The sequence below is a fragment of the Engraulis encrasicolus genome, chromosome 9 (assembly GCF_034702125.1).
Source record: "Engraulis encrasicolus isolate BLACKSEA-1 chromosome 9, IST_EnEncr_1.0, whole genome shotgun sequence".
NCBI classification, from domain to species: Eukaryota; Metazoa; Chordata; class Actinopteri; order Clupeiformes; family Engraulidae; genus Engraulis; species Engraulis encrasicolus.
Window position 1 is genome coordinate 29,606,564 of NC_085865.1, and position 70,900 is coordinate 29,677,463.

Genomic DNA, 70,900 nt, shown 5'->3' on the forward strand with positions numbered 1-70,900 from the left:
ATTCTCTGTGGACACAGTTTCTGTATGGATTGTATCTCAGATTGCTGGGATCAAGAGGATCCAAAGGGAGTCTACAGCTGCCCACAGTGCAGGCAGACTTTTACTCCAAGGCCAGTTCCGGGCAGAAACACAATGCTGGCTGAAGTGGTGGAGAAGCTGAAGCTTCTGGGACTCCAGTCTGCTCCTGCTGACCACTGCTATGCTGGACCTGGAGATGTGGAGTGTGACGTCTGCTCTGGAAGAAAGCGGAAGGCTGTCAAGTCCTGTTTGGTATGTCTCTCCTCTTACTGTGAAACTCACTTCAGAGCTCACAACGATGTCAACCCAGGGAAGAAACACAAAGTGATTGAAGCTGCTGGTAAACTGGAGGATCTGATCTGCTCTCAGCATGATAAACTGCTGGAGGTCTTCTGCCGCACTGATCAGACGTGCATATGCATGCTGTGCATCATGGATGAACACAAAGGACATGACACTATTTCAGTTGCAGCAGAGCGGACAGAGAAACAGGTGAGGCATCATATATTCCCTCAATAGCAGAAATGGTACATTATCAATCAAGTTAAGATTTAGTTATGGTTTAAAACACTCCATAACCAAAAAAATATGAAAATATTCCAGGCATAAATATTCAGTATTTATATATACATGTAGCCATAATTTTTCAATGTTTTTCAATCTGGCAGAAACTAACTTGATATCATATAGTAAAGTAAATAATACTGTATGTGTGGACCAATTGTATGAGCAGATGCCGTGAGAAATGTATATACCGGAGAAAGGCCCAGATATTATGCTTTTGTGTAGGGACCAGTATAAAGGATATATGCTTTGGTCCTATTCTCATAATGAATCAGTATCCATAGCAATAATTATTCAAGAAGTAATGTGTTATTAATTTAGATATTTCACATTTACACGTTCAGTTTTCTTTTTTTTCATGTCCAGAAAGAGCTGGGAGAAACACAGCGAAAATTCCATAACGTCATCAAAGAAAAAGAGACTCACCTACAAGACCTCAGAAAGGCTGTAAAAACTCTTCAGGTAAGTTAACCTTCGCACAAGACAACAGACTGCCCTGCCAGATTTATTAGTTCCTTGTTATGATCACAAGACAGAGAAAATGTTTTGATGCCCATCAGAGATGTTTAGAACAGATGTTCTCGATGTGGTGTTGTCTTGTGTTCCAACAGTGTTCTGCTGACGCAGCAGTGGAGAGCAGTGAGAGGGTCTTCACTGAGATGATCCGCTCCATTGAGAAAAGGCGCTCTGAGGTGAAAAAGCTGATCAGAGATCAGGAGAGGGCTGATGTGAGTCGAGCTGAAGAACTTGTGGAGACACTGGAACAGGAGATCGCTGAGCTGAAGAGGAGAGTTGATGAGCTGGAGCAGTTCTCACAAAGTGAAAATAACATCCGTTTTCTCAAGGTACCATGGCAGCATAAACACTACAGTACATATAATTATAACATATAGTTTATATAAAAGTGATTCCATTTAATGTTAATGCAATATTTCAAAGAATAGGAGAGGGGAAATTAATTTTCAATTTGTAATGTTCTATACATCAGAATCATCTGAAAGAATACTGTGAATACGGTATATTCTCTGGTGCAAGTATGTAAGGTGCAACCTTGTGCCTTTTGCAGGACATGTAGAATGTGCTCTTGCTAATGGAGCACAGTGTTAGTTCTGGTGGGCCACAGAGAGTAGCAATGCTGTCGCTTTCTCTGGGAGCTCAGCTGATCTAGTTGGTATCCAGGGCCAGATTAACGCACAGGCTAGATATGGCTGCAGCCTAGGGGCCCCCACCTGCCAGGGGCCACCTGCTTGGCCAAAAGTCAAAAATTGCAGAATTTTCCTTACTCCGCTGGGTGTACATTACTAAGCATCGTAAAGTAATCGTTGTAATCAATGATTTATTTCTATTCTTAATTCTTTTCTGCATCTCATAGAGTTTCCAGTCTCTGTGTGCCTCCACTACATCTGACAAGGCATCTACATGCTCAGTGCATTCAGATGTGCTTTTTGAGAGAGTGAGTGACAGCCTCACTATGCTCAAAGAGAAACTGCAGGATGTGCTCCACCAGGGACTACAGGACATGACTAAAGCTGGTATGTCTCACAGTTACAGATATAATGTTGCACTGCCCCTCATGGCCAGGTCAAGAATGCTCAGCACTATTGTGCTTCTTTCCAACAGGTGAACAAATCAGCATTTTCAGACCTTCAGAGCCTGTAACCAGAGAGGATTTCCTGAAATGTAAGTAAAGCAGTCAAGCAATTTAATTAGACAAACACAGAGAGCACACGTACGCACGCGCGCACACACACACACAGAGTATTTACTATACTGTAACACTGTTTACTTCACACACAACACACATGCACGCACGCGCACGCACGCACGAACGCACGTGCACACACACGCACACACACACAGTATTTGTGAGTGTGCATGTGCTTGTGTGAGTGGGTTCATCAATATAGTGTGTGTGTCTGTGTGTGTGTGGTGTGTGTGTAATTTGGGTTGTAGTGTATATGTTTGGGTTGTGTGAGAGGGGTTAATAATGTAAGGTGACATGAAATGTAATTTAATGATCGCAGTGCATTGTTTCACAATACCACTGGACTACATGTTTGACAAATTGTTAACAAATTCATAATTATGATTTTAAACCCAACTACAGATTTCCATCAGCTGACATTGGACCCCAACACGGCTCATATTCTGCTGAGACTGTCTGATGGAAACAGAGTTGCAGAAATGGTTAATGAGAGTCAATCATATCCTGATCATCCAGACAGATTTGATAGTGTATCACAGGTGATGTGTTCAGAGGCTACATCTACCAGGTGCTACTGGGAGGTTGAGTGGTCTGGACTTGTGTATATAGCTGTTTCATACAAGGGGCTGAAGAGGAAAGCAAATGATAATGATGTTAAGCTTGGGTTTAATCCAAACTCCTGGGCATTGCAGTGCCATTCATCAGGGTTTTGGTTCTACCATAATAATAAAGAAACTGAACTCCCTCATGCTCAGATCTCCTCTAGAATAGTAGGAGTGTATGTGGATCACAGGGCAGGAACTCTGAGCTTCTACAGTGTCTCTGCTAACACAATGACTCTGCTGCACAAAGTAGAGACCACATTCACTGAGCCACTATATCCTGCCTTTTGGCTCTACTATGTTGGCAACAAAATCAAATTGTGTCAGTGACAGCAAACCAGCACAAAAATACGTTCATGTCCATATGCCGAAAACAAATATACTGTATTATCATTTAAGAAATTCCACTCTTTGTGATATTCAGTTTAGATAAGACAATTGTTCAATGATGACATGACCTTGCCTTGCTGAAATGTTGTGAAGGCTAATAGTACAGAAGATTGTTTTTTTGTATGTTTGTTTGTTTGTTTCAACATAAACCGCTCTCTTCAGTATAATGTGGTCTGTTCAGTCGTGAAGTTAAAGGTTACATGTAGAATGGGTGTTCAATATAGTTGACTATTTCCATGATATAAAAATTCTCAATCAGGCCCCCCAGTTTCAGTAGGGTAGCAAAGCTGTCACCCAGTGCTGTCATGCTCTGTACTAGAATCAGTCGCTACCATCATCACTTCATCCTGTAGAGGTAATTTAGCAGCCTACTGATTACTGTGTGGGATATACTTTACTGTTCATCTTCATCTAAAGATGGTGGCTCATGGATGTTTTTAAATGATAGATTCCTGTTTTGGTGCTTGTAGGTGTTTAAAGTGTTTATTTAACACTGTCTGTAAACATGTAATGTAATATGTGTAATTAATATCTGTAATGTCTGTAAAACCTTTTACAAGTGGTACATTCTTCATCTTCCAAGTCTTTATGTTGGTTTGCTTTTTGTTTAGTTTTTTCTTGAATCACGAAGAGTATATAAATAGGCTACTTTGAACTCATACGAGTAATGCATGTAATAAAATATAATAGTAAAGTTAATAATGTGATAGTCTTTGTTGCCACACCTCTATAATTTACTTAAAGTGATACTGTCCCATTTTTGGAAATAAGCTTATTTTACAGCTTCCCTTGCGTTAAATAATAGGGTTGCACCTTTCTCCTGTATTCTCAACCGTTTTCTGATTATGGCAGTGCAAATTTTAACTCCAAGCTAGCAGTTAACATGGAGTCCTATGAGACCAGTTAGCCGCCAGATGGTCTCATAGGACTCAATGTTAACTGCTAGCTAGGAGGTAAAATGTGCACTGCCATACTCAGAGAACGGTTGAATCTATCTATCTATCTATCTATCTATCTATCTATCTATCTATCTATCTATCTATCTATCTATCCATCCATCCATCCATCCATCCATCCATCCATCCATCCATCCATCCATCCATCCATCCATCCATCCATCCATCCATCCATCTATCTATCTATCTATCTATCTATCTATCTATCTATCTATCTATCTATCTATCTATCTATCTATCTATCTATCTATCTATCTATCTATCTATCTACTGAGTGAACTGAGTTAGACAATAGAAAATCGAAATTATGGCAGTTCTTTGATTATCCACTGTATGGAGCCAAAGTGTAATGGTTGGATGAAAGTGTTCTACTGCCGCTTTACACAATTTTAGTTTTTAAGATGAGTTCCCGTGAACGTTGTCTGTTATGGATATCCAGTACAGTATACCAGGGATGCCGGGGTGAAATTGGTCAGGTGGCCAGACTTTTATTTATAACTCTGTTCATCGTTCTAGCCATGCAACTCTACATTCATTTTGAAATGAAACACTACACTACATTGCATTTTGCATATGCTTTAATCCAAAGCGACCAATCGAGGACATGATCATAGCGTACAGCACATGCAGATACAAAGTGCATATAGGCAAGCAGAATAATATGTACAAATGCCAAGTAGGTAGCACAGGGTTAACTAAAGTGGACACAAACGCACCCAAGCGGAAAATGAGTCTACCCTTGGTTTGGGTCAGCTGAGGCATCAGTGCAGTAAATAGTCACCAAAGAGAAGCAACATTTGTGACAAAATCAGCAAACTGTATGACAGACTCAGACCAGCCTCTCCTCACTGAAGTGTGTCACATCTCTGCCAAAAGGATGGCGAGGAAAGATTTCCTAAACTGTGAGTGCAGATGTTGACACATACATGCATGCATGCACGAGCGCACACACACACACACACACACACACACACACACACACACACACACACACACACACACACACACACACACACACACACACACACACACACACACACACACACACACACACACACACACACACACACACACACACACACACACACACACACACAAACACTATCTAACTCTAATTATTTGTGAAAATATAATCTCTTTTATAGATGTCTGTTATTTTACCCTAACACAGCCAACAGATGGATATGTCTGTCAGAGAGTAACAGGGAGGTGGCAAATCATGACGTGGCCCAGCCGTGTCCCGATCACCCAGAGAGGTTCCAGAGGCACCACCAAGTGCTCTGCAGAGAACAGACACCTGCAGTCTGCTACTGGGAAGTCCAGTGGACATCATTCATAGCAGTGGCCTACAAAGACATCAGCAGGACAAGATGGGGAATGGACGCCTGGCTTGGACACAATCACCAGTCTTGGAGTTTGAGCAGCTCTCCTGCAAAGTTCACCTTCCTAATGTGTACTCTGCCAGGATATATAGTACTTCAGTCCCACTTAGTACATTATTAATTCAGTTATTTAAAGTTTACAGATTCAATTTATTGTTATCATTTTTATGAGTATGATTATTATTGTCATTTCCAGAAAGAGCTGGGAGAAACACAGAGGAAATTTCATGACGTCATCAAAGAAAAAGAGACTCACCTACAAGCCCTCAAAAAGGCTGTAAAAACTCTTCAGGCGGTCAGATTTAGTTCCTTATTACAATCACAAGATGCAATATGGAGAAAATGTCTTGCTGCCCATCACAGATGTTTGTAACAGATTTTCTCAATGCGGTGTTGTGTTGTGTTCCAACAGAGTTCTGCTGATGCAGCTGTGGAGAACAGTGAGAAGGTCTTCACTGAGATGATCTGCTCCATTGAGAAAAGACGCTCTGAGGTGACGAAGCTGATCAGAAATCAGGAGAGGGCTGATGTGAGTCGAGCTGAAGAACTCATGGGGACACTGGAGGAGATCGCTGAGCTGAAGAGTAGAGCTGCTGAGCTGGAACAGTTATCACAAAGTGAAAATAACATCAGTTCTCTCAAGGTAGCATGGCAGCATAAACATTACATGTAACCATAACACATAGTTAAACATACATTATTTTAATATTAATGAACTATGTCAAGGAATAGGATGTTCAAATTTGTAAATCTCTATACATAAAAAGCATCTGAGAGCATACTGTGCAGACTATATGTAAGGTGCAACCTTTTGCCTTTTGCAGGACAGAATGTGTTCTTGCTAATTGAGCCCAGTGTTAGTTCTGGTGGGCCACAGAGTGTAGCAAAGCTGTCAGCTTCCTCTGGGAGCTCAGCTGATCTAGTTGGTCTCCTTACTCAGCTGGGTGTATATTACTAAGCAGCACCGTATAGTAATCAGTGTGTGATTATTTATTTACATTTGAAATTCATTGTCTGCATCTCATAGAGTTTCCAGTCTCTGTGTGCCTCCACTACATCTGACAAGTCATCTACATGCTCAGTGCATTCAGATGTGCTTTTTGAGAGAGTGAGTGACAGCCTCACTATGCTCAAAGAGAAACTGCAGGATGTGCTCCACCAGGGACTACAGGACATGACTAAAACTGGTATGTCTCACAGTTACAGATATAATGTTGCACTGCCCCTCATGGCCAGGTCAAGAATGCTCAGCACTATTGTGCTTCTTTCCAACAGGTGAACAAATCAGCATTTTCAGACCTTCAGAGCCTGTAACCAGAGAGGATTTCCTGAAATGTAAGTCAAGCAATTTAATTAGACTATTACAGAGAACACACACACACACACACACACACACACACACACACACACACACACACACACACACACACACACACACACACACACACACACACACACACACACACACGCATACACACACATAAAGTTATTAAAGAACAGAAACAGTTCTCATGAAGCATTTTGTTACGGAAGTACACTTTGCGTCTCCTTGTGCTAGTTGATAACTTCATTTTGCAAGATATGTAACATTAAAAGTGTACAATAAATAAAGAGTACATTAAAATCATGAACACACTCAAAGAAGCACTTGCACACTCACACACTACTCACATATGTAGTGTAAATGCACGTTATGCTGGGTCATTGTGTGTGTGTGTGTGTGTGTGTGTGTGTGTGTGTGTGTGTGTGTGTGTGTGTGTGTGTGTGTGTGTGTGTTGACACATATTATGTAATGTAATTCGAGTTTGTTTGGGCCTTGTGAGAGGGCATATATGTAAGGTGGCATGCAAACTAGGCGACCAAAATAAAACTGACCCCAACTATGAATTTAACTATTATTTAATGATAACAGTTAATCATGTCACAGTACTAGGCCGTACAGGACTATGTGTTTTAAAAAAAACTGTTAACAACTTAATAATTATTATTTTAAATCCAACTACAGATTCCCATCAGCTGACTTTGGACCCCAACACGACTCATAATCATCTGAAGCTGTCTGAGGGAAACAGAGTTGCAGAGAGGGTTAAAATGAGCCAGTCATATCCTGATCATCCAGACAGATTTAATAGTGTAATACAGGTGATGTGTTCAGAGGCTACATCTACCAGGTGTTACTGGGAGGTTGAGTGGTCTGGAAATGAAGTGCTAATAGCTGTTTCATACAAGGGGCTGAAGAGGAAAGGGAATGATAATGATGTAAAGCTTGGGTTCAATATGAACTGCTGGTCACTGCTTTATCAATCATCTTATTTCTATTTCTACCATAATGGTAAATTAAGTAAACTCCCTCGTGCTCAGACGCCCTCTAGAATAGGAGTGTATGTGGATCACAGGGCAGGAACTCTGAGCTTCTACAGTGTCTCTGACAACAGGACTCTGCTGCACAAAGTAGAGACCACATTCGCTGAGCCGCTATATCCTGCCTTTTGGCTCAGTAGTTATGACTGTAAAATCAAATTGTCTCAGTGACAACAGGCAAGCACAAAAACACATTCATGTCAATATGGCAATATATATATATTAGACAATTAGACAATTGTTCAACTATAACATGACTAGCCTTGTTGAAATATTGTGAGGGCTAATAGTAAAGTTTTTTGTTTAGTTTGTAGTTAGTTAGTTAGTTTGTTTGTTTTCACATAAAGACTCTTAAGTGTATGATGGTCGGTTCAGTCATGAGGTTAAGGGTGGCATGTAGAATGGCTTTTCAGTATTTTATTAGGCCTACTTCCGGAATGGTGGGTCAGGCCCTCCAGATTCTATAGCAAGGTTGTCACCCATTGCTGCTATGCTGTCTGTACTGGAGTGAGCTGCTGTCAGTGCGTCACCTTTGTGATGTTCACTTCATCCTGGCTGTAGATGTAATGTAGTGCTGGTTACTATGTGGGCATATATGTAAGATAGTACTGGTTACCATATGGGCCATGTGTAAGATAGTGCTGGTTACTATGTGGGCCACATGTAATGCAGTACTGGTTACTATGTGGGCCATATGTAATGTAGTACTGGTTACTATGTGGGCCATATGTAATGTAGTGCTGGTTACTATGTGGGCCATATGGGTCATTTCACGTGAAATCAGACACTTTGGGACCCGACCGACACGGATTTCAATCATTCTTGCTGTGCCTGTTTAGTAGCAAGGTAGCACCCCAGAACTGCATTTGTGTGAATCTGACACCAATATTAAGGGAGAAACAGACTGGCAAAGGTTTACATATGAGGGTAGGACACTATGCATTCAGCCTTAATTATATCAGTCAGTGTAAGTCACAAAAAGATGTCTGAGGTGTTGTTTGAAAGCTCTTTTCTAGCTCTACAAATTACACACACAGCATGGAATACAACAACCTTCAGAATATGAATTATGATACATTGAAAAATTAAAAATGGAATATCAAAAAACCCTTATATTTTAAAATTCTTGTCTAAACATAGCCTGTAAGGTCATGAACAACATCTGAAAATTGGGTGTTTGGTTCTTTATTCATTTCAGAGATAATGTGACATAAAGGTTTAAATGAGTTGTAATGAAGTAGTAATAGAGCTGTGTCAGGGACAGGGCTGGACTGGCCATCTGGCATAACAGGCATTTTCCCGATGGGCCCTGCACCCTCGTCGGTCCCTATTCCAGGTACTCAAAAACTACACGGCTTCTGCCCATTGTCAATGGACACAGTGGAAGCTAGACCATTTTAAGCATTCAGAGAAGGCAGGGTTGAAAGAATAAGCTCAGGAAAGGAATTTTCTAAATGTTCAAGCATCATAGGTTATGTTGTAGCTGTTTATGATGGCAAATAGTGGCTAGCATATGTTGAGGAATGTATGCCGAGCACTGGAGGGGTGAAACTGAACTTCCTGCATCCTCATGGACCATCTCCATCCTTCACATATTCCGATAGACATGCTGTGATGTGATATTACTGTGGTATTACTGTATTATTACTAGGTGATTTGTATGATGCCATATTTTTGAGTCCCATTATCTCTGAAATGAATAAAGAACCAAACACCAGCATTTCAGGTGATGTTCATGACATTGCAGGCTATGTTTAGACAAGGAACTGGCCATTTTAAAATATACGTTTTTTGATATTCAATTTTTAATTTTTCAATTTATGATAATTCATATTCTGAGGGTTGTTGTATTCCATGCTGTTTGTGTAATTTGTAGAGCTAGACTATGTGGGCTTAACTTTGTTGCTGTTCATCTTCAGGTGGTGGCCCATGGATGTGACTTTTAGAAATGTCTTTTCCTTCCCTTCAGGAACTATTTTGGTAGGTTTTCACAATGCTTAATCCATTACACTTTCTGTTAACATTAGTTTGTGGTACATTCTTCATCTTTCAAGTGAGGATCACAATGTGCTATATCAATGCTTTGATTGATCGATCGATCAATTTCATTGCTATAAAATAATGCATTTAATAAAACGAATAATAACACATGTAATAAAATGGTCTTGGTTGTCGCACCTCTATCGTTTATTGAAAGAAAACAAGTCAACTGCATTGCAAGATCCTGGTGAGTCACATTAGATATTGACTTTGGCATTTAAAGATGTACAGATCACATAACAGAGATTACAGATTGATATTTGGCAGTATAATAGTATAAGGAATAAACTGTTGTCATGAACATGAAAATAAGGGTAACCCTGATCCCACTAACTTCCTGATACCAGGACAGTGCAAAACTAAAGCCACGCACGGCTACACAAAGGGGGTTCCACGCGCTTCTGTTTTTTCATCTGGTGCATCAGCGAGAGGGAGGCAGGTAATCTTTAACGAAGAGAAGACAGCGGAGCAGCTCAGATGGGATGCTTTTCTTTTTTAATTCAAGTGCACAACATGTTGGGGACTAACGTTTCGATGGCAAGCCATCTTCGTCAGAGTCCATGAGTACTGAAGAGAGAGGAACCCAGTTATCTGGTATCCCCTAATTTGACAGGTGCAGGCCTAAGCGGAGAGGCAATAGGCGATTGGTCCTTCTCATAGTATACTCATTAAGTCCACACCCAGGGAAAACTATTCACAAAGAAAAAAACATTACGTAGCTCTTTGAGTGCCATGGACTTGAAAACGAGTCTTTTCAGAATGTATGGCACAGTGCCAAAAACTTGATATCAAGTCAATTGCGTTTTTTTATGGGGGGTGGGGCCTAACACGTTTATCTGGTATGTTTGTTGTTCACATGGACAAAGAACTCAATTTGTTATGGCTCTTGAAAAATCACCCAAACGTTGAAAAAAGCCTGGCAACCCCCCGGTCTGAATTTGAAAATGGCTGGCACTGAATGTGAAAAGACCATATAAATACAGAATAAGAAAATACAAGAAAATATATGTACATGGAATGACATTTTAGAAGGCTAGAGGATACTTATTAGTTATAGAGGCCTATGTAGAAAAGGTTTAAATGATCCCAACTTCATATTATGATGAACTTGCTCAAACTTTACAAAAAGCAGGATAGACACGTACGGCTAGACAGACCCCTCAGCTAGAAAATAGCCTACACCTTCACTCAGTAAGAGAAGAGGAGCCATTTATTTGCATTTGCATTCTGTTCTGAATAAAGAACAAATAGACATACAGTAAATACATTATGAAATGTAATGATAGACAAACATATTGATTTGTAACTTTGTATAATATTCTAATAGTCATTCTAAGATTAATAGAAGTGGCATCTAACATTTCAGCACTGTCTATACAATTTGTCCTTTGTATACTGTACATCTATGAGGCCACTGATGAACTGTTACGCCATAGAGAGAATAGAAATCATGGAAATTCAATGATTAGCCACAAGATGGTGCCAAAGTGTAAAGCCGGATTCACGAGAACATTGTAGTCAACACTATGAGGGTGGTGGAGAGGAGGACACAAAGGCCTTTGACACTGCAGCACTGTGAATGCCCTTGCAATGCCCAAAAATGATGACCATATTGATAAAGTTTAAAGGCACTTAGACCAAATTCTAACCGAGTGCATGTATTCTGTATGCTGTAGTAGGCTATATTTTTGGTATAGTGGCTTGCTTTCTAGAAGCTGCTGGTCAGGGTGCCGAGTGGTAGCTACTGAAGGAGGTAGTGCCTACCACAGGTTTCGGATGCAGACATTGGCTCTTTCTCAATGCCCAGTGTTCAAGCCTGGCTAGGACGTGAAACGCCAGTGATTGGATGCGCATGAACGTCGTGATGTGGGCCATGTGCATTACGCCCTTTTTTAGGGGAAAACATTGGGGGGAAAGCCGATGCAAGTCAATTGGTGGTGTTGAGAAAGAATAAACAAAGGACAAGGACCTGTAGACTAGCGTTGTTCATGCAAAACATAACGAACATGTTGTGTTGCCGGCTGTTTAAATAATATAGGCCTAGCCAAACAGCAGTGGATAAAGCATGGACTGCGTTCATTTATGGTAGCCGATGTAGCATGTTAATGAGACATTCGGTTTGTTTTCCTCGACAAAGGGGCGAAACGCATATTCACGAGCAAAGTACCCGGATGACCGCTCATGCATATACTCTGCGGAGTTCGCCAAACGTCCTAGCAAGACTAGAACACTGGGCATTGAGATAGGGCCGACGCCTCCTAAAGGTCTCCAAATCTATGGTGTCCTAAAGGTGTGTTGTGTTCACCTGATGTCACATGGATCCCGGAAAAGTATGGGCTTGACTCGTCTCTACCTTTTCCACTGGCTCCATCCGAAAGTCCCTATACTGCCTTTCGATGTAGAAGGTAAAAAATAATTTTGGAAGCGTGGAAGTGAATATTACAGCAGTTCCGTTTTGGCCACAACATAATTATTTCCAGCTGATTGTAAACTGTAAATACTCTTTGTCTGTATTTCTGTTGTGTAAGTTGAAAAGTACAACAAAACTACAGAAATGAATGTTGATCATATAACAAAGTTGTGTTACTTTTAGCTATTTACATCTTGGATAAAACCCCATAGCCTACAGGTTGTGTTTAAACATGCATGGCTTTCCCACACCTGAATAAAAAACTTAGCGTGAGCATGGAAATGTAAAGGATTCTGGGTATTTTGTCATAGCAAGGATGCAACTTTGACAATGGGCTCATTCGTGACGAAGCAGTGCTGCTTTTGCTAGGCAGTGGGCATGCGCACTTTGCCAGTTTGATGAATTCTGGTTAGAATGTTCTTACCACAATGCATCAAACTGGCAAAGTGCGCATGCTCGCTGCTTAGCAAAAGCAGCTCTGCTTCGTCATGAACGGGCCTAATTCTACGAATCAAGTGTGTGGGACTTCTGAAAGAAGAATTCTGAAGCTCAGAAAGAATTCTGAAGCTCACTTCTCTTCTCACTTCTCCAACAGCTGTACTTTGAGAAACAGCAAATGACAGGAGCAACTTGGGCAACAAGGGTTTCTTTCCAATATGTGGACTCCTGTCCTCAGCCTGTGCCTGTGGCCTCGCATTTCGCTGATGTCCCGCCTCAATGTTGAAAACAATAAAGTTTCCCTATTGTCAGCCTAGCAACAACAACTTTTGGGGGACTATTCTTCATCCACCATCCTGATTGGAAATGTGAAAATTACATTACAATTGGAAGGATGAGAGTTGGGATATAAGAAAGAGCAAAAGGTAACAAGGGAACAGACACAGAACAAGCTAAAACTGAGCAAACAGAGGTGAAAGCAATACGACAGGAAGAGTGACAGGCAAACATAATTTCTGTGTCTCAAATGGCGCACTTGTGCACTTCGAGCACTATATATTTCAGTGTAGCTATAAGATGCTAACGCTGCAAATTCGGTGCACTGAACGATCAAAAGTGTAGTGCAGGAACGATGGACACTTAGCACACTAAACGGGCAGCATGTTGTTTACGTACCAGAGGAAACGTGACGTAAGGTTCAGTGGAAGACTTTTGTCAACAGTCTCTTACTTCTGTAAGTAATGCTGATGAGACACCAACCTCTTCATATCATGCCAAGTATTCTACGAGAGATTAGTTACCATTTGGGATGAAGGAAATGTAAATACATGCATGAGAAGCAGTGCAATATTAACAGTAGCCGAATAATCTTTTGGCGAGCTAAGGCTATCTAGTCTATGACTTCCTGTAAGGGAACAACGTTAGTGGTGCAAACCTTTCCACAATTCTTGCTAATAGTCTCAATGCAGGTCTATAACTGTGTTCCTTTCTTTCTAACCACTTGACTCAGGCATGCCATGATTAAGCTCTTTGCTTTTCTTCACGTGTACGCACACACAGACACACACACGCACGCGCACAGGCACACGCACACGCACACACACACACACACACACACCTGTACTGTCTCTGGCAAATCCAATGTCTGCCACACCCTGCTCAATGTCCTACCCTTTATAGAGCAATACAGTAAATGTGAACTTTACTTCTTCCTTCATTGTATGACTAAGCAAATTGGGCTACAGTAGCCTAGGGAACACAGAGGAGCGCGAGGAAAACAGAAATACAGTTTGTCAAAATGGCAAAGGCTAGTGATTGGAGTCAGGATCACTTCAGTTGTCCAATATGTTTGGATCTATTGAAGAATCCTGTAGGCATTCCCTGTGGACACAGTTTCTGTATGGATTGTATCGCAGACTGCTGGGATCAAGAGGATCCAAAGGGAGTCTACAGCTGCCCACAGTGCAGACAGACTTTCACTCCAAGGCCAGTTCTGGGCAGAAACACAATGTTGGCTGAAGTGGTGGAGAAGCTGAAGCTTCTGGGACTCCAGTCTGCTCCTGCTGCCCACTGCTATGCTGGACCTGGAGATGTGGAGTGTGACGTCTGCTCTGGGAGAAAGCGGAAGGCTGTCAAGTCCTGTCTGGTGTGTCTGTCCTCTTACTGTGAAACTCACTTCAGAGTTCACAATGAGGTCAACCCTGGCAAGAAACACAAAGTGATTGAAGCTGCTGGTAAACTGGAGGATCTGATCTGCTCTCAGCAAAATAAACTGCTGGAGGTCTTCTGTCGCACTGATCAGACGTGCATATGCATGCTGTGCATCATGGATGAACACAAAGGACATGACACTATTTCAGTTGCAGCAGAGCGGACAGAGAAACAGGTGAGGCATCATATATTACCTCAATAGCAGAAATGGTACATTATCAATCAAGTTAAGATTTAGTTATGGTTTAAAACACTTCATGTAGCCATAATTTTTCAATGTTTTTCATTCTGGCAGAAACTTACTTGATATCATATAGGCCAAGTAAAGTAAATAATACTGTATGTGTGGTTCTATCTACAGCACTGCAAGTAGGACCAATTGTATGAGCAGAAAGGCCCAGATATTATGCTTTTGTGTAGGGACCAGTATAAAGGATATATGCTTTGGTCCTATTCTCATAATGAATCAGTATCCATAACAATAATTATTCAAGAAATAATGTGCTATTAATTTACGTAGATATTTCACGTTTACACGTTCAGTTTTCTTTTTTCATATCCAGAAAGAGCTGGGAGAAACACAGCGAAAATTCCATGACGTCATCAAAGAAAAAGAGACTCACCTACAAGACCTCAGAAAGGCTGTAAAAACTCTTCAGGTAAGTTAACCTTCGCACAAGACAACAGACTGCCCTGCCAGATTTATTAGTTCCTTGTTATGATCAAAAGACAGAGAAAATGTCTTGATGCCCATCACAGATGTTTAGAACAGATGTTCTCGATGTGGTGTTGTCTTGTGTTCCAACAGTGTTCTGCTGACGCAGCAGTGGAGAACAGCGAGAGGGTCTTCACAGAGATGATCCACTCCATTGAGAAAAGGCACTTTGAGGTGAAAAAGCTGATCAGAGATCAGGAGAGGGCTGATGTGAGTCGAGCTGAAGAACTTGTGGAGACACTGGAACAGGAGATCGCTGAGCTGAAAAGGAGAGTTGATGAGCTGGAGCAGTTCTCACAAAGTGAAAATAACATCCGTTTTCTCAAGGTACCGTGGTAGCATAAATTCTACAGTACATATAATTATAACATATAGTTTATATAAAAGTGATTCCATTTAACGTTAATGCAATTTCAAAGAATTGGAGAGGGGAAATTAATTTTCAATTTGTAATGTTCTATACATCAGAATCATCTGAAAGAATACTGTGAATATGGTATATTCTCTGGTGCAAGTATATAAGGTGCAGGACATGTAGAATGTGTTCTTGCTAATGGAGCACAGTGTTAGTTCTGGTGGGCCACAGAGTGTAGCAAAGCTGTCGGCTTCCTCTGGGAGCTCAGCTAATCTAGTTGGTATCCAGGGCCGGATTAACGCACAGGTTAGATATGGCTGCAGCCTAGGGGCCCCCACCTGCCAGGGGCCACCTGCTTGGCCAAAAGCCAAAAATCGCAGAATTGTCCTTACTCCGCTGGGAGTACATTACTAAGCATCGTAAAGTAATCGGTGTGATCAATGATTTATTTCAATTCTTAATTCTTTTCTGCATCTCATAGAGTTTCCGGTTTCTGTGTGCCTCCACTACATCTGACAAGTCATCTACATGCTCAGTGCATTCAGATGTGCTGTTTGATAGAGTGAGTGACAGCCTAACTGTGCTCAAAGAGAAACTGCAGGATGGGCTCCACCAGGGACTACAGGACATGACTAAAACTGGTATGTCTCACAGTTACAGATATAATGTTGCACTGCCCATCATGGCCAGGTCAAGAATGCTCAGCGCTATTGTGCTTCTTTCCAACAGGTGAACAAATCAGCATTTTTAGACCTTCAGAGCCTGTGACCAGAGAGGATTTCCTGAAATGTAAGTAAAGCAGCCAAGCAATTTAATTAGACTAACACAGAGAGCACACGTACGCACACGCACACACAAACACACACACACTATATTAATACTATACTGTAATACTGTTTACTTCACACACACACACACACACACACACACACACACACACACACACACACACACACACACACACACACACACACACACACACACACACACACACACACGCACAGACAGTATTTGTGAGTGTGCATGTGCTTGTGTGAGTGGGTTCATCAATATAGTGTGTGTGTCTGTGTGTGTGTGGTGCGTGTGTGGTGTGTGTGTAATTTGGGTTGTAGTGTATATGTTTGGGTTGTGTGAGAGGGGTTAATAATGTAAGGTGACATGTAAACTGTAATTTAATGATCGCAGTTCATTGTTTCACAATACTACTGGACTACATGTTTGACAAATTGTTAACAAATTCATAATTATGATTTTAAACCCAAATACAGATTCCCATCAGCTGACATTGGACCCCAACACGGCTCATATTCTGCTGAGACTGTCTGAGGGAAACAGAGTTGCAGAAATGGTTAATAAGAGTCAATCATATCCTGATCATCCAGACAGATTTGAAGGTGCTGCACAGGTGATGTGTTCAGAGGCTACATCTACCAGGTGCTACTGGGAGGTTGAGTGGTCTGGAGATTATGGGCATATAGCTGTTTCATACAAGGGGCTGAAGAGGAAAGCACGTAGTAATGATGTATACCTTGGGTACAATACAAACTCCTGGGCATTGCAGTGCCATTCATCAGGGTTCTGCTTCTTCCATAATAATAAACAAACTAAACTCCCTCATGCTCAGACCTCCTCTAAAATAGGAGTATATGTGGATCACAGGGCAGGAACTCTGAGCTTCTACAGTGTCTCTGCTAACACAATGACTCTGCTGTACAAAGTAGAGACCACATTCACTGAGCCGCTATATCCTGCCTTTTGGCCCTACTATGTTGGGGACAAAATCAAATTGTGTCAGTGATAGCAAACCAGCACAAAAATGCATTCATGTCCATATGCCAAAAACAAATATACGCCTACTGTATTAACATTTAAGAAATTATCTTTGTGATATTCAGTTTAGATAAGACAATTGTTCAATGATGACATGACCTTGCCTTGCTGAAATGTTGTGAGGGCTAATAGTAAAGAAGATTTGTTTGTTTGTTTCAACATAAACACTCCCTTCAGTATAGTGTGGTCTGTTCAGTCGTGAAGTTAAAGGTTACATGTAGAATGGGTGTTCAATATAGTTTACTATTTCCATGATATAAAAATTCTCAATCAGGCCCCCCAGTTTCAGTAGGGTAGCAAAGCTGTCACCCAGTGCTGTCATGCTCTGTACTAGAATCAGTTGCTACCATCATCACTTCATCCTGTAGAGGTAATTTAGCAGCCTACTGATTACTGTGTGGGATATACTTTACTGTTCATCTTCATCTAAAGATGGTGGCTCATGGATGTTTTTTTTTAAATGATACATTCCTTCACTGTTTTGGTGTAGGTGTTTAAAGTGTTTATGTAACACTGTCTGTAAACATGTAATGTAATATGTGTAATTAATATCTGTAATGTCTGTAAAACCTTTTACAAGTGGTACATTCTTCATCTTCCAAGTCTTTATGTTGGTTTGCTTTTTGTTCAGTTTTTTCTTGAATCACGAAGACTATATAAATAGGCTACTTTGAATTTATACGAGTAATGCATGTAATAAAGTATAATAATAAAGTTAATAATGTAATAGTCTTTGTTGCCTCACCTCTATAATTCACTTAAAGTGATACTGTCCCATTTTTGGAAATAAGCTTATTTTACAGCTTCCCTTGCGTTAAATAATAGGGTTGCACCTTTCTCCTGTATTCTCAACCGTTTTCTGATTATGGCAGTGCAAATTTTAACTCCAAGCTAGCAGTTAACATGGAGTCCTATGAGACCAGTTAGCCGCCAGATGGTCTCATAGGACTCAATGTTAACTGCTAGCTAGGAGGTAAAATGTGCACTGCCATACTCAGAGAACGGTTGAAAGTACAGGGGAAAGGTGAAACCCAATCATTTAAGTCAAGGGGAGGTTTAAAATGAGCTTATTTCCAAAAATGGTACAGTATACAGTAAGGAAAACAAGATCACTGCATTCCAGGACAATTACTACATAGATAAAGACTTTGACATTTAAATGCAACATAAATCCTGCTTTAAAACTGTACAGATTACATGTGTAAGTATCAGCAGTATAATGAATAATCTGTCAAAATGATTCAAAGTAAAGGCAACCTTGCGTACATTAATGAAAGTAAGGGTAACCCTGCATACAGTACATTAATGAAAGTAAGGGTAACCCTTCAGTGCTGATATCAGGAAAGTTCAACGCACTTACAATGATAGATTCTTCCCATCTCGCAAACTGACCTCAGAAAGGGAAAGTCTATCTATCTATCTATCTATCTATCTATCTATCTATCTATCTATCTATCTATCTATCTATCTATCTATCTATCTACTGAGTGAACTGAGTTAGACAATAGAAAATCGAAATAATGGCAGCTCTTTGATTATCCACTGTATGGAGCCAAAGTGTAATGGTTGGATGAAAGTGTTCTACTGAGTCTAAAAAATTAAACCGCTTTACACAATTGTAATTTTTAAGATGAGTTCCCGTGAACATCGTCTGTTATGGATATCCAGTACAGTATACCAGGGATGCCGGGGTGAAGTTGGTCAGGTGGCCAGACTTTTATTCATAACCCTGTTCATCGTTCTTCTAGCCATGCAAGTCTACATTCATTTTGAAATGAAACACTACACTACATTGCATTTTGCATATGCTTTAATCCAAAGCGACCAATCGAGGACATGATCATAGCGTACAGCACATGCAGATACAAAGTGCATATAGGCCAGCAGAATAATATGTACAAATGCCAAGTAGGTAGCACAGGGTTAACTAAAGTGGACACAAACGCACCCAAACAGAAAATGAGTCTACCCTTGGTTTGGGTCAGCTGAGGCATCAGTGCAGTAAATAGTCACCAAAGAGAAGCAACATTTGTGACAAAATCAGCAAACTGTATGACAGACTCAGACCAGTCTCTCCTCTCTGAAGTGTGTCACATCTCTGCCGAGAGGATGGCAAGGGAAGATTTCCTAAACTGTGAGTGCAGATGTTGACACATACACGCATGCATGCACGAGCACACACACACACTCAATCTCTGTTAGACCCCAACACAGCCAACACGGTTGGCCACGGCAGGGCCGCATTATGCTATCTTAACATGACAAGTGAAAATAATCTTGAGTGGCAGATATCATTCCAATGACACAACTATTTCAGAGATTTTGTGAAACTGTAGATCTGACACCATACATGTGACACTATCATTGGAGGACACTGTTTGGTGTTGTTATAATTCTGATGCTGGTAGTAGGGTATACCTTTGCATGCATACACTGTGATAGCCTTTGACTGTGTATCATTCTATGGGTACTCTCATTTTAACACTTGCACAGAGTTAAATTGAAGCTGAGAACAGTTTAAAGTCTGTTTGGCTCCAGAGGCCACTCCCCCTGCTTAGGGCACGGCCCTTTTACACAGAAACAAAACTCAGCTCTACTTCCTGCTCTGCCTGCTTTGCTGCTCTGTGGGAGAGACAGAACGCAAACAGAGAGGAATAAAGAGTTCAACACAAGAGAAAGATAACAGTGCAAAAATGGCAGAGGCCAGTGTATTATTAGCTCAGGACCAGTTCACGTGTGCAATCAGTTTGGATCTTTTAAAGGATCCTGTAACTATTCTCTGTGGACACAGTTTCTGTATGGATTGTATCTCAGGCTGCTGGGATCAAGATGATCCAAAGGGAGTCTACAGCTGCCCACAGTGCAGACAGAATTTTACTCCAAGGCCAGTTCTGGGCAGAAACACAATACTGGCTGAAGTGGTGGAGAAGCTGAAGCTTCTGGGAAAACAGTCTGCTCCTGCTGCCCACTGCTATGCTGGACCTGGAGATGTGGAGTGTGACGTCTGCTCTGGGAGAAAGCGAAAGGCTGTCAAGTCCTGTCTGGTGTGTCTGTCCTCTTACTGTGAAACTCACTTCAGAGCTCACAACGATGTCAACCCTGGGAAGAAACACAAAGTGATTGAAGCTGCTGGTAAACTGGAGGATCTGATCTGCTCTCAGCATGATAAACTGCTGGAGGTCTTCTGTCGCACTGATCAGACGTGCATATGCATGCTGTGCATCATGGATGAACACAAAGGACATGACACTATTTCAGTTGCAGCAGAGCGGACAGAGAAACAGGTGAGGCATCATATATTCTCTCAATAGCAGAAATGGTACATTATCAATCAAGTTAAGATTTAGTTATGGTTTAAAACACTCCATAACAAAAAAAGAAAATGAAAATATTCCAGACATAAATATTCAGTAGGCCTATTTATACATGTAGCCATACTTTGTCGATTTTTTTCAATCTGGCAGAAACTTACTAGATATATAGTAAAGTAAATATGTGTGGTTCTATCTACTACAAGTAGGACCAATTGTATGAGCTGTGAGAAATGTATATACCGGAGAAAGGCCCAGATATTATGCTTGTGTGTAGGGACCAGTATAAAGGATATATATGCTTTGGTCATATTCTCATAATGAATCAGTATCCATAACAATAATTATTCAAGAAATAATGTGTTATTAGATATTTCACGTTTACACGTTCAGTTTTCTTTTTTCATGTCCAGCGAAAATTCCATGACGTCATCAAAGAAAAAGAGACTCACCTACAAGACCTCAGAAAGGCTGTAAAAACTCTTCAGGTAAGTTAACCTTCGCACAAGACAACAGACTGCCCTGCCAGATTTATTAGTTCCTTGTTATGATCACAAGACAGAGAAAATGTCTTGATGCCCATTACAGATGTTTAGAGCAGATGTTCTCGATGTGGTGTTGTCTTGTGTTCCAACAGTGTTCTGCTGACGCAGCAGTGGAGAACAGTGAGAGGGTCTTCACAGAGATGATCCACTCCATTGAGAAAAGGCGCTCTGAGGTGAAAAAGCTGATCAGAGATCAGGAGAGGGTTGATGTGAGTCGAGCTGAAGAACTTGTGGAGGCACTGGAGAAGGAGATCGCTGAGCTGAAGAGGAGAGTTGCTGAGCTGGAGCAGTTCTCACAAAGTGAAAATAACATCCGTTTTCTCAAGGTACCATGGCAGCATAAACACTACAGTACAATTATAACATCTAGTTTATATAAAAGTGATTCCATTTAATGTTAATGCAATATTTCAAAGAATAGGAGAGGGGAAATTAATTTTCAATTTGTAATGTTCTATACATCAGAATCATCTGAAAGAATACTGTGAATACGGTATATTCTCTGGTGCAAGTATATAAGGTGCAACCTTGTGCCTTTTGCAGGACATGTAGAATGTGCTCTTGCTAATCGAACCCAGTGTAAGTTCTGGTGGGCCACAGAGTGTAGCAAAGCTGTTGACTTTCTCTGGCAGCTCAGCTAATCTAGTTGGTATCCAGGGCCGGATTAACGCACAGGCTAGATATGGCTGCAGCCTAGGGGCCCCCACCTGCCAGGGGCCACCTGCTTGGCCAAAAGTCAAAAATTGCAGAATTGTCCTTACTCCGCTGGGTGTACATTACTAAGCATCGTAAAGTAATCGGTGTGATCAATGATTTATTTCAATTCTTAATTCTTTTCTGCATCTCATAGAGTTTCCAGTCTCTGTGTGCCTCCACTACATCTGACAAGGCATCTACATGCTCAGTGCATTCAGATGTGCTTTTTGAGAGTGTGAGTGACAGCCTCACTGTGCTCAAAGAGAAACTGCAGGTTGTGCTCCACCAGGGACTACAGGACATGACTAAAGCTGGTATGTCTCACAGTTACAGATATAGGCTAATGTTGCTATGCCCATCATGGCCAGGTCAAGAATGCTCAGCGCTATTGTCCTTCTTTCCAACAGGTGAACAAATCAGCATTTTCAGACCTTCAGAGCCTGTGACCAGAGAAGATTTCCTGAAATGTAAGTAAAGCAGTCAAGAAATTTAATTAGACCAACACAGAGAACACATACACTCAAAGAGTGCATTGAAATCATGAACACTCTCATACAAGCAGCACATGCACACTGATACATACACTACATTCACATGTGTCGTGTACACACACACATACATTCACAAATACCTACTGAAATACACACTGCAGGATAAAACAGGTAATTTGAGATGGTGTGTGTGTGTGTGTGTGTGTGCGTGCGTGTGTGTGTGCGTGCGTTTGTGCGTGTGCGCGTGTGTGTAATTTGGGGTGTAGTGTATATGTTTGGGTTGTGTGAGAGGGGTTCATGTAAGGTGACATGTAAACTGTAATTTAATGATCACAGTTCATTGTTTCACAATACTACTGGAATACATGTTTGGCAAATTGTTAACAAATTAATAATTATGATTTTAAACCCAACTACAGATTCACATCAGCTGACTTTGGACCCCAACACGGCTCATATTCTGCTGAGACTGTCTGAGGGAAACAGAGTTGTAGAATGTGTTAATGTGAGTCACTCATATCCTGATCATCCAGACAGATTTAATGATGTATATCAGGTGATGTGTTCAGAAGCTACATCTGCCAGGTGCTACTGGGAGGTTGAGTGGTCTGGAAATGTCCATATAGCTGTTTCATACAAGGGGCTGAATAGGAAAGGATATAATGATGATGTTAAGCTTGGGTCCAATACAAACTCCTGGGCATTGAATTGCTATGCATCTGGGTTCTGCTTTTGGCACAATAATAAATTAACTGATCTCCCTTATGCTCAGACCACAATAGGAGTGTATGTGGATCACAGGGCAGGAACTCTGAGCTTCTACAGTGTCTCTGCTAACACTATGACTCTGCTGCACAAAGTAGAGACCACATTCACTGAGCCAGTGTATCCTACCTTTTGGGTCTACAATATTGGCAACAAAATCAAATTGTGTAGGTGAGAACAAATCAGCACAAATACACATTCATGTCTACTGAATGCCAAAAAGCTAATATATAGGCCTATTGTGAACCGTTTCAGAATTTCAATATTTTGCAATATTCCGTTTAGATAAGAGATTTTTTTAAATAATAACATGACCTTGTATATTTTGTTTCTTTGGGGTTTTTGTTTGTTTGTTTGTGGAATTGCATGTAGAATAGGTGTTCAGCATTTTATTACTCCCCATATATATTCTCGGCCAGGCCCTCCAGTGTCAATAAAAAGTTTATCACCCAGTGCTGTCATGCTCTCAGTACTGGTGTCAGCTGCTGTCATTGGGTCGTCCCTGACCAATGAAGAGTGGAGATTGTCCACATTCCAGGTAAAGATGCAGGGTAAAGGCTGACAGAAGTCCTGGAGTGAGGAGTACACACACAAAGGCCTGTGTTTTATTATGATTTCCATTCTATGGCAGGATTACGTTTCGACCATTGAGAATCTGATCAAAATGAAATCGTCCCTTACCAGGTCATAATCAGTTCATCCTGGCTGTAGATGTAATGTATAGTCCTACTCCTACTCTGATTACTAATGTGGTCCATACTCTACTGTTCATCTTCAGGTGGTGGCTAATGGATGTGACTTTTGGACATTACTTTTCCTTCCCTTCAGGGAACTGTTTTGGTACCTGTAGGTTTTTAAAGTGTTTACTGTATATAACACTGTCTGTAAACATTAATACGTGGTACATTCTTCTTCTTCCAAGTGTTTTATTTTCTTGAACAACAATGAGTATATAAATACTTTCACTGAATTTATATGAAATAATTCATGTAATAAAATGCAATAATAATGTATATAATTTAATGGTCTTTGTTGTCACACCTCTATAATTCATTGACAGAAAACAAGATCTCTGCATGGCAAGATCTAGGTCAATTGCATTAGATATTGACTTTGGCATTTAAAAGCAACATAAATTCTGCTTTAAAAATTTACAGATTACGTACCAGAGAATGACATAGCCTGATAAACCAGCCTAAATGTGAGACTGGATGTGTAATTTAAAAAATGTCTGCGTCCAGTGGCTGGTTTAGGCTAGAGATGACAGACTGCTCTGTTTTGGTTACCACAGATCCACAGCCCCCACTGCTGTCCATCTCATGTAGGCTAATTATTACACCAAGACTGACAGCTGACTGGTGCAGCAATGTGTCACAATAAATATTTCCTTCGCAATCCATCATTGATTTTAGATGGAAATTCACCTCTTCTATGATTTAACCATACAGGACATAGACAAGTATTTATGCTCCACCACCAACTGGTTTGTTCACTTTGCCACATCCCGCATTACATTCTAGTCCACACACATGACAATTATTAACTTCCACATATATCGTCACCTGGAATACAAACTAATTTCCTGTTCTGTTTGTCTTCTGAATGGCTCTAAACGGTGGACACTCCTGCTGTTTCTCTCATCATCAGGATACGTAGCAGTCAGATTGGATTCAATTTATTGAACTCTCAGTAGACTGGTAATAATATTGATACTCTTGGGCATCTCCATTCTCCAGACTGCCTGAAAATCAGAGCACATCGGAGTGAAGAATTTGACTGTCCACAGTGTGTGAACAAACCTGCTCTGCAATGGACACCAAGGACGCGGTGAGACCCAGGAAAGCATTTCATCCCTCTGTAGCAGCAGAGGAGCTCTCCTCTCAACCAGGATGTGGGGATGTCTGTCTCAGTGGAAAGAGAAGCAACATGTGTGACAAAATCAGCAGACTGTATGACAGACTCAGACCAGCCTCTCCTCTCTGAAGTGTGCCGAGAGGATGGCAAGGGAAGATTTCCTAAACTGTGAGTGCAGATGTTGACACATACACGCATGCATGCACGAGCACACACACACACACACACACACACACACACACACACACACACACACACACACACACACACACACACACACACACACACACACACACACACACACACACACACACACACGCACGCACACACACACACACACACGCACACACACTGTGTGCATCTAAGGGACTGTACGTTATTTACCGGGGGGGGAGGGCTGGTGCGCTGGAAGTCCGGTCAAAAAAAAAAATCATGGCCCCCCCCTCCACCTCAATTTTTTTCCCCATGGCCCTCCCCCCACTTCAATTTTGTTTTCCCATGGCCCTCCCCCTACAGATAAAAAAATATATATATTTCAAATTGGTAGATGAACACCATCATGAGAACAGTCAGAGTAGCCTACATCAAGGGCGGTTGTCTGCACTACTATCGATATCAGTGGATACCTATGAGAAGCCGCAAGAATCTACCTCTGCGGCTGCATGGGATGCCTTTTAACTCCACTGTCACCAAGACAAATTGCCTTCACTATTTTTTTACGTGTTAAGTGAAAATAATAATAATAATAATAATAATGATAATAAAAACTTCCATTTCAATACCAATGTCCGAGTTGTTACTACTGTAAACTACAAAGTGGAGAGAGTTTCCCCACCGTAGCTTCAATATTTCCCTGCTCGACAAGCAGCGCCTTTCACAAAGTACGTTTTACATGTTCAGCACAGTAGCGAAGCCAGGGACGCAGGAACTGGTTTTGACCAGGGGGTGCTGTGAAAAAAAAATCTGTTTTTTAGATGCTATTTCCTGCGTTCTAATCAATTTTAGGGTGAGGAATGGCGAATCACATCTGAATAACTTCCTCATGTTTTATGTAGCCTAAACAAGGATGGCTAGATTTAACTTTTTTTTCTTTAACATCTCACTTTGACACTATTAATGTTCTTCTTGCGGAAGTGAAACGCGCACCTGATGTGGAGGTGAGGGCTCAAGAGCAAATCGCGCTGCCTTGACAGTTTGTCTCTTCAGCATGGGCAGTGTGCAATGTGTGAAATTAGAAGAAATGCTTTGACTAGGCTATGCGATGCACTCGTGAGAGGTGACCGGGCTTTCAAATAATTTAGATTTTCTTGCAATTGCGACTGTGGATCAGGTGCATCTCGGTCTCCCAGACCGCGCATAAAAGCACGCACGCACACACACAGGCATAGCTCTACACTCTGACGGCCAAAGAGTTCGGGATGTGATCGGAGCAAGAAGTAGGCTAAGCGCCAAAGCAGCTCGAGCCATTGCTGGCTATTGATACAGGGAGAGTGAGAAAGCCACCTTTAGTTTGCATTTAACGTAAGACGCATTAATAGGTGGTGGCGGTGCTATGGTGGTCAAATCAGCAGCAAGAGGCAAAAGGAACAAATTGCCAAAACAGAACCAGTACAACATTCCAAAACATCCAACAATAGCACAGCCATTACACACCGCGGCAATTCAACTTTGACAACTGTGATGATAGACAAGCCAGACACACCATCGGCTGTGCTCTCCTTCAGATTCACCCCATAGCCAACTCCGAGGCTAAGCTAGACTACTTCACCAGCAACAGGCAAGACCTAGCATACCAATACACGCTTCTACGAATCCAATCTCCACAGCAAGAAACAAAAGTCACTTCTTACCTGACACGATGCACAACTTTGGTGACATTCCCTTCTCCCGTCACGCTTTAAATGTACATAATTCCTTGCTTAGTTGGTCCGTTTTTGTTCACCAAAGTGATGAGACTTCTCTTCACAACAAGTTTAGCTCCTCCAATGGTTTCAAGACCTTAAGATGCATGGCCAACACATCGCCGCTAATACCATTTTTATTACTACCTTGACACAAGCTAGACAACAAACTCGCGTCACTGCACCGTTCTACCAAAGTACGTCTAGGCCAAATGTCTAGGCCTAGGTACTGTTCTTTCCGGTCTGGTTGGGCTCTTTGAAGTTCTTTGAACACAAATGTAAGCACACGGCGGTGCCAATAAATAAAATCATGGCTTACCAGAGGCTGTGACCACCAGTTGACTACAACACCTCTCCAAAATTCCTCTGGAAATGCCCATCCAATTCGTTGTCTAAACTTCCCAAACTGTTTAGCCCATATAGTTCACATCAGCTAGTTTGATATTTGCTCACGGGCATTTTCTATGATGCTCAATGTTCCTCCGTAGCACTAGCAATCCTACAGTGAAAGAGAGTCAGCGCGGGCAATCTACAGTAGCTGCACGTGATAGTTTTTTGACTACAGATACACGCTTCAGTGCTATAGTATGCACCGGGACCTTGCATCGCAAAGCGATGTGTTTCAGAACATGTTTTATTATTGTTTAAAAAAATAAATAAAAATAAAATAAAATAAATTCGGTTTTTTTTCCATGGCCCTCCCCCTAACTCCGATTTTTTTTGCCATGGCCCTCCCCTCCACCTCATTTTTTTTCATCATGGCCCTCCCCCCCCTACGCACCAGCCCTCCCCCCCCCGGTAAATTACGAACAGTCCCTAATAATTTGTGAAAATATAATCTCTTTTATAGATCTCTGTAATTTTACCCTAACACAGCCAACAGATGACTATGTCTGTCAGAGAGTAACAGTCAGTAACAGGGAGGTGGCAAATCATGACGTGGCCCAGCCGTGTCCCGATCACCCAGAGAGGTTCCAGAGGCACCACCAAGTGCTCTGCAGAGAAGAGACACCTGCAGTCTGCTACTGGGAAGTCCACATCATTCATAGCAGTGGCCTACAAAGACATCAGCAGGACAAGATGGGGAATGGACGCCTGGCTTGGACACAGTCACCAGTCTTGGAGTTTGAGCAGTTCTCTTGCAAAGGTCACCTTCCTGCATGGCAATGAAGAGACTGACATTGAGCTGGAACTGAGCACCTCCAGATTAGGAGTGTATGTGAATCACGAAGCAGGAGCTCTGTCTTTCTTCAGTGTGTCCAATGATGAACTGACCCTGCTGCACAAAGTTCAGACCAGTTTCACTCTGCCCCTTTATCCAGGAGTTTGGCTTAATCTCTAAAATAAAGTGAATAATAATGAGAATAATAATGAGAATAATAATAATAATAACTTTTTTCCATGGTTTTATATATCGCCTTTCAAGTAATCCAAGGTCACTTTACAAAAGATGGGCAGGGGAATAGAGGGAGAAGAAAGGAGGGGGTAAGTGGGGTTGGGGGGCAGGGTGGTTAACCCTATCCAGACTGGGGGGGGGCTAAAAGTGCCCGCACCAACTTTGATGTCGTATAACTCCTGAATGACTAAAGCTATGAATACGAAACTTTGTGACTTTTCCTAGAATGAAGTTGGCTACAATGAGGTTAGGTTTATCATTTGTGTTGTTGCCATGGCAACGTTTTTCTGACAGGTACGCCTGACCAAAAATCACTAATATAAGCCTCATCATCATCACATTTCATATTTTTTTACATTTACATTAGCATCAGACACCCTTGTGAACATTTGAAGTGGTCTGATGCACATAATAACCAAAATTGATGTGCATTACCCAAGTTAAATGGAAAATACATTAAGGTGACATTTTGGGCAATAAAAGCAGGAAATGACGTCATAATGATGTCATAATATCCAATAATGACACCAAACTGATGTCAGTCATAGATCATTGGCTGAAGATCATCCCCTCCAAGTTTGGTGGTCATACGCTATTCGGTTCCTAAGTTGGGTTCCTAAGTCAAAAGAGCGCCCCCCCCCGGTCCCAGGAAGGCCAAAAAAGCCCGGTCCGGATAGGGTTAAAGGAACAGTCCACCCTGTAAGAACCCAAAACGTAATAACTGCCCATAACGTAATAACTGCCCATAACGTAATAATTTGGGCCCATTTGAAACGTAATAAAGCCCATAACGTAATAACTTGCCCATAACGTAATAACACATCCCTACCCATAACGTAATAACGTTCTGCCCATAACGTAATAAGTTATTACGCTATGGGCAGGTTATTACGTTATGGGCCTTACACTAAAAAAAAACTTTGATAATGTAATAATGATGCCCATAACGTAATAACTACCATTAACGTAATCATTTGGGCCCATTTGAAATGTAATGAAGCCAATAACGTAATATTGCTCTTCCAATATTGTAATAACCTTCTGCCAATAACGTAATGAGGTATTTTGCAGGTCATTACGTTATTTGCCTTACAATAACTTAAAAAAGCTCTGATAGCTGTTTTACTTTTTTTTTAATCCATCTTAAACAATGACTAAATATTTCCTCTTTAAGAGAGGGTTCACCAAATCTGCTGCCTGCCTACATTATTACCCTACATTATTGGCAGGTTATTCAGAGGTATATGTAGCACAGATGACTCCAGTATTTGCAATGCACTTTACTTTTTTACTGTTCATATTTCGTCTGACCTCTATCCAGTATTGTTGCAGCAAATAGCAGTGGCTGGATATTTTAATCTGTTATCCTCTGCATTTCCTACGTTTTCAATCAAATTGTAGTAGTAGTTTTTAGTTATTATAATAATGACAAACACATACAGTATTCTCAATTTTAATTCCTTTAATGCAAAATGTTGAACTGCAAATTTCATACATGAACTACACTAATAGTGAAATTAAACGTCTTTTGTTTGTTATACAAAAACATAAACGACAGACTGCTATTGTGTATAAAATTCTATTTTACCACAATACTTTTCATCATATTGAAATGTTAAAACACACACTTAGGCTACTGTACCATCCTCAACATAAACATTAGATTAGGTAAACTGTTCAACACAAAATTGCCAAACTTCCCATGAATATCACGGCTGAAGTTTGAGTTGGAGTATGCTGTGATCTTGCTTTGTTCCGACTCAAAGTTTTAGATGTAAAAATGTAAATAAACAAAATATGCATAGGCCTACTCAACAAAAACATAAGGATAAGAATAACATCCACATAATACTGACATTACTTTTTCCATTAAATGTCTTTGATCTTGTAAATTCCGTTGCCTACATGACATGAAGAAGTATCCAAGCTTTCATCCATTGGCTATTCTCGCAGAATAAGCCTTTCAGTCATGTGCTGAGACGACTGCTGCCTCCACTGTCGCCTTCAAGTGCTAGGCTCTCCACAAGAGCATCTCTTAAATGTATTTTTGGATGAAACATGGGCACACCTGATGGATCAGGTGTGACACTCTATTAAAGCGATTCACCCTAATGCAATTTGAACCGTGACATCCATACAGTATTCCACCCAAACTGTTGTCTGGCTTGGGCGAACATTAGCAGAGTTACCGAGTTATTGTATGGTTACCGGTATTCTGAATAGTTTGGTTCAAGCGCTATTGGGTATCTCCAAACTTGGGCCTACCCCAGAAAATTAACATGTCATGTCACCAAACTTCTACAGTAGTATAAATATGGTCTCTACTCACAAAAAAACGAAGCATTTGGGAAGTTTGGAAATAGTTCAGGAGTTTATCATTATCAATACAAGCCAAATATATTCTGTCCTGCTAAAGCTTTGCCATCAGGGGCAGAGGCAGGATCAACATCAGGGACATAGGCAGAGTCATCATCAGACAAGGAGGCAGCTTCAGCACCAAGCCAGAAAACTACTCCGAACCATCGCTTTAAATGCCCCAAGCATGGCCATATCTTATTCAAGGACAAAACCAATAATTTTCTATAAAACCTCTGAAGGTTAATAGGGAACGCCATGAAACATGGGTTTTTCAGCACCAGGGACAGAGGCATCATCAACATCAGAGACAGAGACAGGGTCACCATCAGGGACAGAGGCAGGATCAACATCAGGGACAGACGCAGGGTCAACATCTGGGGTAGAGGAAGGGTCACCATCAGGAAAAGAGACACCATCATATCAGGGGCAGAGGCAGGGTTGCCATCAGGGACAGAGGCAGGATCAACAGCAGGGACATAGGCAGAGTCACCATCAGACAAGGAGGCAGCTTCAGCACCATGAACATAAGGTGAACATACAGTCTGTGCATCTCTGTGATCCTGAAGGACTGAATGTAAGGGTGAATACTACCATCTAAACTGGCATAATGCCCACTCTGCCCCTCAGCAAAATGTCAAAGAGTGGGGACTGGGGAAGTCTTAACAGAAATTACCAGATGGTGATATTACAAAGGTGGCATCTAAACCAAGACTCAACACTACAAATTTGACATTAAACAATTGGGATGCTCTCTGGAGAGTTAAGTGATCCCATATGTGCCGTTTTGTGCCATTCTCAGTAGGTATCCCTCCCAGGTCTTCTCAATAAACTCAGAGAGATGTGCTCCTTCCAATTCGTATGGATGAACAGATAGATCACCCGCTATCTCCTGATGCAATGATGCAATGATAAAACAGTATACAGTATATAAAAATACCTGCACTGACATTCTTCCTCCATCAGCTTGGATGAATGGTAAAATAGGAAACACTCCTTTCAAAAACAATGAGAACAATCACAGTGACGGGAACCCTGGTGAAGACCTTTGGGTCTAAATACGTCGGACCGGACCGGACTGTTTGATATACCCACAAAAACTGAAAAGGGACTTGTGCTTCCTATGAGGACTCTTGTGCTTCCTGTGCTTTCAGTGTGTTCTATTTTTATTTTCAAGCAAAATAGTAAAATGGCCCCTGCTGGAAAACAGCCCCCTCAATTCTTTTTTTTTTTAAATATATTTTTTTAGGGACTTTTATGCCTTTATTTGACAGGACAGTTGAAGATGGTGACAGGAAGCGAATGGGACAGAGAGACAGGGGGGGATCGGGAAATGACCCCGGCCGGACTCGAACCAGGGTCCCCGTGGATGGGCATGCAAGCCCAAATGTGGGGGGGTTTAGCGCGCTGCGCCACAGCGCCCCCCAGCCCCCTCAATTCTAATGAATATATTCTCTTAATCCACTTCAAACTCAAATGTAAAATATAGGCCTATTTCAAAGAAATAAATCTACAGGAAATGTATTTTACAATGCATCGTAATAAGATAACATTAGATGTTCAGATGTTGTCATGAGTTAATTTAATTTGGTAAACTGGTACAAAGGTATAATGTTTCCATGCGGTCTTTCACATTGGAACAATTGGACAAGGAAGCATGCAATTTCCCAAGTTATAACTAGACTGCATAGAAAAATGCTAAAAGTGCCGTGTGTGCTGAGTGCAAGCATATTTAGCATAAACAATCTACTCTGAGCTAGTATATTGAAAACAGTGAAATAACAATACAATAAACATCTTAAAATAATTAACTTTGTTAACCTTCTTTTGTTGAGTAAGACTAGATTCGTAGTTAATCATTTCATTTTGTACCATAATTAGCATTTTTAAAGGTAAACTGTGCAGGAAATGGTCAAAAAAGTTACTGCAACTATGCTGCTAATTGAAACTGGGCTGCCTTGTGCCAAATTCGATCTTTACATGAAAGTTTACTGAGTAATAAACAAATATTTTCTACTATGGCCCATGTTCCATCATTTTTGCAGCTAAAAATGTCAATTTCTTGAAATTCAAAATGGCCGTCCATGGAGAAGATCCCTCTTTTCATGAATGAAAAGTGCCATTTTCCCAGTCATAATGAATACTTAGAATTTGATGGTGGTGGTAAGTTTTCATGAAAAAGGTAACATTAGTGAATGGGTAGTATGAATTCTGAAAATAAACAACTAAAAATCTTACACAGTGTACCTTTAAGATAGTTAGTATAGTAATCATATCAGCTAACCTGCTTCAGTTTAAAAACAATATAAAGATATATAGGCTATTTAATTTTATCACATTAACACAATAAGCAATATTAATATCATCATTAAACTACATTGTCACAGCCCCTAGATCCTGTAAATAATTACATATTTGCTGAATAAAATTTAGATAGTTAACAATTTAGTATTATTAGCATGGTCTGCATAGGCCTACCTGTCAACCAACCTTACCTTATGTTAAAACACTTGGCTCTACCGTTGTTGCTATTTGACGCTATTGGCTATACGTTTCAAATGGGCTCAAATTATTACATTACTGGCAGTTATTACGTTATGGGCATCGTTATCACATTATCAAAGATTTTTTTTTAGTGTAAGGCCCATAATGTAAAAACCTGCCCATAACGTAATAAGTTATTACGTTATGGGTAGGGAAGTGTTATTACGTTATGGGCAAGTTATTACGTTATGGGTTTTATTACGTTTCAAATGGGCCCAAATTATTACGTTATGGGCAGTTATTACGTTATGGGCAGTTATTACGTTTTGGGTTCTTACACACCCTTTTTTGATTTTCACATATTTGCAGTATTTCCCAGCATTATTCATTAATGTGCTCATCATTTTCTTCTCAGTTTTTTCAGTACTTAGATTTATTGGATTAGAATTTTTAGCATAGCTTAGCATAATCACTGGAAGTGAATGGAGGCATCAGCATCAAGCCACAAATTATCACAGTACAGGATTAAATGGCTGTTTTGCACTCTGGTGAATTTTACATCAATTTTAAAGCACTTTATAAGTACATTTGATGATGTGTTGCTTGCCCCCATAAACTTGCATTGCTATGCTTAATTTGGCTAAACTGTTAAACTAGGCAATGGAAACACTATATGCACATTCATGAATAATGCTGGGAAATACTGCAAATATGTGATGATCAAAAAAGGGTGGACTGTAGGCCTAAGTGAATAAGTGTGATTTTAGGTGCTTCTTGAACGTAGCCAGTGTGGGGGCTAGACTGTTACAAAGGGTGGGGCAGCAACAGAAGGCTCTGTCACCAAAAGTCTGTAGCCTGAACGGGGGATGACAAGCGGGTCCTTGCCAGAGGACCTCAGGGACCTTGGTTGGGAGTGATGCTGGATGAGATTAGAGAGGCACTGGGGAGCAAGAGCATTGAGGGATTTGTATGTAAGGAGTAAGTATTTTGTAGGTGATGTGTGACTTCACTGGGAGCCAGTGAAGCTGCTTGAGTGTGGGGGTAATGTGTTGCCACCGCTTTGTGTGTGTGTGAGGATCCTGGCAGCCGAGTTTTGGACACGCTGTAACTTGTCCAGTGCTTTGGAAGACCATAAAGGACACCGTTACAGTTGTCCAGGCAGGAGGTGATGAAGGCATGTATCAGAGTCTCCGCAACAGTGTCTGACAGTGAGGACTGGAGTCTGCAGATGTTTTTGAGGTGGAAGAAGTCAGATTTGGTGATGTTACTGTTAAGTTAATAGATGAAATCTTTTATTTAAGATTTATTGTTAATTTAAGTCTAAATGTAATTTATTTCATTCATTTTTAAATATAGTTGATTAAATCTACTTATTTCCGTCATCAGGAAAGATGAAATAAAAAACAAATCTTGGCAAGAAGACGTCTACTCCGATTTCAAGAAGCATTTCATTACGAAACTACACTGCATATTCCTTAGTGCTAGTTGACAACTTTATTTTGCAAGATACATATGCAAACGATGTTGTAAATTACTGAGCAGAATTAGTGGACACAGATTGCAACAGCCCAAAGTTCTTTTTGTCCTCTCTATGTTTACTGGCTTCAGAGGCCACTCCCTCTGCTACGGCACGGCCCTTTTGTACAAAACAGAAACTCAGCTCTTCTTCCTGCTTTTCCTGCTTTGCTGCTCTGTGGGAGAGACCGAACGTAACCCGGAGAGAGATACAGAGTTCAAGACGAGAGAAAGATAGCAGTGCAAACATGGCAGAGGCCAATGTGTTTTTAGCTCAGGATCAGTTCACTTGTGCAATTTGTTTGGATCTACTAAAGAATCCTGTGGGAATTCCCTGTGGACACAGTTTCTGTATGGATTGTATCTCAGACTGCTGGGATCGAGAGGATCCAAAGGGAGTCTACAGCTGCCCACAGTGCAGACAGACTTTTACTCCAAGGCCAGTTCTGGGTAGAAACACAATGCTGGCTGAAGTGGTGGAGAAGCTGAAGCTTCTGGGACTCCAGTCTGCTCCTGCTGCCCACTGCTATGCTGGACCTGGAGATGTGGAGTGCGACGTCTGCTCTGGGAGAAAGCGGAGGGCTGTCAAGTCCTGTCTTATGTGTCTGTCCTCTTACTGTGAAACACACTTCAGAGTTCACAATGATCTAAACCCAGGGAAGAAACACAAAGTGATTGATGCTGCTGGCAAACTGGAGGATCTGATCTGCTCTCAGCATGATAAACTGCTGGAGGTCACCTGTCGCACTGATCAGACGTGCATATGCATGCTGTGCATCATGGATGAACACAAAGGACATGACACTATTTCAGTTGGAGCAGAGCGGACAGAGAAACAGGTGAGGCATCATATATTCCCTCAATAGCAGAAATGGTACATTATCAATCAAGTTAAGATTTAGTTATGGTTTAAAACACTCCATAACAAAAAAAGAAAATGAAAATATTCCAGACATAAATATTCAGTAGGCCTATTTATACATGTAGCCATACTTTGTCGATTTTTTTCAATCTGGCAGAAACTTACTAGATATCATATAAAGGATATATATGCTTTGGTCATATTCTCATAATGAATCAGTATCCATAACAATAATTATTCAAGAAATAATGTGTTATTAGATATTTCACGTTTACACGTTCAGTTTTCTTTTTTCATGTCCAGAAAGAGCTGGGAGAAACACAGCGAAAATTCCATGACGTCATCAAAGAAAAAGAGACTCACCTACAAGACCTCAGAAAGGCTGTAAAAACTCTTCAGGTAAGTTAACCTTCGCACAAGACAACAGACTGCCCTGCCAGATTTATTAGTTCCTTGTTATGATCACAAGACAGAGAAAATGTCTTGATGCCCATCACAGATGTTTAGAACAGATGTTCTCGATGTGGTGTTGTCTTGTGTTCCAAAAGTGTTCTGCTGACACAGCAGTGGAGAACAGTGAGAGGGTCTTCACAGAGATGATCCACTCCATTGAGAAAAGGCGCTCTGAGGTGAAAAAGCTGATCAGAGATCAGGAAAGGGCTGATGTGAGTCGAGCTGAAGAACTTGTGGAGACACTGGAACAGGAGATCGCTGAGCTGAAGAGGAGAGTTGATGAGCTGGAGCAGTTCTCACAAAGTGAAAATAACATCCGTTTTCTCAAGGTACCATGGTAGCATAAATACTACAGTACATATAATTATAACATATAGTTTATATAAAAGTGATTCCATTTACTGTTAATGCAATATTTCAAAGAATAGGAGAGGGGAAATTAATGTTCAATTTGTAATGTTCTATACATCAAAATACTGTGAATACGGTATATTCTCTGGTGCAAGTATGTAAGGTGCAACCTTGTGCCTTTTGCAGGACATGTAGAATGTGTTCTTGCTAATTGAGTCCAGTGTTAGTTTTGGTGGGCCACAGAGTGTAGCAAAGCTGTCAGCTTTCTCTGGGAGCTCAGCTGATCTAGTTGGTATCCACGGCCGGGTTAACGCACAGGCTAGATATGGCTGCAGCCTATGGCTGCAGCCCCCACCTGCCAGGGGCCACCTGCTTGGCCAAAAGTCAAAAATTGCAGAATTGTCCTTACTCCGCTGGGTGTACATTACTAAGCATCGTAAAGTAATCGGTGTGATCAATTACTGTATTTATTTCAATTCTTAATTCTTTTCTGCATCTCATAGAGTTTCCAGTTTCTGTGTGCATCCACTACATCTGACAAGTCATCTACATGCTCAGTGCATTCAGATGTGCTGTTTGATAGAGTGAGTGACAGCCTCACTGTTCTCAAAGAGAAACTGCAGGATGTGCTCCACCAGGGACTACAGGACATGACTAAAACTGGTATGTCTCACAGTTACAGATATAGGGAGGGAAAGTAATCTCATCGCCCCCTGCTGGCAACGTTCCAACCCCCTGCAACAAATGAATGTTTTTTTTCTTTGAAAAATTACATCTCGGCCCTGACGACGAAGTAGAAGTAGTGGCAGTCATATTATGGGCATGTTGGCCCGTTTTATCGAACCAGGTGGTAAAATGTTCGGTTTTTCACTGATCTGAGCTGATTTTAATATTCTTTAAAAAGCTAATACAGAACTACACTGACTGGCATGTGTGGCTTGTTTACTCCATGTAATTAGCATAGCCAAATTAGCATAGCCAAACATGAGCCAGAGAGGTGGTTACTCGTCACCACAGAAGCCATCATATCTACTAGAGAATTTAAAACCATACCAAAATGATCGCGTGTATATATGTGTAATAAGAAGACAATGTGGAACTCATAGGATTACAAGAATGTGAAGATATGCGAAGAACTTGCGTTCGTTCGCGTTCATTTGTTTCTCTGTGTTGTCAACGAGGCGCGAAGCACAGCATGCTGGGAGCTGTAGTCCGTTTCCGACCAGATTGGCACAATTTCTATTTTTCTTAAAAGGGCAAAAAATGACTTGAGATTTTCACAGGTAGTAGTTCATGCTATTGTGTACGCTGAAAAATGTGTCTGGTGTTATAGTTCCAAGTCATATCTTTGTGGGATTTTTTTAAAAAACTTGTCTATGGGAGTTTCAATAGGATCACCCTGGTGTTTGGAACGTAACCGCTAGGATCGCTGTTTTCCACTTTCCCTCCCAATAATGTTGCACTGCCCCTCATGGCCAGGTCAATAATGCTGAGCACTATTGTGCTTCTTTCCAACAGGTGAACAAATCAGCATTTTCAGACCTTCAGAGCCTGAGACCAGAGACGATTTCCTTAAATGTAAAGCAGTTAAGCAAATTAACACCAGCACAGAGAACACACACACAGAGTGCATTGAAATCATGAACACGCTCACACAAGCAGCACATGCACACTCCCACATACACTACATTCACATGTGTCATGTGTACACACACACACATTCACAAATACCTACTGAAATACACACTGCAGGATACAACAGGTCATTTGAGATGGTTCAGATGTGTGTGTGTGTGCGTGTGTGTGTGTGTGTGTGTGCGTGCGTGCGTGCGTGTGTAATTTGGGTTGTAGTGTATATGTTTGGGTTGTGTGAGAGGGGTTCATGTGAAGTGACATGTAAACTGTAATTTAATGATCACAGTTCATTGTTTCACAATACTACTGGAATCAGGGGCGGAGCTATAGGGGGGGCAAGCAGGGCATTTGCCCCTGGGCCCAGGGCCCTCTTGTATTGTGGTTAGGGCCCTATTGTGACCATAGCAAGCCGTTTGAGGGGCCCCATCAGTGTTTTGCCCTGGGGCCCTGTGTGTAATTGTTCCGCCACTGCCTGGAATACATGTTTGGCAAATTGTTAACAAATTAATAATTATGATTTTAAACCCAACTACAGATTCACATCAGCTGACTTTGGACCCCAACACGGCTCATATTCTGCTGAGATTGTCTGATGGAAACAGAGTAGCAGAAATGGTTAATAAGAGTCAATCATATCCTGATCATCCAGACAGATTTGATAGTGCTGCACAGGTGATGTGTTCAGAGGCTACATCTGCCAGGTGCTACTGGGAGGTTGAGTGGTCTGGAAATGATCTGCATATAGCTGTTTCATACAAGGGGCTGAAGAGGAAAGGAAATCATCATGCTGTTATGCTTGGGTTGAATACAAACTCCTGGGCATTGTATTGCCATCCATCTGGGTTCTGGTTCTACCATAATAATAAATCAATTAAACTCCCTCAGACCTCCTCTAGAATAGGAGTGTATGTGGATCACAGGGCAGGAACTCTGAGCTTCTACAGTGTCTCTGCTAACACAATGACTCTGCTGCACAAAGTAGAGACCACATTCACTGAGCCACTATATCCTGCCTTTTGGTTCCGCGGTGATGGCAAAATCAAATTGTGTTAGTGACAGACCAGCAGAAAAACATGTTCATGTCAATATGGCAAAAAAGAAATATATATTGTGATTATATATATATATATATATATATATATATATATATATATATATATATATATATATATATATATATATAATATTGTGAAATGTTTCATATCTCCCACTCTTTGTGATATTCACTTTAGACTATATGACCATGCCTTGGAAATATTTTGTGAGCTAATGGTAAAGAAGCTTATTTCTTTGTTTTAACATAAACACTCTTAAGTATAATATGGTCGTTAAGTCATGAAGTTAAGGGTTGCATGTAGAATGGTTGTCAATGGTTGTCAATTATTGGCCAGGTTCTCCAGTGTCAATAGTAGCAAAGTTATCACCCTGTGCTGTCATGATCTCTGCACTGGAGTCAGTTGCTGACACTGGGTCTCCACTTAGCAGGTCATATTCAGTTCATTTTGACTGTAGATGTACAGTAATGTAGTACTGGTGACTATGTTGACCATACTTAACTGTTCATCTTCAGGTGCACGGATTTTACTTTTACTTTCCTTTACTTCAGGGAACTGTTATGGTAGGCCTACCTGTAGGATTTTAAAGTGTTTATGTAACACTTTCTGTAAACATTAATATGTGGTGCATTCTTCATCTTCCAATTCTTTTTGTTTGTTTGTTTGTTTGTTTGTTTGTTTGTTTGTTTGTTTGTTTGTTTGTTTTGAATGATGAGTACATACATACTTTGACTCAAATGGTGTCAAATAATGCATGTAATAAAATACACTATGTATAATGTATGTTGTAATTGGTTGTAACTTGTAACACCTTCATTTTTCATTGAAAGAAAACAAGAGCACATTGCAAAATCCTGACCAATTACATTACATAGTGACTTTGACATTTAAAAACAACATAAATTACAGGCTGGCAATGTGTACGTATCAGCAGTATAATGGCTAACCTGTTAAAATCAATGAAAGTAAGGTAAGTAACCCTGCATAGCCTACAAAACCAGCTGCTGTCAACATGTGATGAGATATTTAGTCTCTTCTCGGCAAACAGACCTCAAAAAGTTAAAGTTAGTCATTTCTGTTTCTGTCATGGGTCAACACAATGGACATAAAGTACACCCATTATGGCAATTTATCAATAGGCAAATAAATAAACACATCCGTAGGCTATATAACTTTGTCAGCCAGTAATTTTGAAGACGAGTAGAATCAATATGTAGCCTACCATTTCATCTATCCATCCATCTATCCATCTATCTATCTATCTATCTGTCTATCTATCTATCTATCTATCTATCTATCTATCTATCTATCTATCTATCTATCTATCTATCTATCGAGTGAACTGTGTGACTCCATAGAAAATAGAAATCCTTCAAAGTTCCATAACTAGTCACTATGGAGCCATTGTATAATGGTTGGCCAGAGGAAATGGGAAATGTGTTCTACTGAATTAAAAAATTGAAATGCTTCACTAACAAGTAATTTTAAAACTGGGTTCACGAGAACAGTGTGCGTTATGGGGATATAGGCCTACCAGGGATGACGAGGTGAAATTAGTCAGGGGGCCAAGAGAGACACTTCCAACCTGAAAACACACTGACTCACACGTGGATATGCTATGTACGAATTGACCACAGAATCCTATACATTAAAAAAAAATAATTGGTACCACAGTAGCCTCACAATGAGGCATATAATTCCATAGTAGACCTTATGGAAAGAATGTACTATATCCAAAGTGATTTACAATCGAGGACATGATATAGCTTACAACACTTGCAGATACAAAGTGCACAGGAACTATACGTACTTACAGAACAATATGTGTAGCCTAAATGTTAGGTAGCACAGGGTTAAGTAGTAGGCCTAAAAACACACACACACGCTCTCACACACACACACACACACACACACACACACACACACACACACACACACACACACACACACACACACACACACACACACACACACACACACACACCACAGCTGATCGAGGCATCAGTGAAGTGAATAGTCATGGAAGAGGAGAGAAGAGTCTTAAACAAAATAGATAGGTCATAGGAAGAAACAAATCAGAAACGGTAGAAACAAATCAGAGAATGTAGAATCAAATCAGAAACAAAATAGAATGGATGCCAACAAAACACATTTCGTATAAATAACACAAGCCTTAGTGTAGATTGCTTTGACAATATTGAAGGCTTGTACGTTAAAATGTGCCTGGCTCACCCTGACTGAGTTACTGTTTGCTACGTCCAACAAACAACTGACTTCACAAGACATCATCAGATGCCCAGTGTTCTGGGCTGTGCATCTGTGCTAAACAGAGCAGTATTCTATGTGATGTATACCACTTTATAATGTATACCATAAACTCACATATTGCTCTGTTTACCACAGATCCACAGCCCCCACTGCTGGCCATCTCATGTAATTACACCAAGAGCAGCTGACTGGTGCAGCCATGTGTCACAGTAAACATTGTGATGATCGTGATGTTTTTTTGCCAGCCAGCAAGTTTGCTAGGCAGCGAGCATGCCCACTGTGTCCCGCATGAAGCAAACTGGTTATAATTTCTGTCCACGACGCAGCATATGGGAGTGACCTCTGCGCAGTCATGTCACATGGTCATCGCGGGAACAAAATATTTGCTAAGCAGTCGCACAGTCACCTCAGAGCAACTGCTCTGGCATGGGACCTCCTCCATGCCGTCGGTAATCCCTGATTGGCATTCATCTATCTGACGTAAATTGCGGGTGTAGTCCACATGGCTCTGAGGCCGTTCACGCGCTGCTTCAAGTAGGAAGCAGAATTTTTTTATGTCTTGGGAAATCAGGTTAGGTAAACCTGTCCATCTTGTTTGCCAAGCATTCAACCACACCTATATTAGACCAAGCAGATCTCGTTTTGATCACGAAAATATCTGCTTATTATTATTGTTATTTCTAATCCCAACCACAGATTGCTGTCTGCTGACTTTGGACCCCAACACTGCTCATGATAACCTGAGACTGTCAAAGAAAAAAAGAGTTGTAGAAAGGGTTAAAGAGTCAGGCATATCCTGATCATCCAGACAGGTTTAGTAATGTGTATCAGGTGATGTGTTCAGAGGCTACATCTACCTAGCCTGGTCCTGACCATCCCATAATACTACCATTTCATTTCGTATTTATGGTCTGGCATTTCTTTGCTCTGAAGCGATTGTAGGAAGCAGGAAGTTTGCATTCAGTTATGATTTAAAATTATTGGACACCTTTCACCCAATCGCTGGCAGTTACTCAACAACAACATAGCGCAGACCAATGGCTCTGGCGCAGATGTGTACGTCATTGTCACGAGCGTCCTCCCCCTTTCGCCCCCACGTGGGGGGCGTATTCGATTATTGGCTGTTTTCTGGGGGGGGCGTTGCGATCAAAATTCTACTGCTCCAGGCACTCCACAGAGAAGCACGGCCAGACTACAGTAGTGGAGCCAATCCTTTGGCGGAAGTACGTAGGATGGCTCGCGAGGCTAACATCTACCAGGTGCTACTGGGATGTTGAGTGGTCTACAAATATCGGAATAGCTGTTTCATACAATGGGCTGAAGAGGAAAGGCTGATGACACTATGGTTTGCAAATGCAAACTCCTGGAGTACATTCTCATCCTCTTTACTCCACAATAATGAGCCAACGGACGTTCCTCATACCCTATGTGGATCACAGGGCAGGAACTCTGTGCTTCTACAGTGTCTCTGCTAACACTATGACACTGTTGCACAAAGTAGAGGCCACATTCACTGAGCCACTACCTGCCTTCTGGCTCAATGATGGCAGCAAACTCAAATTGTGTTAGTGACAACAGACCAGCAGAACTGTACATTTAGGTAAGTCTAAACGTGAAAAATGTAACTTCACTCAGCTCTTCTAGAGTCCTATTTCATATGCAATTTAGCCAAACTATGTTTTGTAAAACACTTAATAGACCTTTCCTTGTTGAAGTATTGTGTATAAGGATTTTTTGTCATTGATTTATAACTCTGTACACATGCTATACACAAACTCTGACTAAAAGGGGGTGTTTCACTTATATATTTCCATGATATTTTCAGTATTTACATTGTAGGTCCTGGTCAGGCCATCCAGTGGCGATACATGTTATCAACAGTGCCATTAAGTTGTTGGCACTGAAATCAGTTGCGGCTAGTGGGTAATGTACTTTACTGTTCATATTCAGTTCATCCTGAGACCATTGTATCTAAAGCTACCTATCTAAAGCAGTTGTCATGTCAAACCACTTTTTTAATATATCACAGTACTGTTCAAAAAATGTTCAAAATTACAGTGCTGTTATATCCACTATATACTATATGACTGAAAATCCCTGTAAGTGAGGTTGTGTTTTACAATTTTACATTTTCAGTCAGCCAAACACCTGTTGTCTCATTTACGCGTACACTCGTGTAGTCTAACCGTTACCTCTAATTTGGTGTTTCTTCATGTCATGGTGCCCAATCATAATAATATTTATGGTGATTATCAGCCGCTTAACTATTATGCATATTATGAATATGGGAGTTTCTGTATTGTTCATTTTTCTACAATTAGGGCCTAAATTTTCTGCACTGTAGAGCAAGGTGGTGCCTTTCTGGATGGCCATAGTGTACATTCTATTGAATTCTACATTTTTGAAAGAATGATTGAGCCTACATTTATAGTAATTATTCTGATGCCTAAAAGGCCTTTATTAATGATGAAACAATTCTGTGAGTGAACGCGTAGACATGATCAATGAGCATACAGTACAGGGTGTCTCCATCAGTCTTTGGACAAAAACAAAACAATTGTACATATTATGACACAAAGAGAAGGATACCTGCTGAAATCACAGCACAGTGTTATGTCCATGAAGCACTCATTTCTATAGGGGGCATTCTTTCCAGCTCATCTCCAGACAGCCAGTGTCACCTGTTCCATTTATTAGTGATGTCCGTGCCGACTCGCATGGTCTGTGATCAATCATGGTCCTGTAGCTGTGATAGGGTGTTTCTTCATGTAATGAAATGGGCAGGTAGATGAGAAGAAAGCAGATGTATGAAGACCTAAAGGAACTTTTACAGATGTAATTACTAGTGGTATGGTAGGCCCATTAGGCCTACATAGTTTCCGCTTTGTAATACTTCTGCTACAACTTTGGGCAGAGAGAGTATTGGCAGGGAATTTATGATACAATATGCCTCGCCATGTCACGATACAATATTATGATGTATTGCAAGGTGTCCGAGCAGGCACCGGGCATCGATGGCCTACCCCGCCTCGAGCTGATCAGCAGTAGGCCCCAACAATGTCCTGCTAGGCAGGCGAACAGTGGACTGAACGGGGTCAGCTCTGTGTTCCCACAGCCCATCGGTCCCACAGCTTACCCTTGCTGCTCCATGTTCCCACATTTTTAAGAAATTATTCAAATGTAGGCCCTATGTTCCACAACTCCATGTTCCCACATTTCATAGTGAAGTAAGAGAACATGCCTTTCTCCCTGCCATGGGACATAGGGCCAAAATTTTAATAAATTCTTAGAAATGTGGTAACATTGGGCCAGCATGTAGGGCCTATAAGCTGTGGGACCAATGAGCTGTGGGACCAATAGGCCTGAAAATATATGATGTCTGTGAGACACGCTCCTGACCTGACCCTTGGACCTTCACTAGGACCTTATGCCTAGGCTACTGAATCAAATTTGCATTGAAATGCCTTTTGCAATTTTGGAAAAGAGCTCTTCATTTTTACGCACACGCTAGCAACAAAGAATCTGTAGCCTAGACTTTTTTTTCTTTTTAACCAACTCTGCTTACAGGAGGCCTAATCTTACAGTAGCATAGGCCTAGCTAGACGTGCAGGGCGTCTTCCACTTCGATAGATGGCAATAATGAGTTGTTTTCTTTTGTGCACCATCTCCAACTTGGACGAAAGAGAAAAAAAGAAACGTCGACTCCTGTTGTTGTTATCAAGGCTTTTTTGTTTTGCTGTGTTTTTCTGGCGTTTTTCTCGTAACGCCGAAATCAGACATGGAAGACGACGTCATCACAACACTGAAAATATTAATAATTGGAGAAAGTGGTGTTGGGAAATCAAGGTGACTTGCACGTTATTGCTGTTATAACTGGTTTTCAGAGCGTTAGCTTCAGCTGGCTAATGACAGTCGATGGACTTTGTTGGAACGCGCTACCACTGCGGTTTTGTTTACTGAACATATCGCATTGCGTGTTAACATCTTGCTGTACAGACATTTGAATATAGCTTGTATACTTTTAATAGGCTTCTGGGGCAAATATTATTGTCGAGTAGCTGGACGGTGCAAAGAACAATGGTGGCCACTGATGGTGGCTAATACCTGTGAACTACCATCCTCGAGACGTTTTGGAGACAACTATGACATCATCTCTAATGTGGTGTGGCTTGTTAGTGTTGTTGACAGTCGATTAGTTTCAGGGCTTTTTAGGTCTGGTGTGACGAATTATTGCAGCTAATTTAAGAACTCCCATCGTTAAAGTCACTAGTTTATTACAGTTGATGAAGGTGTGTGTCAATGAAACACACGTTGTTGCCTACCTGCATAGCCAGTTTACCACGTCTGATTGAATTCAAAATGTTGTCCTAGGCTAGCGCTTCAAACGGGCTCTGTCAAACCCCAGTCAATTTCGCAGACAGGCGATTTTAGTCTCGTGCACATCCAATGCCACCCTCTATGGGAGTAGCCAATAATACTTGGAAGTTGGAGCAATGGAAGGACAAGTTTGCTACAGTCTATCAACAGGTTCCTATGGATATTCTGGTCTTGCAGGAAGCAGATTATTTGTTCGCTACATTCATTGTAGGGCCTATGTGTGTGGTCTTCTTGACCATGTGTGACACACTCACACACACACACACACACACACACACACACACACACACACACACACACACACACACACACACACACACACCTTAACCAAGTAGGCCTCAACAATGTTCTTGAAGTTGACACATTTTATGATTGGTCCCCCTCAGTATTGGTCCCACCAATTCAGTAGGCCTATGAGGAGAGATTCCAAAAACATGGGCTTCCTTTCTTCCTCTTTCTTGTCAGATGCACTCCCTGAACAGGGAAATGCTTTCCTATAATGTTAACACCACCTTGCTTTGTGTATTGAGATACAGTATTGCATATTGTAGTATGTAGCCCATGTATATATTTGAAGAGTTTATTTGCAAAAGGGTGTATCTCCATTTTATAGAATGTTGGGAAATCGACTTTGTGTATTGGGCATTCCGTTAATTGCATTGCAAAAAGCATTTTATATAGGTTTAAAAAGTATGCTCCCACTGTATTTGTATGGTTATAATTCACACATAGGTGATATAACCTCTCTGAACTGTCATTTCCAATAATAAAATGCAAAAGTAAAAAATGGTGGATACACTTTTACAATGAAACCCATCATTTGTTTATTTATGTATTTCCCTCCCAGTGAGGTACATGTAAATGCATACTTAATTAACTGTGACATGTCTGTGTCCAGCTTCAGTCATATTGCCTCAGTTTATTGCAGGCTATATCTTTTTGTTAGAGTTTGCATTCCATCACATAGTGGAATTCCACTAATCCTTTAGTCGGTTGGTCATTCTGTACAGGATTTTTTTCCCTCAGTAATCGTCCCAGGAAAAGTAAATCTACCCCTTTTCTCCCCCCTCTGTTTTATATGCATGTTAAGTTATTGAAAGGAGTAAAGCTGTTGATTTTAATGGTGAGCCTGGATTGAAGCGAAACATTCTCACCTTCCCTCTCTCTGTCCTTCTCATTTTAGCTCCACTCTCCCTGGAGCCTTAATATTATCCACCAAACTTTATTGCCATACTAAATGATCTCACCCTTGAAGTTTCCAATATCCTCTGCTGGAAAAAGTGGGTGTGCTTCACATCCGTCTATTTAAAAAAAAAAAAAAAACTACATAAAATTCTCCTTAGGGAAGGGGGCTAAAGAATGAACATCAGTCTAAAGATGACCAAAATCATATCAATAATTATACTATTTCAAGATATAAGAAGCTTTATTGTCTGTTCAGAAAGTGGTCTGAAGGTGTGTGTGTGTGTGTGTGTGTGTGTGTGTGTGTGTGTGTGTGTGTGTGTGTGTGTGTGTGTGTGTGTGTGTGTGTGTGCGCGCGCGCACGCCTGTGTGCCTGTGTGGCTGTGTGCCTGTCATTTGTTTGAGTCATTTAAGTCCATTAACGGTAATTTGCAGCACCTTACATTAAATAATATCAAATTACTGCAGAGTGACAATTAAACTAGTTCAGTGGAAGTTGAATAGTTCAAAACGGAGGTATTTAAGTTGGTCCCTTTTTCCTATTGGTCTTAAGTGTTTCATATCTGAAAGGCATCCAGACGGTGTCTAACTGTCCGCCGTGCAACAGTCCTTTGTTACTCATCCCCTCTGCGCTATTGGCACACCTGCTGCCGTCGGGCCCCTAATGTGGTCTATCAGGTTTCCCGTAAATACAGGGAGCAGTGCTGGCAATGCCGGCAGTATGGCTCAGTCTCTCTCTTCCTCCTGCGTTGCACGGCCGAGTGAGTAATTGTTACGCAGCTGGAAAGGAAATGAGTGGGATCATCTAATCAAATGCATGGTCTCTCGTGCACGCTCACGGAAATGCAAGAATTGGGGGGGGTTGAGGTGCGAGGGTGGACTGGAGAGGTATGTACGTAGCCACAAGCTTGCACTCATTAATATTGCAGGTCACACTGGTGTTGGTTGTGAAAAAGAAGCCGTGCAGGTTAAGCTCCAGAGCCACAGTCAGTGGAGACGGAGGTGTGTTGATCTTCTTGCTGAGCACACGCGTGCCTCCGAGTAGGCACCCAGCCCAGCACTGGCCCTTTGTAGGCCCCAAAGGAATCATCCTCACAGAGAGAGCAGGATGAACTTACTGGACAGTCCGTACCAGGCCTGAACATTAGCCTACGGCCTGTAAAATAATAAAGCACAGAGCATTACTGTGATTAGGCCCCATTTGTGATGAAGAATTATTAAATGGTAATATTTTTTTCAGCTCTAATAATTTGTTTTTGTTTCTTTCTTTCTTTCATTCTTTCTTTCTTTCTTTGCTGCAGTCTTTTGCTGCGATTCACAGATGACATGTTTGATCCAGAGCTGGGAGCTACAATTGGTGAGTGTTTTACCAAGAGTGATTCCAGCAGGAATCAGCAAATTTTGGAAAAGTTCCCCATTTGACCCCCTCAGATTTGACCAGACCAGAAGTGCATACTGTATAATTTGATCGCTCTTTCATGTCCTCCTCGTACACTTTCATGCCCTCCTCGTACACTCTCTGTCTGTCTTTTGAGGCTTTAATCTTTACAGTATTCTCTTTTTCGTGCACAAATACTGTTTGACTTTCCGTGTCCGAACACCCCTGGTAAAAATCGTTATGCAGTATTTCTTAAAAATAGCCCAATGCAGACACTCATCTACTATGCTGGGTAAGGTCTCTCTCTCTCTCTCTCTCTCACTCACTCACTCACTCACTCACTCACTCACTCACTCACTCACTCACTCACTCACACACACACACACACACACACACACACACACACACACACACACACACACACACACACACACACACACACACACACACACACACACACACACACACACACACACACACACGCTTTAAAAGACCACTGTAAATCAGGGCTCCTGCAGAAGGATGACGGCTGTTGATGGCTTTGCCGAGGGCGAGGCCTTCCTCGGCGAGAGCGGTTGTGTATGTGTGCTTGTGTGATCGACCGAGAGTCCATGATTGTGCATGTGTGTGTAGGGCAAAAATCGTGATATCGAAATCGGGATTTCAATCGGGATTTAATCGTGGTAATAGGGACCTGCCTTCAAGAGCCTCCTTGAAGCCAGAACATACGAACAGGCTGGTGTTTCTGAACAGAAATTCGTTCACCTAAGTTTTATGCTATTGCCTTTTACATAATTATTCCAATTCGTTTTATTTTGTTCATCCCATATATGATTAATTCTTGGTTATATTTCATTTGTTATATATTTTTTTTAAATCAGCAAAAATCAATATTCGTGATTAATTACCGTGATTATGATTTTGACCCAAATAATCGTGATTATGTTTTTTTCCATAATCGTGCAGCCCTATGTCTGTGTATGTACACTGCATGCATGTGTGTGCGCGCGCCGGGCGTCTCTAAAACTCTAGCCTTTCTGTCTCAAGGTCCTGGCTTCGCTCTCCCAGGCGACCCTGACAGCATTTCATAACTCAGTCAAGAGAAGAAGGAAAAGGTGGGGTGGGATGGGATGGGATGGGATGGAGAGACGAGGGGACGAGTGGGCAAGAGAAAACGAGCTGGACATAACATGTAAGGATTCATCAGCCTTGTCAATTGGCAAAGATGCCAGACTGGGGGAAGGGAGGGACAGCGGTGTGGTTGTCAAGGGCATTACTGCTGTGACAACTGTAAGACTGGGTGCTTTGATGGCTAAGCCAACTGCACAGTAGGAAGCAGTTCTCCTTTCTAAGGCTGGGTGATACGCAAAAAAAATCATCATGGCCTTGGCTGTGAATCAAATGGTGAAGGCTGTTTCGCTAGGGACCTGGGTTTGAATCCGGCCCGAGGTCATTACCTAATCCTCCTCCATCTCATTCTCCCACTCACTTCCTGTCATCATCTTGAATGGTCTTCCTATCAAATAAAGGCTGAAATGTCCCTTAAAAAACCAGATCATAATATACAGTATTTTGCCAACAGTTAGCCGGACTTAATTTAGGATTATGATTGGACAGTAGAATTTCACATCAAAACTGCCTCAGAATCTCATCATCATCACCACCAGAATGACATGATAGTGCATGTGGCACACATCGAAACACACAGAATGAAATGCACAGAATATGAAATGGAAAAACGCAACAAAAAACACAAGGACCACAATAATAAAGAGTTTATTATTAATAGTAAGTTAGATTATTTTCTGAATGGCCCAGACCTCCAGCAGATGGGGTGAGTGAGTCGTTAGGCCTGACTTCAAGTCCGAGTTCATGTCGGACAGGTGACCTGTGATGGTGCTTATAGATGAAGCTCCTCTCATATCCGTCAGGAGAGCTTTTACCTGGAAGCCTGGACACACACACACGCACGCACGCACGCACACGCACACGCACACAGAGCACGCACAGAGGCCTTTAATGTGCGTCAGGTCTGGTGATCCGTCATACTTATATCGATGGCTAAAACATGTCTCCCAGAGATGGGGGTAACAGAATGCCTCCTTTTATTTATTACGCACGGTTGGTCTCTCTCCATACTCTCCTTTTGTGTGCTCTCACACACATGCACATGCACACGCGCACACACACTCACACTCACGCTCACACTCTCTCACACACACACACACACACACACACACACACACACACACACACACACACACACACACACACACACACACACTATCACCTGATCCATTATTAAATCTCTCTTCGCGGTGCTCCTGAGTGAGTGTTGAATGGCCTGTCTCGTGGATATACCTTCGAGAGAGACGTCTGTAAAATCACTCAACAAGCGCACGCACCATCTCCTTGTGCTAACTTCCAGAATGCATCGTGTGTGTGTCTGTGTCTGTCTGTGTGTGTGTGTGTGTGTGTGTGTGTGTGTGTGTGTGTGTGTGTGTGTGTGTGTGTGTGTGTGTGTGTGTGTGTGTGTGTCTGTGTGTGTGTGTGTGTGTGTGTGTGTGTGTGTGTGTGTGAATGAATGAGAGTCTATGTGATCATCATCAGAGTAGCCCTGCTTGTATTGGCCCAACCGCCAGGGCTCGCTTCTGGCTGTCGTTCAGCTGTGATGCATGTCCATACCGTCTCACACCGGTGTTGCTTCAGTCTGCTCTTACACACACACACACACACACACGAGCGAACCAGGCCCCTTGGAGTGTAGATGAATATTTGAGTCATTCGTCAAATACCTGGGTTTTCTACATAGCATGGGCGCACTGCAGTGTGTAGAGCCGAGTTTCAGCTTAAAGGAACAGTCTGCTCTTCCTGGAAATGAGCCCATTTCCCTCCTCCGCTTGAGTTTTAATAGTTCAGTTTCATCTTTCTTCTGTTCTTCTGTCACTCTCTGTGTCTGGTGAAGTTACTCCTCGTTTTAAGCTAACATGTACCGTATCGTTGAACTGAATGGGGCAATTAGCTGCTAGCTGGTGCCATTAGGTTCAGCAATACATGCTAGCTTGGAGATACTACATGACAGAGAACAGCTGGATTTTTTTTTTTTTTTAAATGTTTAACTCGTTTAACTAATTTGCTGAAATGGTGGACTGTTCCTTTAATGTGGAAGCGGAACGTGGTGTATCATCAGCATCAGCAGCAGAGCTGAATATCACAACAGGCCCAGGGAAGTGTTTGGAAAGGGAGGGAGGGGGGTCAATCTCTAGGGGAGGGAGAGTCTGGCTCACTACTTGTCTGGCTGGCTGACTGCGTCTGATTCCGGCCTTGTTTTGGCCTCGCTTCTGCTTGTTTTATTACTTGAGCAATGTTGTGGTAGGTCTCCTCTGCATACGTTCATTTAATTTCTTCTGTGTGTGTGTGTGTTTGTGTCACAGGCGTGGATTTTAAAGTGAAGACCCTCACAGTGGATGGTAACAAGACGAAACTTGCTATCTGGGTAAGTGCTCATTTTTGTGTCTCGGGCGTGTGTGGGTGTGGAAAGAGACAGACAGACAGACAGACAGACAGCAGACACATATTGCCATTGCCTACCGCAATGTTGATATCATCCTGCCATCCCTCTGGGCATGATATTTTTATTAGTCTTTTCTCCTTATATTCTTATTTTATCTTTTATTCCTTTTTATTCTATTTTGATTTTATTTTAATTTTAATTTTATATCGTTTAATTTAATTTTATTCAACTTAAACATACTTTTCTGTAAAGCACATTGAATTGCATTCATGTATGAAATGCGTTATACAAATAAAATTGTCTTTCGCTTTTGTTGCCTTGCCTTGGGCAATTTGTACTTTTACCAGTAGAGGGCGATATAGGCCCACAGTTTGCACTGCTGTAGCGCTGCTTTTTGCTGCAATTGGAAATATTTTACTCCTGTGTGGAATGCCATAGATCCAGATATGTCGAGGCCGAAGCCATTTTTATATTGATTCAGTTACCGGTATGCATACACACCAGGCACACAGTGTGTGCACAGGTGTAGCATTCGCCTCATATGTGTGCAGCCCATTCTTCACAGACGAAGAAGAAGTCAATGATTGTGTAATGATATTTACTGAAGCCTTTATTAATAAGTACGAGGAATGTCCTTAGAGTATGTGATATGCAACCAACTGAAAACCAGTGTTTCAGTGTTCATCAGTGTTGCACTGCATCTTGCATTTTCACAACTAGCTTTTGTGTGCGTGCGTGCGTCCGTTTGTGTGCGTGTGTGTCCACAGGACACAGCTGGTCAGGAGCGTTTCCGAACACTGACGCCGAGCTACTACAGAGGAGCTCAAGGAGTTATTCTGGGTTAGTAAGCAGCAACGATACTAAGACACAAACACACACGATTAGTACCATGCATTCACTTGTAGGAGGATGGTTTTGCAAGGTTGCACGTTAATAGTCTTAGATAGGCACTCACACACACTGACGTAGGAGCACTACATGGTAGATCGATTAAATTAAATGTTCTTGTCAGTGCCATTTAGCACCGACACTTTGACGTTGAAATGCAGTGGGTAGCCTCAGATGAGGATGGTTTGTGTGCTTATGGACCCAGCAGGCTTCCGTTGCCCGACACTGGCCTGTAAAATCATCTCCGCTGCCTGAGCCCTAAAGCTGGACCGAGTCCCTGAGAGTGCCAGATCCTAGCCACTAAACTTTATGGTGCCATGCTATAGAGTAGACCATATTGGTGTTTGCACAGACTCTCACAGTTGTTTTTTTGTTTTGTTGTTGTTGCTGTTGTTGTTGTTGTTTACCGTTTATCCCTCCTTCATAATCTTTAACACACAATGTGCCTTGTTTTGCTCTCAGTCTACGACGTGTCAAGAAGAGACACTTTTGCGAAGCTGGACAACTGGCTGAATGAGCTGGAGACGTACTGCACAAGGAACGACCTGGTCAAGATGCTGGTGGGGAACAAAATCGACAAAGTACGTACTTTTGTCATACCTCATCATTCACTAATGTGACTGTATTGTCCAGTAACACAAGTCTTTACTATTTATTATTATGATTATTTTTAATTATTATTATTGATTGATATTTTATTGATGTTTTTAAGGACGGCCATGAAGTGGAAAGAAACGAAGGACTAAAGTTTGCACGAAAACATTCCATGCTTTTCATTGGTAAGACCAAAAAGCTACAAAACGCAGACGCCATACACACACATGCACAGACACACAACAGCCTTAGCAGTAGAGTAGTAGACATTTGTCTCTGAGTAGCAGTGATGCGAATCGCACAGTTTGAGTATAATGAGCACAAACGCGCAAGAGAAATGCAGATCCATACTCCCTCACCCCTCCCCTCCCCCGCCCCCTTTCCTTAGAACGGCGATCAAACGGCTACGCTTGCAGCTCACATAGAATAGCCCAAGTTAGACGGCAGCTGGAATCCGTCAAAATGTCTCGAGGATTGTCACTGGCTCTGTAATTGGCAGCCCAAGCTTTCAGCTGCATGTGAAACAAATCATTAATCAGGGCCACTTCCAAACAGACCCAGAAATAAGGAGACGGGCGCGCAACGCCCCACCCACCAGCCAATCAGGCCAGTCCGCGCTTTTCACTTTAGCACTCTGGGGGAAGGCGGGCAAGAAGTATGGCACTCGCCCATTAACAAGCTGAAACTGGACTGGAACATTGCTTGCCCCCAGGATCATTTGCCGTCTTATCAAGTGCCTAAACATGGCAGCCAAACATGAAGTTTCGCTCAATCAAATTAAGTTGTTTTCTCTACTTAATAGAGCTGCCTTTCCCAAAACTCAGCCTGTAATGGTCATTTTTTTTAGGCAGCTTCGATGTACCCTCATATCGGGTTTTTTTTCTCCAGCTGCTTGCAAATATTGAAAGCAGCAGCTGCTAAAGTTGCCTTCACAACATAGTCAGATGGAATTAGCCACCTCTCTACTGAGGCAGCGAGACATCCAGGCAGCTGCCTTTGGTTTCGAAGGAAGCCATGGAGTGGCACAGCGAGGCGCATGGAGGAGGATGCTAACTCTGAGCCTCAAATACTCGCTTGCCCACCCGCTCGGAGGTGTCCATTGCAATTTGGTTTTGTCCCTAGTCCTTCTCCTTCTCCTCCTCATCTTCTTCCTCTCACCCTCTTCTTCGTCTTACTGATCCTCCTCTTCCTCATCCTCATCTTTCTCCTTCTCGTCCTTCTCCCTCTCCTCCTCATCTTCCTCCTCCTCCTCCTCCTCCTTTTTTTCTTCCTCCTTCTCCTCCTCCTCTTCCTCCCCCACCTCCAGCTCATGGTTTGCTTCAGCCGTCCATGTTGTCCTGGCCGCCTGACAGACAGTGGCCTGCACTTTACATTATGAGATGAAGCTGTGCCATGGATGAGGTCATCTCTTTTTCTTTTTCTTCTCCGTTTTTTCCTTTTTTGAAGCGTCAAACAGGAATTAGGGATTAAGTCAAAAATCCAGTGTGACATTGAAATTAGAGTGCTTCCGTCTCGCGTTTCAGCTCTCTGTTTTTAGCCCCTGATCGCGCCGGCGAGCTCAGCCGACCTCAGACCTTCGACGCTTTGGCAGACTCGCCTGGGCCGAGTGTGACGCATTACTGTGTGTGTGTGTGCGTGTGTGTGTGTGTGTGTGTGTGTGTGTGTGTGTGTGTGTGTGTGTGTGTGTGTGTGTGTGTGTGTGTGTGTGTGTGAGAGAGAGAGAGAGAGAGAGAGAGAGAGAGAGAGAGAGAGAGAGAGAGAGAGCTTGCAAGCACGCTTGTGTTTGTGTATCTTAAGTTGACGTCTTTTCCCTCCAAAATGGAAATGCGGAGGCGCACACTCATACACAGACGCGCGCACACACACACACACACACACACACACACACACACACAGTCACACAGTCACACACACAGAGTCTAGGTGTATTTGTCTGCACAAGACAGAGAAAGACAGACTGTGTGCCCGTAAATGAATGTGTAGGTATGTTTAAGTAAGTGAATGCGTGCGACCATAATTATGTAAGCACACATCCGTCCAAATTAGCTGCCTTTTAGACAGGCTATTGATGAGGGCAGCCGGTTGAAGACATAAGCAGATGGGACTAGATGGGGCACCAAGATCCCCCCCAAACCACCTCCACCCCCACCTCATACCCCTTCTGCCTGTGGTGGAGTGCTGGGCCTTGCTCCCCATTCAGCAAAGGCGCTGAGCGTTTTTCCCCATGCCTCTGCTCTGCCTTTCCATGTCTCTGCCTCTGCCTCTCCATGTCTCTTCCCATCGCTTTGCCCATCACTCAGCTCCAGCTGGTGGGTTTTTCAAGGGGCTCCGGCCTGCTCTCCTTCCTCCATCACCCTCTGTGGTGCCCGCATGCTCCTCTCCCCAACCGTGCTCCCCTCTTCCCCTGGTCCCCTTCTGATGGCATTAGCTTTACTGCCATTCGCTAATCTGCCCTACAAAGGCAAAGAGCAGTAACTACTAGGGCTGTAACGATATTGTATCGAACCGAGAAATCGTGATACACAGAGTCACGATACTGTATCGTGATACAAGGAGGCAGTATCGTGATATGCCCTTTCAAAGTTTTATTACCCATTAGTCCAGAAAACAACCTTATGATTTGATGTGATAGTGTTTCCAAACTTCAGTGGAGATACATTTCAGAAATCGTGGGGTGTATCGAACCGCATGTCAAAAATCGTGATATGAACCGAATCGAGAGTTGAGTATACCGTTACAGCCCTATAACTATATATTTTTACAAATTGAGTTAAGACTTTTTGGGGGCAAATTTGTGTTCACTACAATATCCAACTTAACACCTTTGAGACTTTGAGGGCATTCTTTCAGTTTCAATATCGACGTAGTTACTGCACTTTGTGTTTGTAGGGCCATATTGGGCAAAGAAGTATCCCCGTCAACACAACCAGTTTAACTCGGGTATTAGACAGTCAGGTCTCATGCGCTTGTGTTTTACTGAACTTGTCCTGCCATATTTCGGTCTCCCTCTCTCCCACTCTCTCTCCCATTCCCTGCCTTTCTCTCCAACCCCCTCTCTCCATCTCCACTCCACCCCCCTCTCTCCCCATTTCTACTGCTCTTTCTCTCTCTCTCTCTCTCTCTCTCTCTCTCTCTCTCTCTCGCCCCCCCCCTTCCTCCATGTCAGAGGCGAGCGCCAAGACGCGGGACGGTGTGCAGTGTGCGTTTGAGGAGCTGGTGGAGAAGATCCTGCAGACCCCGGGGCTGTGGGAGAGCGAGGGGAAGCGGGGCCTAAAGCTGGCCGACCTGGAGGAGGAGCAGGGGGGAGGGGGCTGCGGAGGATACTGCTCCCTCGTCTGATGCCGCTCCCTTCTCCTATCCAGCCATATATCCATCAGGCCGTTCGTCCAGCCATCCAGACAAGCATACACACACCCACAAGCACACACAAATTCAAAGATACCCACACACACACACACACACACACACACACACACACACACACACACACACACACACACACACACACACACACACACACACACATATGGACACTTGAAGACACACACACACACACACACACACACCACGCTGTGCACGCCATGCTGAAACGCTAGACCCATGACAAGGGAAGGACTTATCACACATTACACAGCCACAGTCAAGCTTGTGCCCTGTCTCTGTGTTATCACAGGCACTGGCACACTCATGCACGCACACACTTGAGCACACCTACACACACACACACACACACACACACACACACACACACACACACACACACACACACACACACACACACACACACACACACACACACACACACACACACTTATAGACATAGTACATACCTACATGCCCTGCACATTAACACCCATCCATGCAGTATGTTGTAGGACCATAGATGTTTCTTCTGATATCAGAAAAAAATGTCTTATGATCACATTGTTTTTCACTGCAAAGCCGGGAGCACATTAACGCTAAACGTTCTCCGACCGAAGACCGAATTGTGCATTAACCTTTCACTGGGAGTGGGTTCTGATGACTTGAAACAGCACCATGAAAATCAGCATGCGTTCCTTGTACTTACAAGGCAAACAATAAATACCTTATTGGTTCTTTTAAGTTTAAATTGACATGTAAAATGGGGTACTACTAGAGCAACGGGAAAAAGATATTTGCTGCATAAGTAAAAGCACCCACATATTCAACCAAATATCTAAAAGATATATATGTCAAATCGAATATTTGAATGCTCTTCATAGCATTTGATTCATTTTAGTTTGTTTGTGTAAATATCTGTTTTATATGAGTTGTGGGTTGCACACGCATGATAACATAAGTCACACAAACCTGACGTGTTTCTGTGCTTGACTTGGTCTGACCTGCATTTTCTGGTAAAGATGCAGAGTACTTTTTTTCTATTTAGTTGTGGCTGTGACATGCACATGTTCTTGCTGCACATACACACCGCCACAACTAGGCTACTGTGCTAAAAGACAGTGACCAGCTGTTAGGGGTGCACGGATATTGCCTGGGATGCCTTGTCGGGAAAGCCGGAAGTGTCTGGGCAGTCTTGGCTAAGTGTGTTTGTGGCAGATGTACCCTTGTCCTGTTGTGTCATGTGGTGTCGGAGCAGATGTGAGCGCAGGCGTGTGATAAAAGCACCGCAGTAGTCTGTATTTTGGCTTCAAGGTGCAAATCCGCCAACTAGCATGTGGCGGAAAGTTCTGGGAGAGCATTGCCTGTTTAGCACAGATGCACGTGAGTCATAGTGGTGTGTGTACAAGCTGTTGAACAGAATGACTGACGAGACCAACAAACAGATATTCAGTCAGACGAACAGACAGAGACAGACTATAATGGCACAGAAGCAAAAGTGTGATGCCCTTTCCTCTTCTTTAGCTCCTTCCCTCCCTTTTTTTACAGTTTGTCCCATTTCATTACTTTTGAGTTTTTGTATTCCCAGAATGGATTTTAGTGCTGTTAAAACTACCGTTGACATTGACCCTAAGCTGTCTAGCAGTTGGGCCTACCTTTTCTTTTTTGGCATACCAGCATGGAGATGTGTGTAGGCATGCAATTTCGTTTTTTTTCTCTCTCTCTCTCTGTTTTCTTTCATTTCTGATAAATGTTTGTATGTCAATTGAGCTGAAATGTGTTTTGGTTTTCCTATTGGGCAGTGCTATAGGGCGTTTTGTGTATATCATTTTCTTTGGTTCCACTAATATGCACATCATTTCTATTTATTAGTGTTCAATGAAGGCTCTCCAAAGATGCATCAATTTTAACTGAAAATACAAGATAGAATTTGCTACACGATGGAACTTACAGAAAGGACTTGTGATATCAGCCATAGATATCAGTACTGTTAAAACAAGCAAACAAAAAACATCCCTCCAGGAATGGCAAATAATGTTTATCTTAGCATTGGCAAAGCTTATTGCATGATTATTATTTTTTTTAACAAATTGATATTATATATTCTGACCAATACCCTCCTTCTTTGTATCTTCAGAAACCTTAAATAAGTATTTACAATAAATAAAGAAAATAAAACAACACAAATATATGTGTCTGTCATAGTTATCTGTCCAAATACCCTCATCGACCCGCTGTGGGCTTTGGCCATGGGCGCTCACAGAGCAGTGGGAGTTCTGGGTAATCTCCGCTTGTTTCAGGCGGCCGTCCTCACATGGTCTTAAATCATCCTCTGCTCTTGACAGCACAAGGCCGTTTCCATGGCAATAATTGGGTTTGACTGGTAGATGTGTAATTCCTGCGTGTGTGCGCATGAAAAGACGACTCGTGACACGGTGGTGTTGCCATAGGACACTCACAACAGCTCGGAAGGGGGAGCGCTGCAAAAGTTTGGGTGAAAATATGTCTCGATCAAACAACAAGTGCGTCGGACGCGGCGAGCGCACGGCGGTGTGCACTGGGACGCTTGCCACCGTTGATGGACGCCTGGAAAGAGACCACAGCGCAGCAGGCCGAGGAAGATGGGCTTCTCAGGCCTCCGAAGAATTTGAGCACGCACACCTCACAAGCCTCAGCATTTTTTTTATTTCTTTTCTTTGTTTCCTTCTTCTTTTTTCCAATTTCCTGTTTGCTTTTCTTGCCATTTCCATCTTAGCATCTTCTCAAGCTTTTTCTGAACCCCTCAATGCCAGCTTCAGCGAAAACAGGCCCTTTGTGTCAGCCCTGTGTGACATGTTTCGGGATTCACAGAGAAATCAATCATTTTCGGCCTCGGATCAAACGGGGGTAGAAACTCGAACACACTTACCATGGGCAGCTTCTGTATGTATGCGATGTTTGAACGGTTGGCTACATTTCACTGTCCAAACACTGCCGGCATAGAACGCTTCTGAGAACTGCAGCAGGTCTCTCGGTTTGCAGGCTCCTAAACTCAACGGCTGTATGTGCAGCTCTGAGTCAGCCTCCGAGCTTTTTTGTTTCTTTGTTTCTTGTTTTCTTTTTTTTGACATGGACACTTGGCCTGAGCCTGGTTGTCACACCAAGCTTGTAGACTGCGGACTGAAGTTCTCAGAGGATGGGATTGATGGGTGTCAATCAAATGCCATTTGGTGTACAACCAGGCAAAACTACAACCAATCAAATCCCTGGTTGCAATGCCATGTGTATAACGTTTCCAGAGAGAATCGTAAACAGAGGTGCCAATCATCCATTGTTTCCAGGTTCTGCGTAGTTCTGCTAGGGGGGTGGGGGTGGATCCCCATTTGTGCAGACCTAAGGACCATTCCATTGAAATGGGTGAGACACATGGTCAACACCACATGCAGAACCTGTTCACGTTTGGCACCCATAACAACGCGTTAAGTTGGCAGATCTTTATAATCTCTGATGTTTCCTTGTCATGGTCTGATTGCAGGGGGTCTTTGCCAAAGGCACAATCGATAGTGCGTAGGTTGGCCAATTCTGTATACATACGGTATGTTTGGCCCAGACTGACTTAAACTCAAAACTCTTATGCAGCAGTAGAGGGGGGGATCACATCGCAATCTTGGCTCTTGTACAATCAGCTTGATCTTGTTCATGTAGTCACTCTGTACCTCAACGAGTGAAACATGGACTTCATTGTATGAAGGCCTTAGGTTGCAGCTCTAGGGAAACGTTGAGGCTACTGATGATATAGCCAAGCTTCAAGCTTACTGTGTGCTGATCAAATGAATACATTTCAGACTAGCGTTGAGTTGTTCTCTCTTTTCCAAGTCTCTCTCTCTCTCTCTCTCTCTCTCTCTCTCTCTCTCTCTCTCTCTCTCTCTCTCTCTCTCTCTCTCTCTCTGTCTCTGTCTCTCTCTGTATATGTCTCTCTCCCTCTCCCTGTTTTTCTCTGTTCTCTCTGTCTTTATCCTGTTTTTTTTGTCTGTCTCAGGTGCAGGATGGTGTGCTCAGACTCAGGTCTCTGAGGAACCATCACAGTGTCATGTGTAAAACCGTTACAGGACGTCAAACTGAGCTTCATGAGGTGCTGGGTTCCTTTGGACCCCCTTCTCTCTCTCTCTCTCTCTCTCTCTCTCTCTCTCTCTCTCTCTCTCTCTCTCTCTCTCTCTCTCTCGCCCTGTCTCTTCATCTGCCTCTCTCTCTCTCTGTCTCTCTCTTGCCAGCTCCTCCTTTGGCTGTCTGACCTTTTGTCAGATATTCCCATACCCCCATGGGTCAAGTCAGACTGGAATCAATTACCCTAATGTATAAAAATGTCATTTCAACGGTGCTTTGCCGTTTAGAAACATCAGCTGCTGATGTGCTTTTACTGTGCCGCAGTAGACTCGATGCCCCAAAGGTAAAGCACTGCCAACCTTCGTTCCTTCTTTTTGATGTCTTTTAAATTCATGCTAAGAACTCCAGACAACTAAAAACAAGCTACACAGAAAGCAAGCAGAAAAATCCTATTAAGGCATCCACCGGGGAAACACAATCTCCACAGACTTCCAGCAACCTGAGCTTTCCCTGTGTGTAGCCATCCAACTATAGCAAAAGAGGTTCTTGTGAGCCGTCCAACTGGCTGTGGCGTCAAGTGATCTGATGAAACCAAGTGTAATACTAGGGCTGTCGGAGGTCCTCGGAGTTTGCTACTGCATCAGTGCTTTCAAGGACTCATCCACGAAGGTCAGAAGTAGGTTGCCAAGCAAAAGCTGCTTGTGCTACGGTTTCATCCCTTGAGAATTAGCGAACCCCTATTGATGCATTTGAAATATTTTTGGTTTCTTTTTCCACCAAATAACATATGCTATAGTATTTACTACAAATAATATATCATTAATAAACACAAAATATTTAAATAGATTAAACTCAAGATAAATATAAACTATTATTTTTGCAATAAGGTGGTAATTGTGGATATTCACACATTTTTCTTAAGGTACGTAGGTATAGATCCTTTAATTCCAGAGGAACCTTATGAGGGGCCTTGTGAATTCTTGATTGTTATTGAGTGAATGGGCCATTCATGTAGTTCTGTATGTTTTCACTTTGTAGATCTTACTTGTGATCCAGATCAAGTGTCCGTGGATCAACAGCATTTCCCATAGGCTTAAAGGGGTCTCCAAACTCCATTCAACACCACAGACTTGAGCTGGGGACCCGAGAATTTTTTCGTTTACCTTAAGTAGTCTCTCTCTCTCTCTTTCTCTCTCTCTCTCTCTCTCTCTCTCTCTCTCTCTCTCTCTCTCTCTCTCTCTCTCTCTCTCTGCAGGAGCAGAGGCCCATGAGGTCACATGCAAGAGACCCGCAGAACAGATGAGTGTGTCAGTGCGAGTGGAAATACTTTAATTGCGCTGAATCGCTTGTTTGGACTTAGTCAGGGTCCGCCGCATTTGTTCCCAGATGTTGCGTCATGAGCTTCCGATTTCTGTGTTTGACAATCCACTGATGGATGTGTCTCCTTTTTAACATTTCACTTCTTTGTGAGTTTTCTCTGTGGGTCTTTTTTTTCTTTTTTCCTTTTTACTCGTCCACAGCCCATGATTTACATTCTTTTTCGCCTTTTATTCATTAATTCATTCATTCATTCATTCATTCATTCACTTATTCAGCTTTGCCTTTCATTATTTCATTTTCTGTCATTCTTATCCCGTGTCTACCTATGCTTTCCTCACAACTTAAGTGCTTTTAGAGTGCCAGATCCAAGATAAACATACACATGGCAAACCACCAACACCTTAACAGATAACATCTCCCATGTGCTGTGGCATCTCTTTCTCAGGCCTTGAGCTGAGTTGAGTTGTTTTGGCGATAAAGAAGATGATGGACAGGTGGGGGGAGGGTGCGTGTTGCTGGGGCCTCTTCCCTGGGAAGTCAGATGTCAGGAGAAGTAGGTCTATGCGTTTGGCCCCAGTTGCCCCCCTGTGATGCCGTCAGCCTCCTGAGCTTCCTGTGTGGTGTGAAGCTAGCTGAGTGCCGCCACTCACTCAAATTCCTGCACCGTACTGTCATTCACAACACATTCTCTCTCTTTTATTTTTTTGAAATAGAGATGGAGAGACATAAAACGCGCTGGTCTCTACATTAGCCAAAAGTGGCTACTACTACCATGGCATTTGCAGGGGCAAAGCCACGAACCTTAGCTGCGAAACTCCCATAATAAACTAATCACATTGTATCAACACCCAGAGAGCGTAAGCTTACCACGCGGTCAAAGACCCGCTTGCATGGAAAAACCGCATGTTTCGACACAGAGGTTCCGTTCCAGGGGTACCGACGCTCGATCTGTGAAGGGGGGCAGAGGCGTTGTGGCCTTATTTCTGGTGCTGGTGATTGGCACTTGGATCGACAGATTCATTATTTTTGCTTAAACAATGGCACCCTGTGTTTTAATTGTGGCGTTTATTTTGCCTCGCCATGCCAATCCATCACACTCGCCCGTGCCAGAGAATTCAGCCGTAGCCACACGAGAGCCATTGGCCCGGCCTAAGATAAGGCTATGGCGCGATGGCCATTAAGAACTTCTGTGTGCGTGCGTGCATGCGTGCATGTGGCTTGCGTGCGTATGTGCGTGTGCATGTGGTGTGCATAGGTGTGTGTGTTTGCGTGCGTGTGTGTGTGTCTGGGAAGGTGGGCTGAGCTGAGCTGGGCTGTTCTTCATGTGTCAGTCATTGTCCTTTCAACAGTATTGGGTCCAATTATAACACAGCTGCACCCTCAGGAGTTGGATCAGACACACGTGTCAGTCTGGCTGACAAACTGCTGTTCCTCCAATTAGACTAGGTGGGCTCTTTCCTTTTTTAGTGTCTAATGTATCATTCGGCTGTGTGTTTAGGCCCTACCATGGCGTGTGTGTGTGTAGTTGTTCGCCGCATGGAGGGCATAGTCCAAATTTCTTTTCTAAATATTATTCTGTTTAATTCATAGCATGCGCCGCCTCCTCCACGATTGTTGGAGTTTCTAATTTGGAGTGTATGTTATGTCTCTGAGATAGGATCAGTTAATAAATCTACCCAATGACTGAAGCACTTGTGATAGTCTACACATATCAGGCGATGTGAAGGCTTTTCCAAGTTATTTTTTTTAAAGGGCTACAGCTGGCTCTTGCTTTAGGACAATTCTAATGAATGACATATCCATTAATAGAGTACCAAAAGACCAACTGTTAGTATAAGCCAGTAGCAGTTGAAAGGAACAATTGAAAGTATTGAATTAGTGCGACTCCAAGTTAATCTGTTGGGATATTCACCTCATGTAACAGTGTACCACAAACCCTTTTGAAGGAAGACGACTACCACATCTGGACCTCATAAATCGCAGAGTTTGACAATAAGTAAACAGCGATGTGTCATCGTACGTGTCGAAATGCTAACAAGCTTGTCCATCCAGCCAAGGGCCCTTGCCAGCCACTGTTTCTCAATTACCCATTTTACAGCCAGTTATGCATTAGCTAAAGCCTCTCAAATGAGCATCATTACTCAGGGGGGGTGTGCTGTTCATAGCCATTTTAGGCCAAATGTTGACTTGTTTGTTAGTATGAGATTGAAGGCCTGCCCGTTGTAATTGTCCTGCCTCTCTCTCTCTCTCTCTCTCTCTCTCTCTCTCTCTCTTATCAGTGTTGACATGCTGTTTAGTTCAAGTTGAACTGTTCAACCACCACCACCACCCCCTGTTTCCCGTAAGTAAGCCGCCTGGCCAGGCCTTCACCCAAGAAGAGGCTTTCGTAGGTGAAGCACTCTGTGGCCGCGCTGGACGCCTCTTTGCTCTGGTCTCCCCATAAGTGTTAGCTTCTGTAAGCAACACAATCAAGACCGGCAGACTGGTGGTCACCAGTCAGTCCAAGCCTTACCAGAAAAAAAAAAGATGTCACCCCAAGACCTGACCCGGGGACAGTGTTGGGTATCCTGTTTTCTGCATCGTGGGGCGAAAACGGCATGTGTCCCATTGTCACTTATGTGCTCATGAAGGAGAATTTAAGCTGGCCCTGAAATGAAGCCAAACCTGCACCGGGATTGGATGCAGAGCCAGCCAATGGCGAGGCAGTTCCTTTGAGCCATGATGAGTAAGCCAACATGGAGCTGTTCTCCAGACTGTATGTCGGTGATCTGTACACCATGATCCAGCCCTTTCCAAAAACTTGTTTTTCAAACATCACGGCTCATTCTTTCCTCTATTCCTGTCGCTCTCTCTCTCTCTCTCTCTCTCTCTCTCTCTCTCTCTCTCTCTCTCTCTCTCTCTCTCTCGCTCTCTCTCTCTCTGGGCTCATGCCAGCATTTAAATCTTTACATGCTGCAGAGTAGCAGGCGGTAGGCGAGACAGTAGCGTCTTGGTTTCAGGTGGGGTCACAGGGGCACCCGCCAGGCAGGAGTCACCCTCCTCGCCACAGCCATGCGATACGCCAATGAGTGAAGATACGAATCCCAGCAGTACAGCCCCACCCCTCAACACACACACGGCTTATGCACGCGCGCACACACACACGCACACGCACACGCACACGCACACGCACACACACACACACACACACACACACACACACACACACACACTTCATCCCCAACTTTCTGGCTCCAAGCCTGCTGTTATCGAGACTGCTCTTTATGTAGATTGATATCTGGGTTTGATCAGGTCAGACATTAGTGGTCCGTCCCCCCCCCCCCTGCTTCTCCCTTTACCGTATTCCCCCCTTTCGCTATTTTACTGGTAGTTTTTATCCTTGCTGAAAGAAGGTAAGCTGATTAAGAAATGTAAGATAGAGGTAGCTGAAGTCTGATACTACCAGAATACCATTCAAACATGTTGCCACAATAGTCTTTGAGATACTTATGCATATTATGTTCTAACGAGTGCATAAAATGGACCATGTGTGAAATAGGATGATGTGTTGTAAGACCGATAATTACCTACATGTGGAGTTGCCATCTGCTTTGCTTGTAAGATTTCTCACACCATCCGCCTCCTCTCATACAGGCCTTCCAACAAGCAAAACATTCTAGTTCCTCTAACCTTGTGCCTTGTTGCCGTCCAGGGAGAAGTCAGGCAGAAGTCAGTAAAGTTGCCCCTCTGTCATGTTGCGCAGAGTGGCCTTTTCACTATTCTGACTGCTAACTAGAATGACTTGTGTTTTTGCAAGATATTTAATAAAAACTAATATCATCCATGACATCTTGCCTTGCACCATGAGGCTGGCGGCTAGTGGAAATGGCTGGAGTAACTACAATGGTTTGCAGCCCATTCAAATGACCTTAAATAGACCATATTGATGTTCAGGCAGGCATCTTGGCAGGCACCTCGACAACTGCTTAGCACTGATTATCAGGGCCGGTTATAAGCATAGGCCGGCTAGGCGGTCGCCTAGAGCGCAATGTGAAGAAGGAGCGCCGAAATGGCGCTCTCCGATGCGTAATTTTGCGATATGGAGGGTTTTTTTATGAAGTCGCAATCAACAAAGCTGGCGAAAGCGCTCCTCACGGCAAAGCGCCCCTCAGCCAATAGTAATATCGCTTTCAACTGTCTCTGGGAAGTCTGTGAACCAATTAACAGACAGTCCTGAGAAAGGGGGCGGGACGAGTGACAGCGTGCGCTCTATTTTGAATTTGGAGACTCATTCGAGAGACAGAGGGCAAGCACGAACAGCAATGCTGCTCTGCTGGGTGGAGAATTGTAATGTTCTCATTAAACCAGTCATTGCATGATGCAGGAGTTGCAGAGGGTGTTTTGGAAGTATGTGATTTAATCAGCAACCGTTTGTGATAATGTAAAGCATAATAGTTATGAGGCTACTGTTTGGAATTAGAGGGAAAAAGAGCTTTGCTTTTGATCTGAGAAATCGCTAGTTAGCATGCTAACATTAGCCAAGTATGCCAAGCAATGAAATCCAGTAAAGTAGCTGTTAGTAGCCTACTCACTAACACCCACCTGACATCATAATACTTGCTTAGGTTGACAAGCAATGTAAAGTAAGACTGGTGCCATGTTTAAAACAAGTTTAGCTGCCATATCTCCTTCCATCCACTTGAATGAATTACCTGCTTGTTGTAAGCTTAAAAAAACATTGTTTCCAGACCAGAATGACATATAGGCCTACATTAATCATGTATCAGAACCATGCACAGCATGTTTTCATGCTGAGTGATGTAGTATTGCAGACAAGTGAGGCTATTTACTATATTTTGTATATTATGAAATTCAAAAGCGTGACAGCTTTTCTCCCTTTCTCTCACCTTGTCCCTCCAGTTCAAACACACAGATAGCCCCCTTCTCATTCTCCTACTCACAAATGCACCACTATTTCCAGTGCAGAAATGAAATTGGTTTGGAATCATAGACAGCACAAATGTGTAGCTTATTAAAATTGTTATGCTGCCATGCTTTGTGATGCTGTAGGTAGTGTAGATAGGCTATCAATGCAGACCTCCTTGGTAGGCCTATTGTCTACACATGCATTTGACATGCAAATGTACTGTACCACTCTCCTGGCATTTCAATTCCATTTTACAATTCAAACACATTGATAACCTCCCTCTCATCTGGGGTTGGGGGCACCACCACCATTACATCCAAGACACCACACAGTGAAGGTACTTTCATGCGACTCAATCTGATGTGTTGGTCGGCTGTCCAAAAGAACCAGAAATCCATTTGATGCAAAACAGTTATTGTTCTTGATGCTATTTAGTTAAGCTTACTACCGGTATTACTCTTGTGTTCTGTAAGGTATAAAAAAAGGGGGGGGCGCCAGAACTCAAACTCGCCTAGGGCGCCAAATAAGCCAGAACCGGCCCTGCTGATTATATTAGCTAAGGTGGGTAATAGTTTGTCTGCCCGCTGTTTATTTTTGTCTTACTTTTCCAGACCAAATGGTTATACCATATACATGCTATAATCATATGTATAGAATAATTGGTGTGCAGTGTCTGGGTCTGACTGACAGCGGTGCAACAATTGCACACGGGGCCCCAGGGAATTTTTTTTATAGGGCCCCCCCATACAGCCTGCCAAGGTGACAACAGGGCCCCCACCACCAATACAAGAGGTCCCTGGGCCCTGTGACAAATGCCCTGCTCGCCCTTCCTAGAGCTCCGCCCCTGCTGACTGACATTGCTTGCATGCATGCCTAAATGTCTGTCGTCGCTACAGGTGGAGAAGTATGAAGGGCCAATCGCAGCAGTGGGAGCTCAGCGCTGTTGAAATGATGATACATTGCAAGTCATTTTTAAGATGTGTGGGATGTGAAGCTTCTGTACATTTGCACAAATTAGGGCCAGTCGTTCTCTCTTTCTTTTAGTTTTTTTTTCTTTCAGGCATAGGAAAATGAATGGCGCCAGGTTCTGTAAATTTATGGGACACATCTTCAGTCACCCCGAACGAAGACGAAGCTGTTTCTCTTATTTTTATGTCTACACTGTCAAGGGCTGTTGGGGCGCGAAGGGTTAAACCAGGTGCCGTTACAAAAACACCGTCTTGAACTCCCTTATGACTTCACTGTTGGCCTTTGAGGGTCCACACTTAAAATCCAAATGGGCCCTTGGCAGGTGTAGTCTACCTTTCCTCTGGGAGGCCCCGGGTTTGGGTAAGTAATCTTTGATTCTGATTCTGGGTCAGGTCAGGAATAACATTTTGGACCTGATGTCTCCTTTTAGAGCTTCGTTTGTTTGAATGGAAAAGAAGCTGCTCGTACGATGCCAGACAATCTGGAGAGACATATATTACTGTCCGTGCATGATTCCCAGGCAAATCTCCGAGTTTTTTATGGTGTTTTTACTGCTTTGGCCCTGTGACATGGAGGGAGAGTCGAGCGAGAGTCTGGGCAGTATGTGTGATGTGATAAGCATGTGCATCAAGATAAATTCAAAGTTAACTCAATTAAGCAAGCCAATCGATCATTCCCTGGAAAGATACAGCGGAACGTCTGGGTAGTGTGCACTCTATATCATCTTTAAACATGAACTGATGTGAAATAGTAACAAATGCAATGATGCTGAATTGGACACACTGGTGTTCTGTATTTATGGAAATGTTATGGAGCACAATATGGATTTTTTTCTGCACACAGTACCGAATATACTGATGTGTGTATTTGCAACACATAGCTACAGATGAAGCACTTTAGCAGAGTAACTTTCTATTAGTCTGATCTCCAACTACTTGAAGCTTCTGAGTGCATTAAAAAGATGTTTTGAAAGGCTGATTAGAGTGATAAGGGATTTCGTATGGCCCAAACGCACCCCACTTGCTTTACTTTGGATCGGTTTGATGCCTGCCGATATTTAATGTGGGGTCCCGTCGTAAATTTGCCGCTCTGTAGAGCTGGAGAGGCGGGAGTCGAGAGATCTGTAAAGCCAGCTCATTTAACTGGTTACGCTCGAGACATAAATTCAGATGTGGCTGCTTTATCAAAATAATAAACATCTAAAAGAACATCAGAGCCAGAATAAATCAGACATTTTGAGGCCTCGGTTTGGTGTGTGTGTGTGTGTGTGTGTGTGTGTGTGTGTGTGTGTGTGTGTGTGTGTGTGTGTGTGTGTGTGTGTGTGTGTGTGTGTGTGTGTGTGTGTGTGTGTGCGTGTGTGTGTGTGTGTGTGTGTGTGTTTGCGTGTGTGCGTGCGTGAGTGTGCATTTGTGCTTGCGTGTGCGAGCGAGTGTGCGTTTGTGCTTGCGTGTGTGTGTGTGGTGGGGAAGGACTCGTGGGTTTAGCAGGCCAGTCTGTCAATCTGTTGGTGCCCAGATTTACATTATGATGGCAGCCATTGCAAGCCTGTTATGTAGCGGGCGGGTCAGTGGGCGGGTGGGCAGCGGCTAGCTGCTTGTGTTTACCTGCTGGCATCACCTGTTGGCGTCCGCTGCAATACCACCATGCTAGCCAAGGTGAACGAGTGCTCAAGGCTTCCCTAGAGAAAACAGCATCCTCAATGTTTAGGTGTGTCTGTGTGTCTGTGTGTCTGTGTGTGTGTGTGTGTGTGTGTGTGTGTGTGTGTGTGTGTGTGTGTGTGTGTGTGTGTGTGTGTGTGGTGAGAGAGAGAGAGAGAGAGAGAGAGAGAGAGAGAGAGAGAGAGAGAGAGAGAGAGAGAGAGAGAGAGAGAGAGAGAGAGAGAGAGAGAGAGAGAGGAGAGAGAGAGAGAGGGGGGGGGGAGAGAGAGAGGGGGGGGGGGGGGGGGGGGGGGGGGAGAGAGAGAGAGAACATGAATGAGTGTGTGAGCATATCTGTGTGTTTGAGAGTAGATGTGTGTGCTTGTGGGGTAGAGACATGACAGAGACAAGACAACCAGAGTGATTATGGGACAATAAATGGATGACAATGACGCAAAGATTTCAGTTGTGTTGAGACTAAAATAGCAAAGAATGTCTTGTGTCAGAGATGGAAAGACTGAAGCTGTCCAAAATAATTAGCACTCATAATAGAGCACACACACAATGACAGAATGGGGGGACAATGCGAGAAAGGCAACAATGCAGATTTTGAATGGGAGAATTGGAGAATTGCGGAAAAATGTAAAACATACGGAATTCGCCAGCATTCCCCCGAAAGGTATCTGTGAGGCTCAAAACACAAAGTGTTACCATGAGAGGGTTCTCTCTCTCTCTCTCTCTCTCTCTCTCTCTCTCTCTCTCTCCACCAAGCCAAACCACATTCCTGCAGTGGCTGCCATTTTCTCCATCTGTTGCCTTGACGTGGTTTTCACTTGACTGTAGTAGGGAATTTATTTAACTGTCTCCTCTGAAATCTTAGACGGGGGAACATGGGCTTGGTGTTTTCTCTCTTTTCGCCCCGCTCCCGCGCTCATATTTGCTACCCCCTCAGCTGTCATTAGGGGATCTCAATGTGGGTTTTTTTTTTTTTTTGCAGGGGTCGTCTTGTGCGCGCGCTACTTGCTGTTGTGGAATGGCATTCCTGACCAGAGCTATAGTCTCGACGACACGAAAGACATGGACGCCAAAGCCAAATATTTCTGGAGAAGAAAGGGAAAAAAAGGAGTAAAGAGGGAAAACTGGACCTGTGACATATTACTGCAAAAATACTTCCTCTCAGGAATAGAGGTGGAGTGGAGTAGGGTGGGCGAGCTGGAAAGACAGAGAATAAGAGATAATTTTAGAAAATGTGGAAATTTGGGAAGGGGTTCATGTGTGA

The 70,900-nt window shown here is 42.6% G+C and overlaps 6 protein-coding genes across 8 annotated transcripts in view; all 6 read left to right on the plus strand.

Annotated features, from left to right (window-relative positions):
- LOC134455676 (tripartite motif-containing protein 16-like) overlaps window positions 1-3,943 on the plus strand; it is a 4,085-nt gene extending 142 nt beyond the window's left edge. The window contains exons 1-6 of the mRNA XM_063206891.1: window positions 1-510; window positions 949-1,044; window positions 1,194-1,427; window positions 1,955-2,114; window positions 2,203-2,262; window positions 2,690-3,943. The exon at window positions 1-510 is cut by the window's left edge and continues 142 nt beyond it. Of these exons, the coding sequence (XP_063062961.1) occupies window positions 1-510; window positions 949-1,044; window positions 1,194-1,427; window positions 1,955-2,114; window positions 2,203-2,262; window positions 2,690-3,219 (1,590 nt within the window). The 3' untranslated portion in view covers window positions 3,220-3,943. The remainder of the gene's footprint in view (window positions 511-948; window positions 1,045-1,193; window positions 1,428-1,954; window positions 2,115-2,202; window positions 2,263-2,689) is intronic.
- Window positions 3,944-6,722: 2,779 nt separating this feature from the next.
- Window positions 6,723-9,010, plus strand: LOC134455674 (tripartite motif-containing protein 16-like protein). Its single transcript, XM_063206889.1, has 2 exons — window positions 6,723-6,952; window positions 7,623-9,010. The coding sequence occupies exons 1-2, from the start codon at window positions 6,829-6,831 to the stop codon at window positions 8,147-8,149; spliced, it is 651 nt and encodes a 216-aa protein (XP_063062959.1). The 5' UTR covers window positions 6,723-6,828; the 3' UTR covers window positions 8,150-9,010.
- Window positions 9,011-14,128: 5,118 nt separating this feature from the next.
- LOC134455677 (tripartite motif-containing protein 16-like) lies at window positions 14,129-18,163 on the plus strand. Its single transcript, XM_063206892.1, has 6 exons — window positions 14,129-14,751; window positions 15,140-15,235; window positions 15,385-15,618; window positions 16,128-16,287; window positions 16,376-16,435; window positions 16,915-18,163. Exons 1-6 carry the CDS (start codon window positions 14,164-14,166, stop codon window positions 17,442-17,444), a joined length of 1,668 nt encoding a protein of 555 aa, XP_063062962.1. The 5' UTR covers window positions 14,129-14,163; the 3' UTR covers window positions 17,445-18,163.
- Window positions 18,164-20,169: 2,006 nt separating this feature from the next.
- LOC134455678 (tripartite motif-containing protein 16-like) lies at window positions 20,170-23,825 on the plus strand. Its single transcript, XM_063206893.1, has 6 exons — window positions 20,170-20,760; window positions 21,201-21,275; window positions 21,425-21,658; window positions 22,183-22,342; window positions 22,436-22,495; window positions 22,939-23,825. Exons 1-6 carry the CDS (start codon window positions 20,170-20,172, stop codon window positions 23,457-23,459), a joined length of 1,641 nt encoding a protein of 546 aa, XP_063062963.1. The 3' UTR covers window positions 23,460-23,825.
- Window positions 23,826-34,966: 11,141 nt separating this feature from the next.
- Window positions 34,967-39,205, plus strand: LOC134455679 (tripartite motif-containing protein 16-like). 3 transcript variants are annotated; one of them, XM_063206894.1, is made up of 6 exons: window positions 34,967-35,628; window positions 35,955-36,050; window positions 36,200-36,433; window positions 36,959-37,118; window positions 37,974-38,033; window positions 38,626-39,205. In XM_063206894.1, the coding sequence occupies exons 1-6, from the start codon at window positions 35,038-35,040 to the stop codon at window positions 39,141-39,143; spliced, it is 1,659 nt and encodes a 552-aa protein (XP_063062964.1). In that variant the 5' UTR covers window positions 34,967-35,037; the 3' UTR covers window positions 39,144-39,205. The 3 variants fall into 3 exon arrangements, with proteins under 3 accessions (XP_063062964.1, XP_063062966.1, XP_063062965.1); XM_063206896.1 differs by having other exon boundaries at window positions 37,974-38,041; window positions 38,626-38,729; XM_063206895.1 differs by lacking the exon at window positions 37,974-38,033.
- A 5,873-nt stretch (window positions 39,206-45,078) lies between these two features.
- rab18a (RAB18A, member RAS oncogene family) lies at window positions 45,079-58,882 on the plus strand. The gene is made up of 7 exons (XM_063206897.1): window positions 45,079-45,259; window positions 48,274-48,329; window positions 51,785-51,846; window positions 52,632-52,704; window positions 53,215-53,333; window positions 53,465-53,531; window positions 56,513-58,882. Exons 1-7 carry the CDS (start codon window positions 45,192-45,194, stop codon window positions 56,683-56,685), a joined length of 618 nt encoding a protein of 205 aa, XP_063062967.1. The 5' UTR covers window positions 45,079-45,191; the 3' UTR covers window positions 56,686-58,882.
- Window positions 58,883-70,900: the final 12,018 nt, after the last annotated feature.

What these genes read in the sequence shown, in the direction of transcription:
- LOC134455677 (XM_063206892.1), top strand. Translation starts at nt 14,164, where the DNA reads ATGGCAAAGGCTAGTGATTGGAGTCAGGATCACTTCAGTTGTCCAATA. An exon ending in CAGAGCGGACAGAGAAACAG is followed by an intron (nt 14,752 to 15,139) that starts GTGAGGCATCAT and finishes TTTCATATCCAG; the next exon opens with AAAGAGCTGGGAGAAACACA. An exon ending in ATAACATCCGTTTTCTCAAG is followed by an intron (nt 15,619 to 16,127) that starts GTACCGTGGTAG and finishes TGCATCTCATAG; the next exon opens with AGTTTCCGGTTTCTGTGTGC.
- LOC134455674 (XM_063206889.1), top strand. Translation starts at nt 6,829, where the DNA reads ATGTTGCACTGCCCCTCATGGCCAGGTCAAGAATGCTCAGCACTATTG. An exon ending in CAGAGAGGATTTCCTGAAAT is followed by an intron (nt 6,953 to 7,622) that starts GTAAGTCAAGCA and finishes ATCCAACTACAG; the next exon opens with ATTCCCATCAGCTGACTTTG.
- LOC134455679 (XM_063206894.1), top strand. Translation starts at nt 35,038, where the DNA reads ATGGCAGAGGCCAATGTGTTTTTAGCTCAGGATCAGTTCACTTGTGCA. An exon ending in ACAGGACATGACTAAAACTG is followed by an intron (nt 37,119 to 37,973) that starts GTATGTCTCACA and finishes TCTTTCCAACAG; the next exon opens with GTGAACAAATCAGCATTTTC. An exon ending in CAGAGACGATTTCCTTAAAT is followed by an intron (nt 38,034 to 38,625) that starts GTAAAGCAGTTA and finishes ACCCAACTACAG; the next exon opens with ATTCACATCAGCTGACTTTG.
- rab18a (XM_063206897.1), top strand. Translation starts at nt 45,192, where the DNA reads ATGGAAGACGACGTCATCACAACACTGAAAATATTAATAATTGGAGAA. An exon ending in TGGGGAACAAAATCGACAAA is followed by an intron (nt 53,334 to 53,464) that starts GTACGTACTTTT and finishes GATGTTTTTAAG; the next exon opens with GACGGCCATGAAGTGGAAAG. An exon ending in ACATTCCATGCTTTTCATTG is followed by an intron (nt 53,532 to 56,512) that starts GTAAGACCAAAA and finishes CCTCCATGTCAG; the next exon opens with AGGCGAGCGCCAAGACGCGG.
- LOC134455678 (XM_063206893.1), top strand. Translation starts at nt 20,170, where the DNA reads ATGGCAGAGGCCAGTGTATTATTAGCTCAGGACCAGTTCACGTGTGCA. An exon ending in CAGAGCGGACAGAGAAACAG is followed by an intron (nt 20,761 to 21,200) that starts GTGAGGCATCAT and finishes TTTCATGTCCAG; the next exon opens with CGAAAATTCCATGACGTCAT. An exon ending in CAGAGAAGATTTCCTGAAAT is followed by an intron (nt 22,496 to 22,938) that starts GTAAGTAAAGCA and finishes ACCCAACTACAG; the next exon opens with ATTCACATCAGCTGACTTTG.